This window comes from Lolium rigidum, chromosome 3, assembly GCF_022539505.1.
Source record: "Lolium rigidum isolate FL_2022 chromosome 3, APGP_CSIRO_Lrig_0.1, whole genome shotgun sequence".
Lineage (NCBI taxonomy): Eukaryota > Viridiplantae > Streptophyta > Magnoliopsida > Poales > Poaceae > Lolium > Lolium rigidum.
This window is the reverse complement of record NC_061510.1, coordinates 355,628,815-355,700,718: the sequence shown is the minus strand read 5'-3', so window position 1 is coordinate 355,700,718 and position 71,904 is coordinate 355,628,815. Positions and strand designations below refer to the sequence as shown.

The 71,904-nt window shown below is 46.5% G+C and overlaps 3 protein-coding genes and 1 pseudogene across 3 annotated transcripts; 2 read left to right on the top strand and 2 right to left on the bottom strand.

Moving 5' to 3' along the window:
* Nucleotides 1–14,671: 14,671 nt before the first annotated feature.
* Nucleotides 14,672–15,288, bottom strand: LOC124700349 (cortical cell-delineating protein-like). The gene has a single exon (XM_047232493.1). The coding sequence runs from the start codon at nt 15,286–15,288 to the stop codon at nt 14,926–14,928; it is 363 nt and encodes a 120-aa protein (XP_047088449.1). The 3' UTR covers nt 14,672–14,925.
* Nucleotides 15,289–24,469: 9,181 nt separating this feature from the next.
* On the top strand, nt 24,470–29,519 carry LOC124700348 (cytochrome c oxidase assembly protein COX11, mitochondrial-like). The gene is made up of 6 exons (XM_047232491.1): nt 24,470–24,805; nt 25,312–25,364; nt 26,267–26,339; nt 26,415–26,519; nt 28,679–28,759; nt 29,213–29,519. Exons 1-6 carry the CDS (start codon nt 24,506–24,508, stop codon nt 29,309–29,311), a joined length of 711 nt encoding a protein of 236 aa, XP_047088447.1. The 5' UTR covers nt 24,470–24,505; the 3' UTR covers nt 29,312–29,519.
* A 3,094-nt stretch (nt 29,520–32,613) lies between these two features.
* On the bottom strand, nt 32,614–35,367 carry LOC124700347 (cysteine-rich receptor-like protein kinase 10). Its single transcript, XM_047232490.1, has 7 exons — nt 34,595–35,367; nt 34,406–34,506; nt 34,113–34,294; nt 33,686–33,896; nt 33,269–33,509; nt 33,026–33,176; nt 32,614–32,916 (listed from the first exon to the last, which is right to left on the bottom strand). The coding sequence occupies exons 1-7, from the start codon at nt 35,365–35,367 to the stop codon at nt 32,614–32,616; spliced, it is 1,962 nt and encodes a 653-aa protein (XP_047088446.1).
* A 497-nt stretch (nt 35,368–35,864) lies between these two features.
* On the top strand, nt 35,865–40,618 carry LOC124697256 (annotated as a pseudogene).
* The last annotated feature ends 31,286 nt before the right edge of the window (nt 40,619–71,904 follow it).

Genomic DNA, 71,904 nt, shown 5'->3' with positions numbered 1-71,904 from the left:
TACAAAATTTGTACCATTGGAAATTTATTTTAAATATGAATCCAACGGTATAATTTTTGTGGCATATATATCATATCTTGTTGACAAAATTAATCATCAATTTTTTTCTTGAAGCGTGTAATGCCCTAATAAACTGGATGGAGGGATTATCAGCTTAAGGCTGGCCATAGTGCAAAGTATCATATAGTGGTATCATTCATATGATACAAGTCTATGATACTACCCCTATAGTGGTTAGTATCATCTAGTAGTATCATAATCTCATGATATTTAATTATTTGTAGAATCTCAATGCAGTTGTGTGTATAGGATGCATTTGACATTAAATTTTCTAGTTTTACGTGCTATGATACAGTATCATATTATGATATCACTAGCATACATCTCCTCATTAATTATAGCGCCACATCAGATTTTTGTCAAAGTGGCATGCATGATATTTCTTATGATACTAGCACTATGACTAGCCTAAGATACTTCTATGGTTATTGACTCGATGACTCTAGATGATGCGAGGACCAAGGAGTCTCTACATTAAATTAGTGTTATGTTCTTATGATCACGAGTAATAAATAAGTAAGGAAACTTCCCCTTTTGATTATTTTCGTCGGTAATTAGGTCGTTTAACCACGATTGCTTAAAGCATCCCACAGATATTTTCGATAAACAATATAAAAGGAGGAATCCTCTTGTCATGGCATGAACAGAAAGTGAACTAACAACCGTGAGAGACCAATAAAAAATAGATATTCCTATTTGGAAAATAATCCATTTATGAGTAGATCATGACATTTGGTACGGTTTATGTTTGTATGATGTTATGCAATAGTGAAGAGGTAACTATAACACAAGAACAAGTTATAATGACCTTTGCACCACTCACTATATCAAACATAGTCCCAACCTATTCCTGCTTTCCCACCTATTTTTACGAAGACCCTATGGCAATGGGAATCATTCAACTTACTTTTGAACAATAATTTAGTATGGTGGATACCAAGAATTAGTATACATATAATAAAATGTTGTATGAAATTTATCTCTCTATCTTTACAGAATTACCCTCTAAATCAAGTTTCATGATTTATGTATTATTATTCAGATCATACTCTAGTAAAAAGGTCCAAATAAAATTTAAATCAAGCCACACTTATGTTTATGATGTTTACTAGGAAGACTAGAATGAAATAAAACATTACCTAGGATCCATAATTTTGAGATAGTATTTAGACTGATCAATGTGAGACCCAAGATCAGCTTCTGTAGGAATAGGCTCGCGGACGACTTACAATGGAGCTAGTTAGCCGCCATCTATTCTAAAAGGCTGATAAGACATATAGTTTGTGTTATTTTGAGATTAGCTGGATTTCGCTAATGTTTTTTCTGTTTCGAACAACTACTTTTACCCACTTTAGTATTCACATGTTCTCTAATTAAAATATAGTATTCGTGTTTCTAGTGCTTGTGAATTTTCCTAAGAAAACCTCTCCTAGTTATTTACTATATGCAGGTTTTCATATGATATATGTTTTCCGGTAATGTGGTGATAAAATGAACTTTTGGAAAGTTAATAGATGGCCTTATAGTTAGTGTGTACGTATGATTATGTAAATTGTCTAGGTGAGCAACATGGATGTGGCCATCCGGATTAGATGCCTTCAAATGACAGGATTTTTTTAGGTGAGCTATATTCACACAATTTCTTGATTAGCGAGATCCCAAAAACTGAGGAATAGAGGAAACATAGGAATTGTATGTCATCGCATGTTTAATCCTACAAGATATTTACAAGAAATGCTGCCAAATGCAAAGATAGGGCACCAAAACTCCAAGAAAAGCAAAACCATGTACTAGTATAAAATAGGCTTTCACGCAATTTCTTGATTAGTGAGATCCCAAAAACTGAGGAACAGAAGAAACATAGCAATTGTATGTCATCCCATGTTTAATCCTACAAGATATTTACAAGAAATGCTGCCAAATGCAAAACTAAGGCACCAAAACTCCAAGAAAAGCAAAACCCTGTACTAGTACAAAATAGACTTTCACACATGGTTGAAATGGCCGTAGCACATGGTAACTCTTACCGTCACTATGCAAGGATGGGGGATGGGACTTTACAGTAGACACACGGTTAAATAAACCGTTTGCGGAGGGGCCTCCTTTTGCACACGATCATATTTCCATAATCGTCTAAGATACGAAGCGCGGTCCCAAACGACTTTTGTACATCGAACGTTTGCATTATTAAAAATGGCAATCAACTTTTTTTATATCGATCGTATATGGTTTTTAATAATCGCAAATGACTATTATTGTTTTGTCATATGTGTTCAGGCCTTTTCGCAGAATACCTTTGTTGTTCCCCCGTATGTTGATTGCTAACAATGGAAAGAATCTAAACCTCCTCGTGCCTACATCAAGACTACTAGGAAGCCGTGGCGCGGCGACACGCCTCGCCTGTAGGAATATATCATCAATTACATAAAATGGATGATTATAAGATTAGGATTGTTCTCTCCAGTTATCATTGTTGACGCATTTTGATGTATTTTAATTTTTTCAGGATTATAAGGTTATTTTGATCTCATATTTTAAATTAGAAGACTCATGCATAAACAGTATCAACATATTTCCAAATTTGTGTGGAATTATTTATTTAAGGTAAAATATATTAATCATGGTGGAAATAAACAACATAACTATCTACATAGTTATGACGATAAATATCATGTTTTTGAGTTACATTTTGCTACGGTGAAAGCATGGCCATTCATTTCTTTCTTTCTGTGAGGAGAAGTACGTCCATTTGTAATGGTTAATATTCATATGTTTCTGAGATGATTTTTTTTTGGTAATACATGGATAAAAAATGATTTCATGTCAGACATAAAATATATTCGGTTATATTTAGCGTAAGTAAAAAAAAGTTCCCATGTTTTTTAAAGGCGAAATAAGTTCCCATCTGTTAGAAACTCCTTGATATCTATTATAGAAAGTTTGGTTGCCACTTATAAAATAACCTTCTATTTGTTAAGAATAATTCAACAGTTAATGAAAAGAATATATTACTCCTTCGGTTCATATTAATTGACTCTAATATGGATGTATCTAGACACATTTTAGTTCTAGATACATCCATATTGAAGTCAATTAATATGAATCGGAGGGAGTAGTAAAGTTTTATTTTCTGTTAAAGTCGGCTGTTTGACTAATAATTTCGATTTATGTATTGGTTCACTAATAAACAGGAAGCACATACAGTGTCACATGCTACACGCACGTATACAATCCTAATCTGTCTAACAAAACAGAACCATCTCGTTCTCGTCCTTTTCTCACACACTATGCAGGGCAAGAGTGACACGAATCACGCATGCATAGCAAGTGATGAGTAGATGTCCTAAAAAAATCACGCATGCATCTCAGCGTTTTTTGCACGGATCATCCGATCCCCTTTTGCTATCTCTCCTTGTGACGCTACTGCCACCACCTCTGCTCCCCAATTCCGCCTGCCGAAGCCATCAATCGACACATGCTAGCATCCTACCATGGCCCCATGGCCTGCATCGCCAATTTGTCACCTGCGCCATGTCCTTCTTCCCTTGCTCGTCGTACATGCACAGCCTAGCGCGTGCCTCCCTGCAGCTTTTGCTCGGGCGAAAGCAGTCACGCATCAGCGAGCTGTGAAGCATCAGAAGCTAGGGTTAAAGACTGAAAGAGAAGGAATAAAAAATAAGCAAGTGAGTAATCTGGGTGAGGAAGATGCTGAGTAATCTAGGTAAGGAAGATGGTGAGAATACCATGTACGGGAGACAGAGATGGTGGACGGAGGGACCGTCGTGACAGCGGACAGGCGTGAGGTTCCTGGGAAGTATGCCATGTTCTCATTTCTTCCTCGGCGCCCGGAGCAGTCGTGGGCAGAACACCGGATCCGGACACTCCGTGTTCGGTCAGCGCTCCATTTTGCGGGTGCTGGCGCCAACCTTTGTCAGCGAGGCTCCTTGCCAGCCAGGAGGCAAGGTTCGGGTCAGAGCAGTTGGGTCAGAGCAGGCTAGGAGGCGCTCTGTCGGCGAAGAAGAAGCGTGGATCTGCAACTGCCGGAGGATGAGGAAGAGCGAGCATGGATTGAACCATCAGCGATTGGTATGTCATTTTTTTTCCTGTACTGCCCAAAGAATTCTTTTTATGTTTGCTATACTTACTGGGTAGATTCGTATCAAAGTTGGCAGATGGCGGCGGTGTGTTGCGGCACCAGTAGAAGTATGCATCAGGGAAAGAGAAGCGGGGGACTGCAGTGGCTCGAAGTTGAGCAAGAATAAATATTGATCCAGCCGTCAATCACCAGTATGCCCCCTTTCTCTGTAGCATCCCAAGAGCTTTGCTTATGTGTGTTGCAGCGGTTGCCTAAGTTTGAATGAAAGCTATCGTGCTGAACAGATTGAAATAGGAATTCTAGAGGGAAACCCATAATACCTCCACACATGCCGGCAGTTTGCTCATTCTGACAAAAATACTCACGAGTATCGTAATTAGTAATTGAAACCAAAATAGATTGAAGGAGGAAAAATAATATAGACCCAAGAGATTTAGATCTGCCAATAGATTACTTTTTAAAACCTGGGTATCTTGCTCTCAGTGTATTTAGAGTACTGCAGCCTGCAGTTTTGTAGCTCACAATCTGTAAGCTTATATATGGCTAGGCAACTGTACGCGCTCCAGGTAATGTAGAGTTTATGATAGTGAAAAGCAATTTTATTTAGTTGAGCCCTATCATGAGTGTGGTGCCATACATACTCTTGCTAACAATGGAAAGTAGCGTAAAAATAGGAAATAGAAAAGCTAACTTATTACACATTGGTTCACTGCAGATGCATATGACAGTACACTGCAGTGAGTAGACGTACATAGAAGGTAGTTTTCAGGTCGGTGCCTAGAGTACAGAACAATGAACACTGACAAAGTGCCCCCTACATGTGAACTAAATACATTAAGCGGCTTCAGTTTTGAAGCTGCCGTGTTTAGCTTTTCAACGTAGAAACTATCCCCATGAGTTGTTGATTATTTAAACCAAAAACCTGAACATGATGCTGCTCCTGCAATTAGGACGATATGGTCCAACTTCAGCATGTACATTCTTCCAAAAAAAACAGTTAAACAAAATGGAATATGAGAACTGACCATATCAATATTTAAACTATAGAGGTCATTAAAATTGATGTGTATTGCCTACAACATGTCTGCCAAACCATCCAGTGCATCAACAATTTGAAGATTATGTGACATATATTTCAGAAAAAGTCTGATGTGTATAGCTTTATCACAATGTGTGAATGAGAAAAATATCTTAAAAGCCATGAGATGGTATAGAGCAATAACACTGGAAAATAGGTTGGAAGAGAGCTATGGAAAGCCATAAGACAGATAGAAAATTAATTAAAAGGAGTTGTGGGTTCGATCCCCTTAAATCTTTGTTTTTCAAGAAGTTCTTCTTTAACTTCGAGTTTCTAATCATCCATGTTAACAAAGCGATCATGCATCCAAGATTTTACCTCACTCTCTGGAGCCTTGCTGTCATGGCTAATTATTTTGCAAATGGAAAAGCACATACCATGGCGTTTCCAAAATAGTTTCATGGGGTATCTATAAAATTCTAACTCGAAACTTTTGAAGAAAATAAAATTTTAAAAGGGTTTAACCATCACATACCTCAATATCTGATAACTATTTAGGAAAGTAGTAATTTAAAAGCGGGTAATCAGTATGTACCGACCTATTGACAGTGTTTAGAATTCTTCAACAGCATCTAGGTGATTAGAGCATATCACTGTTTTATGCGTTTAGAATTCTTCAAATGCAGCTGACTGATGAGACCAAATCGTCCCTTGCCTATTGTGTGAAAAAAACTCAATCAGGAAGCACTTAATAAACAGAGAGAAACATTGTGGAGTCACCGAAGATCCAAACTCCACAGTTCCCAATAACTCAATGGTCTCTAAGAACTGCCCAACAAACTCCATTATCTCCAAAACTATTCAACCATGCTATCATGGCAGTGTGAGAAACATCTATTAAGAATTTGATATTGCAAATCATGACAATTTGTAATGACGGATAAACAATGATATTGGGTTGAAAGATGAGCCAAGAAGTCAAGTTAACAAATTTCCATGCAAGTGCAGTCATGTATAATTATTTTGCCTACGGAAAAGCACATACCATGGTGTTTTAAAAACAGTTTCATGGGGCATCTATAAAGTCTAACTCGAAACTGTTGAAGACAATAACAATTTAAAAGGGTTTAACCATAACACACCGACCTACCCAAAGTGTTCAGAATTCTCCGATAGCATATCTAGGTGATTAAAGCTTATCATTGGCTTGCACACTGGTTGTGGCAGAGCTAAAAATTTAGAATTTGTGAATTGCAGCTTAGAGCGATAAGAACATATGTTGGCTTGCATACTGCATGTAACATAACATATATCGTCAGTAGAATTCTGCAATAGCATCTCTGGGTGATTAGAGCATATTATTGTCTTGCACAAAGCTTGCAGTAGAATTGAGCATTTACAATTTTTCAATTGCAACTTAGATTGATAAGAACATATGTTTACTCATGCAACATAACATATATTCACAGTCACGAAGCACTGAAAAAACAGAGAGAAACATGAAGCTTGCAATAATCTACACACCTAGGGCAGATGCCACCAAATATCATGATGATGAACTTATCTGGTTATTTGCATTAATCGATACAGCATGTTTGCTCATCAGCTTGCCTGTACAGCCCTATAGTTCCTAATGTCCCATCCTGATCTACGTCTACAGTTCTCTGTCACAAAAAAATGAAAATATATAAGTTTTAGACATGAAGTCATACTAAGTATATTCAAAATCTAGTGAAACTCCCCAACTGGTAATGATGGTTGGATGCATACACAAGATATCAACCAGCGCGTAGAAATTCACAAATCAAGAAGTATGTACAAAATACGATGGCCCGCATATAAAGAAATCAGCATGATGCCTTGTAAAAAATAAGCTGCTTTTGGGCATCAACAGAGCTATAAAATGCATGTGCTTGCTTTCCCATGACATAGGAGCATCTATTTATAAACTTTATCTCCATATGGCTTTATCTGGACAGTCTGATTTCACTAATTTCCCCATTACCAATCATGGTCAGACATAAAGGTACATAGCAAGTTCTGTTTAGTTGAAGAGTATTTATGTACCATTTACATGGAGGTGTGATACCAAGCATAAACCCAGATTTGAAAGTCTCTAACTCAGTTGCATATATGTATAACAAAAAGATCAAGGAAGTAATCAACCATATGAAAAAACAAAAAGAGACCAAGGAGATCAGTGTCGACATCCTCTTTCCTTGTTGGTTCAGAAGAAGATAGAAGGAATTGAAGTATCTGTTTTGTTCATATATGGTAATAACAAAAACCCAAAAAACTTACCAAAAGAAACATGATATGCTGCTCTTCCAGAAGCAGCAAACAGCAGACATAATTCAGTAGGCCGCGCTCATCCCCTTTCATGAGAAAATTTATATTTCCTTGTATAAAACAGAAGGTGTTAGGCAACTAAAAGAACAGTGAACCAATGAGAGTCTATTAGTTACGGTAAGAAACTAAGTAAGAGAAGAAGAATACCTCTATGTTTTTTTCTCTTCTGGTTCTTCCTGTGGCTAGATCAGTTCAGAGAAGAAGTATACCTCGATATTTCTTTTTCTCTTATTGTTCTTCCTGAATTTCTGTGGCTAGATCAGGCAAGATGAAACTAAAAGAAAATCTCCAAATGAGAACTCCCCTGCAACCATGGCCCCTCCCCTGTGTTGTTCACCATGGGACGACGATGCATCATGGAGGACTGCACCCGGAAGAGAGCAACAGCCAGGGTCAGCTACTCCCATGTTCTGCTTCCTCAGGATGGAGAAGATGGCACCGAGGTCCTCCCCTGTGCTGCCAGAGACAGGGCATGGAAGGAGAGATGAGTGCTGCCGCACCCATGACGTCATGGAGGCCGACCGCGAGGAAGGTCTCGCGTCCCAGGACGCCGCGGTGGTGGATGATGGCCGAGATCGACGGCCTGCACCCCCACCGTGATGGAGTCCGCGTCCTTCGATTTGTTTTTCTTCCATGGGGGCGTGAACCCAGCTAGGGCACAAGCCGGATGGCGAGACCGTGCGCCGGCTGCTGAGCAATCCGAGCCAGCCATCATCGCAGCCATGGTGGTGGGTACCGTCCCCTCCATCGCCACCACCATCCACGGGGCGCTTCGGATCCTCGCACAGTTCTTGGCGCCTGATTCCTCCTCCTCGGCCTTCTTTGATGGCGGCGAGGATTCTTCCGCCAACCAACGCCGCAAGATGCAGCCCAGCCTCGCCGGCTCCATGGCCCCTCTCAGCACCACCGTGACGCAGCAATAATTTTGTGAGGAGAAGGATGGGAGCAGATCAATGGAGAGGAGGAGAGGAAAAAGAGGTGGGGGTCAGGCCTTCGTAAATCCAAGCGGTGGAGGTGGGGCCAGGACCACCGCTTTGACCAAGACGTTCTAACCGGGAAGCTACCATGGAAATAGGCAAGGAAGAAGACTTGGAACCGGTACCCGGTTGCCCACAAAGCCAAAATAAAAGGCAAGATACATCGTTTATTACATATCCCTGTGCTAGAAGAGATGGGAGAATAATTTGCAGAGGACATGGGATTTCCCTATGAGAAGAATTTAAACAAGTGAAGATAGGCGTAGACATAGATTGTCTTAACGCCTGTTGAGCGCATTTGTGAGCTTCACTGTTCAGGTTCCTTCTGATGTGATAAACCTGGAATAAAGACTGGGAAACAGCTTTGTACTTAGCTATTTGTTGCCTGATTTCCCAAGGAACCTGTGGGTGTGCCAACAAAGATGTTGTTGCTGCTCTTGCCACAGTGATGTTATCTGTTAAAATAGAAACATGATTGAGGTGCAGTAACTTTGCCACTTTTGCCGCAAGAACGAGAGCTTCAGCTTCTGCCTGAATAACAGACAGTGTCGCCGGGATTAAGGATTGGATGGAAAGTGATGCCTTGCAATTTGGTTCCTGCAATCGACAATAGATTCCCAGTCCAGTCATCATCTTCACCTCCACGCTTGTATCTGCATTGACCTTCCAGGCAGCATCTGAGTAGATCCTGGAGCATTTAATTTGAAGATCTGAATTGATACTTTCTCCTTGCTTCAGCACCTCTTCCTGATTTTGTACCTGCAAGATATTAACCGTATTGTGGTGTGTCTGTTTGTTAGGTTTCTGGGTCATGTCCACCATCTCAAGATTTTTTGAAATTGCTTGCGCCACTTGATTGATCTGCAAAGGGTTCCCTGGTTTCCTGCCAAAGAGGCAATCGTTTCGAGATTTCCACATACACCACATAAATGTTAATACATTTTGCAGTGAGGCATGAGGATGATTCATATTCAAGATGTTCAAGATAATCTGAGTTATGGAATTGCAATTGGCCACTATATAATCTATACGTATAAACCATGGTGTAGTGAACCAAGCAGCTTTAGAGAAAGGGCATGTAAAGAACAAATGAATATCGTCCTCTTCTAAGCCACACCGGCAACAAAGCTTGCTTATGTGTTTAGAGAACTTACCTGCACGTGCTCCAGTTGGCATTGCCTTCCTGAGAAATCTCCAACCAAAAGTCTGCACTCTTGGAGTGATCTGCTTGTTCTTCCAAATCTGATTTAGAAGATGAATAGTATCTTGTTGTACTTGTCTTGGTGCTGGTTCACCAAGTTCCTGCAAATTCTTAAGGCAAGCACGATATGCAGATTTTGTTGTACATTTACCTGTTGGAGTTAGCTTCCAGCACAGTATATCTTCATCTTGCGATTGAATTATTGGTGTTTGCTTGATAAAACTCGCTGTCGGCTGCTGAAAGAGCATGTCTATAAGCTGACAGTTCCATTCTTGTTTATTGGCCAGCCACAGGTCTTTTACATGGGCTGGATAGACAAAACCTGTGGGCTGAGAAATTAAAGCTTCGTAGATATTAGCCCAACCCTTGCACCAAGGAGTGCTCCAAATGGATATATTGCCTTGGGTTATTTGGTAGAAAGAGTGATTTTTTAGAATTGGAAGGATTTTTATTATGGAGGACCAAAAGGCATATTTTGGGACATTCGGGTTTGGGCGCCAGATAGAAGAATCTGGAAAATATTTGGATTTGAGAACTGCATGGAGAAAGTTGTCTGGTTTCTCCGCAATTCTCCATGCCGCCGTAAGAATAAGGGCTTGATTCATGGCTTGAAGATTTCTAATTCCCAAACCTCCTTCATTTTTGGGGGTACAAATATCTTTCCAAGCTCTCAAACAAAGACTTCTCGCATTAGTTTCCTCCCTAACTCCCGTCCACCAAAAGTTTCGTATAATGGCTGTCAGCTTTGAAATAATTTTTTTGGTGAACAAAATATTTGACATGTAATAGACAGGAATGGAAGCAAACACTGATTTAATTAGTTCCAATCTTGCAGCATGGTTGAGTTTATCAGCTTTGTAAGTGCTAAGTTTAGATCGGAATTTATCAAAAACAAAGTTGTAGGCAGCCGCTCTATCTTTTCCAGGTAGGATGAGGGGGTGCCCAAGATGGATGAAATTATTGTCTATGATCGGCACAGGAAAGATTTGTCTGATCAAATGAGCGGTAGAAGATGGTACCTTTTTGCTGAAGATAATTCCCGATTTACTCCAATTCGGTGTTTGACCTGAGTGAGTACAAAAAAATTGCAATATATCCTTCATCGTCGTTGCTTCCTGAAGAGTAGCTTGTCCGCAAACAAGGAGATCATCTGCAAATAAGAGTGAGTGTATGGACGGGCAGTTTGGCCCAAGCTTTATACCTGCAAGAGAGTTAGCTGACATAGCTTCTTGTAGAGCAATGGAGAGTTCATTTATTGCGAGAACAAACAAATAAGGGGATAACGGACATCCTTGTCTAATTCCCCTGCCACCTCGGAATCTCGCAAAAGGCTGGCCATTAATGATTACGGAAAAAGTCGGCGAGGAAACACAAGCATGGATTAAATTAATGAAATGCTCATGAAGCCCTTTACGTGAAAGGGCTGAGATAATGAAGTTCCATTCTACCCTGTCAAAAGCTTTTGCAAGGTCTATTTTAAGCATAAAAGCACTATCATTCCAAGAGGTAAGAGCAAAGGAGTGTGTTATTTCTTGGGCAATGATTATGTTGTTACTAATACGTCTACCCTCAATAAAAGCTTGTTGTGAAGGGTGCACATAGTCCGGCAGGTGAGGTTTTAATCTATTTGCAAGATATTTGGCAATGATCTTATAAATAACGTTACAAAGGCTAATAGGTCTATAATCTGCTGGAACTTGAGGAACAAGCTTCTTAGGAATTAGCGCAATATGAGTATCATTAATATGAGTTGGCATAATACCTGTTTGGAAGAAATTCCTTACCAGCTGCACTACATCTTGCCCAATCCAATCCCATGTTGCTATGTAGAATTCAACGTTGAAACCATCTGGCCCGGGAGATGCATTTCTTTTAATTTCTTTTAGAGTGTCCAAGATCTCTTTATCATCTGGTAAGGAATAAGTGTAGTCCTGAGAATCTTGTGGAAGTTGTGATCCGATAAAGGGCCTGCCATTGTTAGTATTTGTAGAAGTAAAAATGGATCTAAAATAGTTGACAAACGTTTTGCTGATTTTGTCTGGGTTGAATTGAACAATATCATTTTCATCCTTTACTGAGACAATGGTATTCCTTCTTCTTCTTTTGACAACAGCATGGTGAAAAAAAGAAGTGTTTCTATCTCCATCTTTGATCCATTGCTTCTTTGCTCTCTGCATGTAAGATTCAGTAAGTTTGGTCATAGTTTGCTCATACCTTGCAGTGAGGGCAGCCTCCAAGTTGTGATCCTGCTCTGCTATAGGCTGCATTTGTATTTGATTGATTTGTTCCTCAATGTTGTTTAGCTCTTGATTCAGCGGCTTTTTCTTTTTACACCAGATCTTTAGGGTACCTGCAAGATGGTTAGTCCTAGTAGAAAAGGATTTATTTATAGTTGAACTCCAATCTGCTTTCGCACAGTTCTGAAAATCTTGCTCCTTTAGCCACCAGTTTTCAAATTTAAAGGAACGTTTGACTATACGAACTGGTCCTTCAGTAGAAAGAAGAATGGCAGCATGATCACTTAGATTATGGATAATGGGCATGTTGTAAACATTTGAAATAGGAAAAGAAGCACACCATTCAACATTTACTAAACATCTATCCAATCTTTCAAAGGTAGGTTTAGAAGAAAATCTTTTGTTTGTCCAAGTATAAGCTGGACCACTGAAACCCAAGTCAAAGAGACCACATTGCTTAACAAAGGCGCGAAAAGCATACATACGGGTACGATTAATATTAGCAGAGTTCTTTTCCATATCTTACAAAAGCTCATTCATATCACCCATACAAAGCATAGGAAGGCTGGGATTATCATACACAAAAGCAGCCACCTGGTTAACCCAAGGACGTTAAATCATTCAACTTTTATATAGTGTATAATACGCATGAGTTATCAGCCATGCACTAGAGGGCAAGATGAGAAGTAGAAAAAAAACTACATGACAAGCATTGATGCATCTGCCGCGCACGACTATCCTACCCGAACAACTACGTCAAGCTGTACAACTACGCAAGATTTACGTCGAGTTCTACATCGCCAAGGTCTACATCAACATGGTCTCCTTCGACATCCTCGTCAACACTGTCGTCGCCGCCTACGACACAAAAACCCCGCCGCCGCCGCGCTACGACAAAGACCCGCCGCCGCCGCAGACCCGCTGCCGCCGCCGCGCTACGACAAAAACTCGCCGCCGCCGTAGACCTGCTGCCGCCGCCGCGCTACGACAAAAACCCGCCGCCGCCGCAGACCCGCTGCTGCCGCCGCACAATGACACAAAACCCCGCCGCCGCGCAAAACCTAAAACCCCAAGACCAAAAACGCGCATTTTTTTGCTCCTTCGGCTAATACGGCTACACCACATATGACGACTACGACATCGACCATACCTCGACCACGGCTACATCATGCTCGACTACCTTGACATCGACATCAATAAAACGTCTACGGCAACTCAAGCACTCCAGTCAACAGCGTCCGCGTCGTCACTTGCGTCCACGATACTCCCGCTGTGACTGCGGGAGGGAAGAGGAGGTACCAGAAGGGGACGCCGGTGATGAGAAGGAGGAGGAGAGGATGGAAGCGCGAGACTTCAAATCCAGTCGCAAGCGTCCGCTTCACTCCCGCTACGACTGAGGGGGGATGTTAGATGTATAATATGTAGGGGTGTATACGTAAAACTAGGATTGATCATCTTGTACTACAACTCTACCCCTTCCCTTGTACCTCTATATATACCCAAAAGGTCATGGCAATGTTCTACAATTTCTACATTGCACTCTGAAAATAAGGGCCCATCTCATTACTAAGTTTAACACTAACAGTCCCCTCAAACAAGCTTTGTTTAACCCAGGAACACCATAGCTCGTTGAACCCTCTAATTCTATGACATTCCAACAGGAAATTCCAATTAACCTTGTCATAGGCCTTTTCAAAGTCTAACTTTAAAACAATCCCACATTGCTTCTTAATGTGTGCATAGTTAAGAAACTCATGCAAGGAAAGAACCCCATCCATAATATTCCTCCCTTTAATGAAAGCATTTTGCTGAATACTGAAGAGCATGTGAGAATAGGGTTCTAGGGTTCTAGCCGCAGGGTAAGAGTTTTGGTGATCAACTTGTATATGCATCTAAGGAGGCAAATAGGCTGGTACTGTGTAATCCTATCAGCCCCCGCCACCTTCGGAAGTAAAGTAATTACCCCGTAATTAAGACGTTTAACATCAAGGGTGCGACTATAGAAACAATCAAATATGTAGATAATCTCTGGTTTCACCAACTTCCAGCAATTCTGAAAGAACTCTATAGGAATACTATCCGGACCAGGGGCTTTGTTAGAATCCATGGAAAAAAGGGCAAGCTCAATTTCCTCTAGGGTAAAGGGTCAAGTTAAGTCAAGATTATCATTATCTTTAAGAGTTTTCTCACTCGACCACAGGGATCCATCAAGATGTAACAAGTTACCAGGGGCGGACCAAAGAGGTTTTTGTAAAAGTTAGTGGCATGGTCTAAAAGATTCTTAGTCCCTTCAATATTAATATCTCCATCTTTTAACATATGTATCGTGTTTTTTCCTTTTCGGACCATTTGCTACTCAATGAAAATATGCGGTATTTTGATCACCTTCAAGCAACCATCTCTCATTGGATCTCTGCAATCAATATAGTTCCTCATCCGCATAGATTTTTTTAAGTTCAACAAGGGTCTCCGTTTTCCTTACAAAATCCTCTCGGGACAACACATAAGATTCTTACTTAGTTTCCAGAAGAGATAGCTCCTCTTTGAGCTCTTTTTTCCTTTTTTATATGGCCAAAGAGGTTCGACCCCCATCCATCATTTGAAATGTTCTTTAAAACGTTTCAACTTAACGTTTCACAATATCTATAGGATCCATGCTGTGAACCGGTTTCTTCCAAACTTGCTCAACTTGAGGAAGGAAATCTTTATTTTTTGGAGCGACATTCAAGTAAGTGACAAACTGAAGAAACATTTATTATTGCCACTAAAACACAGCACTTACAATTAACAACTCTATAGTTTTCCCTTTTGAGATGATCATGGACACCAGCCTACTAGCATAACCTGAAGCCATGAAGCATCCACAGATACAAACACATTATTCATGCAACGAGTGAAGCAATTAGAAAGTATATATCCGCGCGCGTGCGTACGCATGCACGTTACGTTTGCCGCCGCGCGCGTTTAAGATACTGCTAGGACATGGATCACGAGCAGTTGGCCCCGGCGGCGGAGGCGTTCCGGCCGCAGTAGTTGAGGACGAGGGGCACGTCGAGCGGCAGGTTAATGGGGATGCCGAGGACGCTGAGCTTGATGGCTGCGCAGAGGCAGGCGGCGACGTCGAGCTTGACGAGCTGCCCGATCATCGGGCAGCACTGCTGGTTCGCCGGCACGTTGATCTTGAGCTTGAGAAGTACCAGCACGTCGGCGCACACCTTGAGGTCCGCCAGCGCGTTCGTCGGGCACGGGTTGCCGCCGGTCGACGGGCTCTGGCCGCGGACGCCGGCGACCAGGAGGAGGTTCAGCGCCAGGAAGAGCGCCGGGAAACAAGCTGGGCATTTGGATGCCATTTCTTCGTCGCAAATCGGTGTCTCGAAGTAAGTGTTCGTACCTTGCTCTCTTGTCTTCTGAGTGGTGCTCTTGCAGTTTAACTTTGTAGGGTGGGATGGCTCTTCTAGTGTGGTTCGAGTGGAGCATTTGTAGGAAAATCTGCCTGCGTGAATGGATTCGATGGCCGGTGGTGCGATGCAAGGTGCCCCACGGAGATATTTTGCTAGCAGCCGGTAGTGCCATATGTGTGAACATGAAACGATTAGCGACGGCACGTTTTGGAAAAAGAATGATATCCACTCAACACATCAGTACCTCCACACATATGTAGCAGTGATCTTAAGTTTCTGCAGATTGAGTGTACCTCATTGGGAAACTTTACAACTCAAAGAGCACTACGTACGTGCCAAAACAGGCAGGCCAGACCGTGTCCACACTATTGACAACTTTCGGTTGTATAGGTAGAAACATACGCGTTGCCACAAAATGGCACATAACACGATCGTTCGTTCCCAAGCAACTGAGCCGACATCAGCGCGCGCACAACGCAGCCGCGTCGTCGCCATTAGCTCAGGAGAGTCAAAACATGAACTGATTACTCGCCACTCGCGCTCAGTGTGGAGTACGTTATCAACCAAGACGAGATGCCGCCGCTCCAGCCAGTGGATCACAGGGTTTACGATGTGAACATACTGCTAGACGATATGATGTTGCGAAAATATAGATTGTATATTGACTGATGATGATTACATTTTGAGGCTCTGGCGCTGTTTATAGAAGTATAGACTTGAAGGGAAAAAGACTAGTAGAGATTTTTTTCGATAAAGACTAGTAGAGATAGATGCAGATTATTACAATCCTAAATTACCAAATATAGGCAGAGAATAAAAATGACTCTTTGTAAAAGACTAGCTATTATTCTGCATATGTATCAATACTCTTTGTCATTTAATCAAAACTCTTCGCATAGCATCAACTTAAGACCCTTTTTCGATAAAAGCCGCTTTATTACTTAAAAGGTTTAAGCATTACGCTCGGCATCTGTCTAATTGGGATGCACAAAACTGTTTTAATCTAAGAGTTACATAGAAAACAAATATTGAGGCTCTCCACTGGTAATCATGAAAGAAACTGTAAGGCCATGCACTATGTCTGTTCGGTTCAAAGGAAAAACTATCAGAAATTTGAGTCGGGCTGAATCATCTGCTATGTGTTGAACCGCTTGTGACAGTTGATGTAGGGTCCATTTTATGCAGACCGTACACCTTTCTCTTGTTTGTTTCTTCTAGAGTATGCATGTTATTGGCAGTTTCTTTCCCTGTGTCAGGTATCCAAGGCTCTGAACCGAACCAATGTTTTGATTCGCTTCTTTTTTCTGACACCAAGCATCGATGCTCCACTATGCGTAGAACCGGCTCAAAAGCCAAAATGAATCGCTTTTTACACACATAGTGCATGGTCTAAGAGCGCCTAAGGTGATGGTGGACCAACCCGTAGATTACGTTGCTATCCAATGTGAAATAAAAATATCCTTCGTAGCATCCTTTAACCGTGTAGACAACTGTATAAACAAATCGCGATGCTCCACATGTTGTAGAGACGACCATGAACGGAACATAATTGTGCACTGGTAGATAACATGCATAAGAGAATATTTTTATTATTAAAATCATGTCATTTGTACAAAGGCATAACAACCAAATAACCACAATCTCTTCTACCCTAATAAGTAGCTTAAATCTAGGATCCACACCACTGACCCAATTGCCAAAAATATTTGTAACATTACGTGGTGGATATAATGTAGAATCTATCTGAATGGTTGCCATATAGATCTAGAATTGTTACACCGGAAGAATAAGTGTTTTATAGCCCCATCAAGGTGACAGAAGATACAAGTTTTACTTCCACGCTAGTTGTGTTTTACAAGGTTATCTTTGGTAAGATTACACATCGACGAAGCTACCACATGAAAACCGTACTTAGTTTTTAGTGGATCTTCATCTTTCAATTTTCTTATTGTTATCAATTGACACCTCTAGAAAAATTAGATCTTTGTACATAGAATCCACCAAGATTTACCACTCTCATAAATTTTCCATAGAAATTCATTGGTCACATGCGTCAGATGGACCAAAGCCAGATGATGTAGCAAATCATTCTAAGATGCTAGTCTAGGACCAACAAGATCTCTTTGAAAGATATATTTAGTGGTGAATTTTTCAACAGCTTAGCAAGCGTATCACTTTTGCGACATACAATGTTTGTACAAGGATGGATATTATTCTCGGAGTGTGGCGTTACCTATCCATTTATCCTCCTAGAACCTAATTTTTAATCCATCCCTAATGGAGAAAGAACCATAAGGGAAGAAGAATTCCTTCATCGCCATTAGGCCTGCCTAGATGTGCGAGTCTCCTGGTTTCCAATAAACCTTAGACGGTTCATTTGAGCAAACATATTTTCTCCTAAGGAGGGTTTGCCACATCTCATCTTTAAAAAGAAGCTTGACAAATCATTTACCAAGCAGGGTCCTGTTCTTGACCTCAAGGTCATGAATCCCAAGTGCTCCTTGGTCTTTAGGGTGGCAAACCACATTTCACTTAGCAAATCGATATTCTTTCTCTTGATATAACCATTACCATGTTACTTAGTACTGAGTTCATAAGAATCAACCTTTCTCCCAAGTAAAATAGCTTTCCTTTCCAGCTGGTTAATCTAATTTGTAATTATTCCTTTACCAATTTCCGTTCAGCTTTTGTAAGTCTTTGATAATGAATCGTAGTACCCAAATATCTGATATGAAACTAGACTTGTCTGCAACCAAACAATTCAGAATACAGATTGGCGTCGTCTTGGGCCTCACCAAAACAAAACAATTCACTTTTATGAAAGTTTATCTTTAAACCTGATAGTTGCTCGAACTCTAAGAGAATTAGCTTGAAGTTCTTTGCCTTTTCAATTTCATGTTACATAAAGAGTATTGTATCGTCGGATATTGAAGAATGGATAACTCTCCATCAAAAAGATGAGGAACCACACCTAAAATTTGGCCATCAAACTTTGCATGTTCAATCATGACGGTGAGCATATCATGCACTTAAATAGCATTGGTGATAATGGGTTACCTTTATGTAGCCCCTTCTTTGTCTCGGAGTATTTTCCAATGTCATCATTAAATTTAATGGTTACAATACCTCCCTACATGAAGCTATGGATTAAAACACAACACTCTTCAGAAAAACCTTCCATTCTAAGAGTCTGCTAGAGGAAAGATGCCACCTGGATTTGTCATAGGTTTTTTCAAAATAAAATTTTGAAATCACACCATTCGACTTTTTTCTATTTAGTTTGTGAAATGTTTCATTAAGGATAACGACCCCATCCAGGATGTTACGGCCTTGCATAAAAGCAGTTTGAGACACTATGTTCAGCCTTATTATGACAACTTTAGTGAAAATTTTAAAACTAACATTAATAAACATAGTGGCCTATATTGTTGGATCCTTTGTGCCCTATTAACTTTAGTAATAAAATTATTTCACCAAAATTTGATATGGTTTTTAGGCGTAGAACAATTGTTTATTTAGGCGTAGATCATGACATTTGATATGGTTTTTTGTTTATATGATGTTACATCAGCAGTGATAAGAATAAATCATAACTAACCAACTAACTAAAATGATCTTTTACCCCACTAGCTATGTAGAACATAGCACATGGGTCCGATTAATTCATGTTTTCCTACGTATTTGACAGACTCTATGGATCCCATTAGTTTATTGCTTCTACAGACTTTGCTCTCTATACTTACTGCCTGAAAAATAATCGCAAAGAGAATCCTGAAGAGGGACACTACATGAGAAAAATTCAATCGGTAAGCAATTAATAATTTGATAAGAGCTTAATATGATTATGATCTCAGAGTAAATACCGGGTGTACAGCAGCAAAAATTCATCCAGAGTTCCAGTCCGATGGAAGACATATACTGAGTCCAGCGAAACCTGATCCTGTTTGTGGAGAAATAAGTAAACACCGAGCATCAGCCCCAGTACGTATTTCAAAGCTAGGAACAATTCGGAAATAAAAGTTAAGATCCGCTAGTCGATGCAATTGGCGCCCTCCATTGTGAATACGGAATACCACATCCATAGGTTGTCTCGTTTATTTTTCTTCTGTGCAAGAGTTACAACGATAGTTTCCAATGATCAGCAGTCAAATACAAGGTTGAGCACAAATCTACACCATGCAAAAAAATGTTTTTAAACATAAGGCTCGAGAGCCCAGCTTTAAATTAATAAAGCCATCAACCGGCTAGGACACAAAGGTGCTGATTACACAAACTTGAACAAGGTAAAAGAAAGAGGCAAAGCCCTAGAGGAACTACAGAGAATTCCACTCGGCACCGCCACCAAAGAGCCCACAAGTACAAGCTACGGAGAACTGCCGCGGACGGAAAGAGACGTGCCAAGCGAAGAGGAGAAGCACCAGCGTCAAAGAGATGAAGATCCGGCTCCGAGACCGCCTCACCTTGCTGCCGCCGAAGGAGGGACCCTTCCCATCTCATCGGCCAACACAGAACATAGAGGTGGTTGAGCGCCCAAAAAAGCCTTGAACTTGCTGACTGCCGCCACAGGCCTCACCAAAGACACACCCAAACCGCACCACCGTCATTGTCACCACACCGATAGCCCTCTGTCCCCTCAACCCAAAGCGGCGCCTCCAAGGAGGAGAACGACGCAATGCGCCATCGTCGCCCGGCCGTAGCCTGAGTTTTCACCCGGGAAGAAGAGGAAAAGGTTACCTCACCAGCCCTTCAAGAAGGAGAACGGCGATAGTTTCGTCGTTGCCGATGTGGCTGGCACCAAGCCAGCCAAGAGTTTCCCCCGGCAACTCCCCACCAAACTCGCACGGACGCGAACGGGCAGTCCGAGGACCAACCATGCCGTATCCGGCGCGGAGAGATCGGAAAGTGGAGACGCCAACGAACGAGACGAAGAACGCGCCGGAGCACGACCACGCCGCACCCAGCCACCCACCGACTCCTCACCGTCCACACGGCCAAGGAGATCGGCCAGCACCCGCGAACGCCACCCGCCTTCCGGTCGACGTCGCCACCCACCGTCCGGGGCCGCCGCCCGGCGTCCAAACTCCGCCCGCCGCAGATCCGAGGGAGCCCGGGGGACCACATAGCAAGGGATCCGCCTCCATGAGCGCTCGTCGGCCAGCCAGCACCACCACGGACTCGGAAGTGGCCGGAGCAGCACACCGCAGCCCCATGGCTGCACTGTGGCACTAGATCCGGGGATTTGGTGGGCTCGGCCGGGCCCGGGGCCCCTGCCCCGGCCCGCGCGCGAGGCGGCCGCCCTGGCCGCGCTGCCCGTCCGGCTCCACTCACAGGTCGTAGCGCCGCCGCCCGACCGCCAGGCGTCGTGGACGCCCACCCTCGCGCCGCGCCGCCCGCCTCCATCGGGACCGCATCGGGCCGAGCTCGCGCCGCCCGCCGTGGCGAAGCTTCCGCGGAAGCCGCCGCCGCCCCGAGCACGCACATCCTGCAGAGCCGCTGCGCCGCCGTCGAACAGCCGCGCCGCCACGCCCCCTGCCCAGCGCCGCGCCTCCCCTCACCGATGCCGCCCGCGCCGCCATCACCGCGAGGAGGAGAGAAGGCGCCCGCCGCCGCCGACGCCGGCCGAGCTTCGCCCGGTGGCGCCTCCTGGCGGCGGCGAGGCGGGGGAGAGGAGGACGGGGCTGGCGGCGGCGGCGGACTAGGGTTTCGCCCTGGGACTCGCGGGAGCCCAGGACGAAACGGCTTTTTCCCTTTCCAATCGTACCCCTACCTCTGTTTTTCTACCCTCCCATGCAAAAAAATGTTCCGGGGATCTGGACGGTGAGAAGCGGAAGAAGGACCTACTCTAGAGGAACCAGGAGGCAAGGGGCAAGGAGCGATTGAGCCCAGCGGTAATGAACTTACCAGATTCAACATTGATCTGCGTGCAGACTGCAGCGGCCAATGGATGCTTAGACTACCCACAATGAGGGTATCATAGGTAGTATCATGCATCATGCATGCAAAAAAGCTAATGTGGCCGTGCAATTAAAGATGAGAGAGGAGATTGTAGTATCATAGGTAGATATCGTATCATAGCACGTAATACTAAAAAATTTAATGTCAAATATATCTTGTACATAGATCTGCATTGAGATTCTACAAATCAATTTATATAAAAAGATTATAATACTAATACATGATACCATGCATTATGGACATAGTAACATGTAGTAGTATCATACACATGATACTTTTATATGATATTATGCACTGTGACTAGTCTTAAAATTCTATGTTGTCACATAGATCTCGGCAGACAAAGGATTGGCCCCTCCTTTGAGGCAGCCCGAGGAGAGAGTTCTCTGGGGCATCTAGATAGGATCCCACGGCGCCGTGGCGGCGGCCTAGGTTTTTACATGGGGCGGCGGCCTAGGTTTTTACATGGGAAGGGGAATATTAGAGAGGGAAACCTGGGTAAGTAGAGACTATTATTATCATTATTGTTTTGAGAAATGGTGAAATCCCAAAGTTTAGGACGATTAGTGCCACGTCTCAAGAAACGTCCCAAAACACATCCCTAATGCGCATGCCGCGATGAAAATAAAAGTGTCCCATGGCTAGCGTCTTTACATGATTCTTTTCTTTTCGTGATCATGTCTAGTTTCGTTATTTATGTGTTAGAATATTATGGTTCAACCCAAATTCCCGCGAGAAGGTCCAAATCAAATTTGAATATAACTGAAACTATGTTTCTTATGTTTAATGCTAGTGATGTGCAAGAATCACGATTGTACAACTATGCCTCAGAGATGAGGTGCAACGAGAGACTTTTGTTGGTTACCATTTTTATTTTTGTCGAGAAAATCAAGAACATCAAATTGGTACACGAATCTCGTAGATGTACAACCTTGAGACACCCTCTTGACATTGTTATTTGACACTTGTTGGATTTTACTTTAATGTTCTTTATCTTTGGAATTGTGATTATTACTCACTTTGTTATTAGTATTTTCTTTTGCTAAAATGGTGTACTTATATTTCTAGGGTTTGTGAAGTTTTCTAAGAAGATATGTACTAGTTATTTCCTATATACGCACACTTTCAAATGATATGAATTGCGGAAATTGATTAGTTAGTCTTATACTCATTATGTTTGAGGGATTTTGTAATTTGGCTAGGTGAGGTACATGTATGTATGTGGATACCATGCCTTCATATATTGTAGTCTTATGCACTTTCCCTTTTCATCTATAATGTTTTGATTTTTAACACCCTGGCGATGGCCTTCTGGTACAAACCATCTTTAATCCGTTTTTCCTATATTTCAAAAATAGAGGAATTGGGGAAACACATGAATTGTTTGGCATCCCATGTCTAATCCTACAAGAATGAAAACACACCTCAATGTGTAATATTTGTTATTTGGCCGTACATTCGCAAACATACTATTTTCCTAATGGATGATGTGTTTATCATGTTAATTACAAAATAAAAAAATAAGGTGTATGTCTTAGTTATCACTGAGCAAAAAACAAATCATGTGGTGAATTCAACAAAAAAACATTCAAATTTACATACATGTAAAGTCGATCATAGAGTACTTATATGCTTTTTATTCTACAAATACAAAAGCCAAAATTTCTTATGAAGAATTATTCAAAATTTCTTTTTAACTAAAGAGGCCTCAACCTTTATCTTTATAAAAGTGGCAAAAAATGATACCATGCAATGAAGTGAATGAGATGATTTAAGGAAATTAGCCTACCTCACTTGACTGATGATCCAGGTTTAATCTCCATGCGGAATTTTCATATAGTTTTTTCGTGAGATAAACTGATGATCCAGGCAGAAATCACCAATGGACCTTAAGTTATACGGAACCTGGTTTTGAAAAAATCGATAATATGTATTATTTGTGAATTCCTTTAGAAGTGTATATGCATGTGCACTATGCTCCTGTAAGACAAATGTATGAATCTATAATGAATATACTATTTGTTACTACCTCCATTCCATTCCGATTTCCGAAGTATAAGCCTTTTTAGAAGTATTATTGATACAAACTCCTTTGTATCTCACATATAGTATTATTTATTAAAAAACACCTATATGCAAAGCACATCTACATGTATATATGCCTTGGAATGTTTTCATAATCCACCTACAAATACGATATATTTTTAATATTCCGGACTCTTTGCTAGAATTTAGTCTAGGGCTGATATTGCACTTACTGTTATGGGATGCGCTGTTATCGATCGTTGATATTATAGCCGATCTATAGTATTGAATGCAAACTAAGGAAGTCACCTAACTAGCCAAAAATCCATTAAAAACTAGTTCTTTTTACAATCAATGCCATATATATATTTTAAGTAGAAAATAGTACATGGTAGAAATAATGAGATGAATTCAACGATTACAAAATAAAGCATAAAAGAAAGGAGCAATTTTTCGAGGTCTTTAAACTCCTTTTCTTCTTTGAAGACACAATCTTATTTTTCTGAAAGCAACCATAGAAAAATGACATAGACAACAAACCAAAGACTTTAAATATTGATGAGGGTTCTTTCATCAAAAGCCAAAAACCAGGTTAATTTACCTAAGTATGAGAAAAAAAAAACCCGAAGATCGCATCCAAAACCCTAGCTGAATAAACCAAGGACCGAAACTGATTTCACTTCAGCGGGTTCGGTCATTGGGCCTCTGTGGACCGGTTAACCGAAATGCGAAATACTGTATTAAGGCCCAGCACAACGAAGCCCAATAGGCCAATAGCCCATCCACCATTTCAACCCAAACGCACGTAGCGCAGCGCCGCCGCTTTCATTTGCCCAGCTCGCAGTCCCTGCCGTGCCGTCGCCCGGCGGCCGGCGACGTCCATGCGCACACACCGCGCCGGCTACGGATCCCTCATGGCCGCGGCGATGCCCGTCGCTCAAGCATAGCGGAGCGCCAGCCTGCGTGCAGCCATTTCTCAGAGAACCGTTCAGGTCAGAAATATATAAAAAACCGATCAAATAAACCGGCACAGATCGGTTCGGTCCGACCGAACTCCCAGGACCGCCACAGTCGAACACATCACAGCGCATCGCGGCGGCGGCGTCGCCTCTCGCTGGTCTCCGGAAAAGAAGAAGAAGACGCCACCCCTGACCGACCTCTCGCCGCCTCCGGCGTCGCCGACGCGATGCCTCCGCTCCCCAGGCTCCTCCACCGCCACCTCGCCCTCCCGCTGGCCCGCCGCCACTCCCCTCTCCACCCGTGGCCGCCCGCGGCCGACGCCTTCCTCTCTCGCGGGCTCGCCTCCTCCTCCTCCTCCGCCGCCGCCGCAGCTGCCGCGGCGGGCCGGGAGAAGAGCTCTAGGAGGACCCTGGGGTATCTTCTCGGCGTGGCGGCCGCTATGGTCGGCGCCTCCTACGCCGCCGTCCCGCTCTACCGCCGGTTCTGCCAGGCGACGGGATACGGCGGCACCGTTCAGCGCCGCGAGGTCTGTCCCCTCCCCTTTCACTACTGCCCCTCATTCGATTTACTTATGCAAGTGGGTTTTTTGGCGGTGTCCTGGAACTGCGCATTTGCGGGGATCACTGTTAGGTCGTGCTTGATTTGGTCGATACTGGCAGCACATCTCCCATCATTGGGTAGGGTTTAGATTGGAATACTCTTGTTCAAGGTGTCATCAAAGTATAGCTAGAGTCGGGAGAGTGTTCCCTGAATCCTGTCCAAGATGTCATGAAACTATCTGGTTCATTTCCAGACAAAGACTTACATGGAGAATGGCGATCTAAATACTAAAAAAGTTTGCAGCATGGTGAATGAGAGCATTCATGAAAAATGTTCCGAATCAAAATTTTGGTATGGAGAGAGTTCGTATTGGCTGTAGTGGGCAATAGATAGGTAGTCAAAAAGGGGTGCTAAGTTTTATCCAGTGTGCTTCCACTTGTAGTACTGTGTATTGGTGTATAATAACAAATTAAAATGACTTATTCTCTGCAGAGTGTAGAGGAGAAGATCTCCCGGCATACTCGAGAAGGAACCACACCACAAAGGTGACCCTTCCTAAACATGGGATACCATGTTTCTGGGCACTTCCATTTTGTTTAGATTCTTTTGCTCCCACACCAAAATACTGTGACTACCATTCAATTAACTGTTTCCTCTAGATAGTTCTTTTTTGCCTGATTAATTTTATAGTACCTTGGATGTTAGTGTTCTAGAGAGACAGAGCGAAAATGTTTATCTGAAGTTTCCATTAAGGGACTGAAGCGCAGATCTGCTGTGAAAAGGAGTAAAGTTCCAGTCTGGTCCAACGTGCACACTAACTTCTTTGGAATATGCTTGCTTCCTATTCTCAGGTCTCAGCTGGTCATATTTTGTGAAGATCCTCTTCTAATGGGACTTGAAACATGGCCAGTCAATTCGGGAACCATATAGAGTCCATGTGTTATTGGCTAGCTGGTGGTTGCGTAAATTAGGCTCTTTTTAACTTGTCTGTGATACGTCCTTCTGAGTATCTTTCCTCACCAATACTAAGCTGGCATGACACTTTGATCTGGTGCTAGATATGACGAAAGCTATCTGGAATACACTTATTAGAGGTTTACTTGGTACAGTGTTGACCAGCATTGCATGTCTGCTGTAGTGTTGTGGTATGAGTGACCATAATCTAATTGTTGTAGAACTTGCGAAAAGAGTTAAGGTATGTTAAGGTATTGACATAGGTCCTGCCATCATGTTTAGACATGATTTCAGCTAATTGCGCATCATTCAAAATAACAAAAACCAACTGCTCGTAGTTTCCTGGTATTCTCATAAATGGCATAACAAATATGTCTCCTATTACATTTCACCCTCAGTAATGTTGTGCATGAAGTTAGTTATTAGCTCAATTTTTACGCTTGAACTTTATTTCCTTTATTTCTTAGTTTAAGGCTGTCCATTTTGCTTTCAGGGAGATAATTATCCAATTTAATGCTGATGTTGCTGATGGAATGCCTTGGAAGTTCATTCCTACACAGAGAGAGGTATACATCAGAACTTAATTGCTGATAACTTGCATTCTTTCTTGTGTATTTATTCTTGATATATCCTAATTGTAGGTGAAGGTTAAACCTGGTGAAAGTGCTCTTGCATTTTATACTGCTGAGAACCGCAGTTCAGCTCCAATTACTGGTGTGTCCACGTATAATGTTGCTCCAATGAAGGTATAGAAGTGTAATATTGCATGTTTCATTTATTTCTACAACACAATTTTCATATCGCTGCTGTTTCTTCTTAGAAGCTAATTGCAGTAACTTGTACCAGTGATCATGTTCTATTATTTCTTCGGGCATTTCATGACGTATTTTTGTAATATGTTGTTCCCATTGCTGCGTAAATTTTCCTTGTATACTACAAGTTGTTTAACCAACATCGCCAACAAATGCTAGGTGTAACGTTATGTTTCATCAAAAGTACCTTAGAACATTGGAATAAATCTCTGATAATTTTGATTGTTTGGAGTAATGAAGGATGTTCGAATCAGCCTGATTGCATAATAAAAAGCAAGGGAAAGGCTGCCTAGAAATACCCAATGTGTGGGAGCTTTTAGCACTGGCTACGCCCTTTTTATTAGAGTGATAAAGGATGTTCAAGGTACAATATGAGAGTAGGAAACATTGTATTTAAGCCTTGAAAATGCATGTAACATACTTTTGGTAGAGAGGATATCTAGTGCTCCTCAGCATATATCTGCTACCTGGTACCCAGCCAACATGGGCCGTGAGATTTCAATGAATGGACAGGATAGCATATATGGTCACTCCACCCCCGCCCAGTAGAAACATTTGTACATTAACCCATGAAAAACTAGATTTTCTCAACATCAACATGAGCCTCTTGTAGCCTTACTCCAGATTATAGCTGGCTAGATACTTTGTGATTTTCAGTTACATGAACTTAGTTGTTTTTTTAGCTTTGGACAGCTGCTAGTTGGCAGAATCACGATTCACAAGTTATAAGCATTCTCACTAGATTAGGAAATTGCAATAACAAACGGAAAGATTAAAAATGGGCAGATTCGTGTTGTGCAGCCACTATAGCGTGAGAAGGTCAGCTCATGGTTACCCAGTGCGGAGAACTTGTCCGACAGCCGCACTCTCTTGTTCCGTGCCAACTGCAACCTGGGTGTGCCACACGGATGCTCACTTGCCCACGAGGTGTGAAAGCAGTTGCATCTAGCAGAACTTGGCAGGTTGCAGCAGTTCGATGGTAAGGCAAAAGACAGGAGGGTTAGTTCAGCTCTATGCTTGGCGGGGGTGTGGTGAGCTCCTCCAACCCAGCTTCGATTTGAGCCTGAATTGATCTCGTGGGGATGTGTTGAGCCGCTTATTCAACCTAGATTCAATTTGGGGGCGGAATCTCGTGCCGAGTAGAGAAATATGTTAAGGATGAACTGTCTGTCACAATTCAAAGAAATTGAGTGATTGCTTTTGCGTATATGCCATGGTGGGTGGCAATGGGTTGTTGGTTTGATCCTGTTCATTTGGCTCGGATTGGATGGCCCAGATTGTTGTGGAATAAAGTAGCACTCATAGGCCTGGCAGCACTAGATATGATCTCACTTTTGGTACCCTCCGTCCATAAATAGATGTCTTATATTTGTTTAAATTTGGATGTATCTATACACTAAATAGTGTCTATGTACATCCAAAATTTGATAAATCTAAGACATCTATTTATGGACAGAGGTAGTACTCTTTATAGATGTAAGTGTAGGTATATAGGTATATATCCTTCTTTCTTTCAAGATTATATACACAACCTATTGTTAGAAAAGCGCTCTGCCCCCAACTGCTTGAAAAGGGAAAAAGAAAAACATAGATTTAGTTGTGTTGTTATGGTGCCAATTAAACTGCAATCATTATGAATCAGAATTTTTTTATCTGTGATGGGATAAAACTTGTCAACCTTATCTTGTTGGCATGGGCTGGAAAGCAATATCTGTTTAAGCTAATGAAAATTTGAGAAGGTTTTTGTGTATGTTTCATCATGTTCTCTTTTTATTGGCCTGTAATTGTAGTGCCTTCGTGGAAACATATTGGGAGTAAAATAGGTGTCAACCGGATTTCTACCAAAGGAAACTTGAAACCATAGTTAACTTTTGCAATGTTGGCGAAAAATGAAATAGTGAACAGAAAATTGTGAATATATAACCATTCTTGCTGTAACTCTAATCGTCCTGTCAAGGACTAACATGACTTTACATTTTCAGCCTAGTTATGTTTCTAAACTAAAGCTAAATTGCAAGATGTAACTATAGCATTCTAGCTAAGCCACCCGACTCCTGATGTTTCTAGTTCACAAGTCCTTTTCTACCCTGCAGGCCGCGATCTACTTCAATAAAATACAATGTTTCTGCTTTGAGGAGCAAACACTTCTTCCAGGGGAGCAGATTGACATGCCGGTGAGTTCAGTTTACACTCGGTGAAACAGTGATGGCATTTATAGTCGAAATTATAATTCTGCACAAAAAAAACATGGCACCTCGGCTCCCTTGCTTTTAGGATAATTTTTTTGTGGAAGTTCTGCCTTAAAGCAAGGCAAAAAGAGAAATGTCTACACTGCTTATTTTGGTGGGGACTTGTTATAATAGTCCAGATTATAATTATAAAAGGTTAATAGAGATACACAATAAATACTACTCCCTCCGTCCGGAAATAACTGACTTGGATTTTTCTAGATTCGCATGTATCTAGGCTCGTTTTAGTGTGTAGATACATGTGAATCTAGACAAATCCAAGTCACTTATTTCCGGATGGAGGACTGGAACTGAGTTTGAAGTTGTGGTAACGGGAGTATTGTATCTACCCGTGGTAATTTCTGCTAGTTTTTCTAACATGCACCTGAAAATTTTCAGGTATTCTTCTACATTGATCCTGAGTTTGAGACAGACCCCAAAATGGACGGGGTAAACAACATAGTTCTTTCCTATACATTCTTCAAGGTGAAAGAGTAGAAATAACTTTTAAGTGATCTGTAACATTAATTCTATTAAAACCCTCACGCAATTCATGCGCTTCAAAATTCTTTCATGTAACACCAAGAGTAAAAGGTTAGGTTCTCTATGTAGCTAGATCACATGGTTTGTGAAAGTCTTTTTTTGCAAATAATAAGAGTTGTTCCGATGCAATCAAAGTGGAAATACATATTTGGTTTGATCTTAAGAATGGATTGTAGGAATGTACTGATATGATCTGTCAAGGACCAGGGAACTTCATCATGTTTGTGAATTGTGATGTGCATTTTTTTGGACAAGAAAGTGTATTGTTTTCTTCCTTTTGAAATCAGTAAAATGAAGTGGTTTGCCTAACAAAGCAGGTCTGTTAGACAACTGCAAAAAGGAATCAGGCATTATTGGTATATTTCTCCTACACCTTTGGCATTTCATCGCATCTCCTCTATACGAGCTATTCATACTATTTCACGATTAGCGCCAGAACGTGTGGGCTCTGCAGACGCTGAACTGGCTCTGTAGCACTTTTTTTTTTCACTGCAGCACATCGGAGTCGTCTAATGAACTGAAGAGTATTCCGGAAAAGTAAGCATCCAGTCCGTCTGAGGACGTTCTGTTCTTCGGTTCGTAGGACCGTACGTTTGCACAGGGTTGATGTTCCAAATCGAAGTTAGGATGGGATGGATGTTCTATGGATTAGTACACCGTGCATGCTAAAAGCGTGGTGGGAATAATTTGGTGTAATGTCGCATCGGTCTGGGGAAGGGACTCTGATTTTTAAGTGTGTTGTCTCGTCGGTCTAAGAGAAAGCAGTAACAGGCAATTCAGAAGGTACACCAATGTCCCAGTTAAGGGTGTCATGCGGCGCGGGATGCGGACAAAACTTTGAGCTAATCATGCACTAATTTTGATTTGATTCCATGAATTGTTTTGCCGTGATTCTATTTTTGCGGAATGGATGTGGGACGCCGCTTGACACCTTAGTCCCAGTGAAAAGCGTACATCAATAGTTTATGCTTCTACATTCACTTAAGCTGTGGTGATCGGTAGTATAAAGAAGAGTTACATGTCGACGATGCCAAATGATGTGAAGTAGAACTGTGTTTGCCTAACCAAGTAAACCAAGCCGATGCACCGAGAAGCACTGTGTACATCGGAGAGAGGATTTGTGGCAGCCCGAGCTCACACGAGGTCGGCTTTTGAAATTTTAAAAAATGATGGTTTGGTATTTTTCTTAAAATCTGAATAATATTCTGTGAATACACAAACATGCTACGTTTACTTGTGCAAAGTTACCCTAAAAAAGGCTTCGTACTTTGGGCTGCAAAATAAATAAGTTTGTGGATGTACTTTTTACATGTGGGCTGCAGGAAATCAACAAATTTGGGCTGCAGAATAGGAATTCGACTAATTTTGTTGTTGTTGCATTTCAACGCGTAAAGAGCCGCCTTGAACTTGTATGGCAAGACTAGCCAGCCGGTTGCAATTAAGCATACAATAGACAATCTATTAACAAAATCTACTTTTTACTTCCCCAAACCGTTTCTTCGATGACTCCGCACTAATTTTGTTTGCTGAATCGACAACTAAGCTAGGAGCGAGGGAATTGACCTAGTTCAACCCATAGTTACCGCACGCCCTGGCGGGCCCATCCTAGGCAAGTGATACGTCCGGTCTCAAAAGAGTCGGTTGTTGTCTTGTGCCACACTTTCATACGGTCTACCTCGGTGTGCGTTTTGTTGTATCACCCTTATTGGTGAGGGCAGAAGAGGATGTTTTAGTGGTTGGAACATAATCGGATTGGGTCTAAATTGATACATAGAGTCCAGTTGGAAAACAAGCATCGAGTCCCATATGAGGAAGGCCATATAAGTTGTTTGTGTTGATGAAACAAGGGCTGATCCAGTTGAACAATTTAATGGTTTTGGAAACCGTAACAAATGGTGTGATAACTTCGGGGCCACATGAGCCAGAAGAAAGCCTAGCCAGATTACCAAATGGGCCCAAGCCTGCTGGACAGAAGACAGAAGTCCATGTTGGATAACTGGATGGCCCAAGTCGGCCCTAGCAGGAGTCCACCAGTTGCACACGGAGACTTGGAGTAAAAGACATGAAATCTTTTGAGTCCTTCTAGAACTCTTGTGTTGAATCGACTCGGACTGATACTTTGTAAACCCTGGCTTGGATGTACTATATAGAGCCAGTAGGGGCACCCCTCGAGGGGTACATACGAAATCTAGTAATGTCCCGAGAGATCCAATAACCGAGATAAGTAGGTGTAGTGATTTACTTCCACCGACGATGACCTAGTAGGTAAACTATGGGCAATCTCGATCCTGGAACTCAATCTTCTATCGTACCTCACACCTCTCCATAAGCCACCCCCTATGGCTCCTGCCACAACTTTCCCACAATACTAAAAAGCGCTACCACCATGACTAAATTGATCAATCGGATATTGCAATTTTCTACACGAAGTTCCTCCATCCATGCCTGGATACCATAAAGGCATTGCACCTACAAATTTAAGATGAACTGTTCGAGTATCATTATCAGGGTTTGCATTGTAATTTTAATTTTAATCTGTTCTAGCATAGCTGAGGCGTACCCCAACACATTCTAGGCTTCTAGCTATGACATGGAGCCTGAGGGATTTCTTCCTTGTAGGGATCATCAAAGATTTAATTTCATATTAATTTCCGATTGGATCATGTTCAATTAGAATTGAGAGAACGTGTGGTTGTTGATGACATGAACGGACCATTTCCTTCGGGCTTAATGAGGTGGTGTTGTGCGGTGCTTGGGAAAAAAAATCTTGAACCGATGCTAGTGACAACGATGTCTGCGGCTGTCATTTCCCTCGTTAGATGGCATTGCCAAAGATCCTGTTTCACACCCTCTCCATCGTTGGTGGATATGATGGTGGCGCAGGCTGGCTTGATAGATTGGTAGTTGCGACTTCGATATGGTTGCTTCGCTCAGTTGTGCCCTAGGCATAGTCTGCTAGGTGGTTTAGTTTTGGATGGTTCCTATGATAAAAATTCATCGCCCACCATGCAAAATGTGAACCAATATATTATATAGATATTAATGTGATAATCTTACTATAGACACATAACTAGCACACGATTCAAGGTAGATAAAGATATAGAAAAAACAAAACAAAACATGAGAGGTAAGCTAAATACAACAAATAATGTACTCCAAATAGGAACGACACGACCAATTAAACTTTCACATTAAAATTATTATGATATAATTAATATACCTTCGGAAATTAGAAACCAAATAATACGAGTAAAACGCTATCTACCAATTATGACAGATATGGTTATATCATTAATGCTACAAGGCTCAGTAGCGGTGGCTAACTCTCCATTTCCCGCCCTAAGATTGAAATAAGCCGGTTGCATAGGCTCAGCAATGCTCATAGTGTCACTTCTGAACATTGCTACAACAACTTCCATGGTTGGTCGATCTGCTGCACTCGCTTGTACACATAACAATGCTATGTTAATGTACCTCATCATCTTTGCCAAGTGAATGTTAGGAACCAATGTGGCATCAACAAGATCAATCCACCTTCCCTCTTTCCATAATTGCCATGCCTGTTTGTATATTAAGGTTTTATTATATCTTTCATTTTATGAAAAAAATGTAGGCTGTATAGGAAATTAAAACATGTTCAAATTATTATGTTTGTGTGCAGAATCTCACATATCCAAGCATATTGATGAAATCTCCACATTGTGTGTTTCCAGAATTCCGTATTCCGCTAAGGATCTCAAAGATAATAACACCAAAGCTGAAGACGTCGGATTTAATAGAGAAGATGCCCTCCGAAGCATACTCAGGGGCCATGTATCCACTAAAATTGTATATGATATAAAAGTTATTGAATATGGTCAAATTGTAATATAAATAAATAATCATGAGTGGAATTATTTATATGAAACTTACTATGTACCAACCACTCTTCTTGTAGTGTTTCCTTCGTTGTTATTTGAGGTCGATATTTTTGCTAGACCAAAATCTGAAATCTTAGGATTCATTTCATTGTCTAGTAGAATATTGCCTGGTTTAAGATCTCGATGTATGACACGCAGCCGGGAGTGCTTATGTAGGTAAAGAAGTCCATGAGCTATTCCTTCAATTATTGCTACAAGTTTGGACGAATCCAGTAAAGCTCTTCTTTTCGCATCTGCACATCCGTTAGATAATAATATAACAAAGAGAAAGCAAGGAAATACGACAAAGGTTATGTAGGGAATAAAACTACACTAAGGGCTAACAGAAAAAAAATGTCAAGTATCCTTTAGCAATTCTTCTGCGTCGGCAAACAGTATGTAAACTAAGTTAGGAAATGCAAGTGCATACCAAAGATGAAGAAATCCAAGCTTTTGTTTGGCAAGTATTCGTACACCAATATTTTCTCCTCTTCCTGAGAGCAACACCCCAGGAGCCTAACCAAATTGCTATGCTGGAGTTTGGCTATGAGTTGGACTTCATTTTTGAACTCTGTGAAACCTTGTCCTGAATGTGAAGCAAGTCTCTTAACTGCTATATCCAATCCATCAGGAAACTTGCCCTGGACAAAACATGTGTTCAAAATTTAGGATTTTCCAGTTTGCACTCAAGTCATCCTCTCCCTGTTATAATGTATCAGCTAGTTTGGTCAGAAGAACCTGCTCTTGTTAATTAGTTCGCTTGATAACAACTCTAATCTATTCAATCATGTTAGCAGCCTAGCTAAATTAGTTCCTAATCAAATACGGAGAAAACAGACACACACACAGGAACTTACCTTGTAGACAGCGCCAAAGCCACCTTGCCCCAGTTTGTTTTCTTCTGAGAAATTATTTGTAGCCTCTAGTAGCTGTTCAAAGTCAAACATTGAGAAATCTGAATTCTTCGTTCGCCAAACTAGTTGTTCTACTCCTTCCGAACCCTGAAAGCGCCCGAATCCTTGTAATCGCAACACTTTACCTGAATAAATGATTGAGGACGTGTGTAATCTCCCTTGAATGATGCTTAAAATATCTTATTAATTAGAACTACAATTTATGGGGCTTCATTTTCAGAAACTAAGTAGCACACCTTTTCGTTGCTTTGTGAGCCGACGGGAGTATAAGAAGACGCAGAGAAATAATGCTGCTGCCGCTAGAGGAACTAGAACTATGGGAATTGCCCACAGCTTGCTGATACTCCCTGATATATATGAACATGATAACATACCAAGTAAGCGTGTAAATAAATAATGTCTGTTACTATTTGTTCGTGCTGGACTTACTCTTGTGTTCATTAGGAGTTGGAGCTGGCGATGGCGGCCCAAGAGCTAGCATGGGTTCGCCCTCGTAGAACTTAGACGCCTCGAACCTGAAATAACACCGAACGACACCCATCTGTCCTCCCATGCGCAGGGCCATGGTGGAGTTGATCGTGCCGAGGAGACGACGCAGGCACGCCAGACAGTCCCCGGCGGAGAGGTCCGGCGTGCACTGCGACAAGGAGTAGACCTTCGGGAAGCTAGTGCCGCTGTCCATAACGCCCGTGGCAAACCGTTTGGGCGTCGCGTTGGCCGCCTTCTCCACTGTTTCGACCCGCAGGTCGTGGATGAGGCCGGTGATGAGGGGCACGTCGCCGGTGACGTTCTTGACGTTCCACCTCTCGAAGGGCAGCCCCCCGTCGCCCAATGCTCCCACGGTAGTTGGGGAGGCCGCGAGCATGTTATCGGAGCTGTAGAGCAAGATGCAGTCGGAGTAGAAGTAGAAGCCCCTGAAGCACTCCACTCCAGATGGCATAAGGCTCTGCACTTTGCGGAACGTGTTGGTCACGGAGTCGGCGCAGGTGGAGTCATCCACGATATCGCCGCGGCAGAAGGCTAGCGCATAGACGACATCGGGGGCATGGCCGAAGGTGGTGATGGCGAAGTGCGTCGGGGAAGAGGAGGTTTTGTTAACGAGCGTGGCCGCGGCGACCTTTACGTTGTCGCAGAATACATCGGCGGCCACCTGGAACGGCGTGATGCTGCTGAGTAGGAGAAGCAGGATGATCCCCATATGGCTAGAAGTGCTTCTTCTTGTTCTTCTTGCACTCGCACTCGCACTGCCTTTATCTATCACTAGATTAGGTACCATTCCTCGCTGGTTAAACTTTTGTTTTCACGATGGTTTCTCCCCGGGTCAACACCGTAGTTTGAAACCAGGGAAAAGTCCAGAGCAGGTGCACCGGTATTGGTTATGTTAGGAGGGGGCCCAACCATGGGCCCAACTAGGGGCTTAGCCCATGATCAGTTTAGGGTTTAGCTCTTTATATACCAGATGTAACGATGCAAACAATCAAGCAATAATCAGATTCATTATTGCCGACTCCCTTAGGAGTCGGTCTCCCAAACCTAGCCGCCGCCTTCCTCTTCTCCGCACGCACGACGGCGCCCAGCCGCCGGCGTCCGCCGCCTCGTCCGCACACCTCTCCCTCCTTCCCCTACAAACTACGCCCTAGGCCCGATAGAGCTGTTGGTTCTACCAATTTGGTATCAGCTAGCTCGGCTGCGATCATGTCGTCTCCGCCGCCCACCACCACGTCATCCGCGCCTCCGCCCGTTCCTTCGGCCGCCGCCACCACGGCGGGTTCTCCAGCGGCCGCCACGACGGCGGGCTCCGCCGCGCCGGCGCCCGTCCTCTACACGCCCGAGCAGATGAGCGGGGTCGTCAACGACCTCGTCACCGTGGTTCAAGGCATCCGCCTCTTCTTGATCGGTTCCCAGGGGCCCCCGACGCCGCAGCAGCCGGCCATCTTCTCCGTGCCGGCGCCCGCACCATGGGTTCCGCCCTTCACAGGCGTTCCGCTGCAGCCTCCGCCGGCGCCGGTCCAGCCCTGGCCGCAGTGGCCACCGTCCGCCCCCGCCAGCCCAAGTGCCGCAGCAACGGGAGGCGTCCCCATCCACCAGATCCGATTCCCCCCGTCGCCGTCCCCGCTGCCGGCGTGGCTCGCCGCGTCGTCGACTCAGCCGGTCTACACCACCGCTGCCGAGCAGCCGATGCCCTCCCTCCCGGGCACCGCCCCCGGGGGGTCTGCACGCCCCCATGAGGCGCGCCCCGACGCGCACGGCCCCGGCGGGGTGACCCAGCCACCGCCCCGCTACACCAAGGTCGACTTCGCCACCTACGATGGGTCGGAGGACCCCCCGAACCGGCTTAGCCGGTGCGAGCAGATTCTTCCGCGGGCAGCGCACCCGGCATCGGATCGCACTGGCTTGCCTCCTATCACCTCCGGGCGCCGCCCGAACGTGGTACTACTCCCTCGAGCAAGACGAGGGCGGCATGCCTCCCTGGGACCGTTTTCGGGAGCTATGCCTCCTTCGCTTCGGGCCGCCGATCCGTGGGAGCCGCCTCGCGGAGCTGGGGCGCCTCCCCTTCACGTCCACGGTGCAGGACTTCGCCGATCGCTTTCGAGGCACTCGCCTGCCACGCTCCGGGTGTCACGGGGCAACAGCGCGCGGAGCTCTTCGTCGGCGGACTCCCGGATCACATACGGGTGGACGTGGAACTCCGGGCCCCCACGACCTGCAGACGGCGATGCACTACGCTCGGGCGTACGAGCGCCGAGCCCAGGCGCTGCAGCCGCCTCCCCCGAGTCACGGGGCCCGGCCACCCGCCCGCCCCCCGCCGGCCGCAGCGCCGGCCACGCGGCCAGCACCGGCCGCTCCCGCAGCGACGCAGCGTACCTTTCGGCGCCTCACCCCGGCGGAGCAGTTGGAGCGCCGTCGCCTCGGCCTGTGCTTTAACTGCGACGAGCCCTACGCGTCGGGTCACGTCTGCCCGCGCCTCTTCTACTTGGAAACGGTAGACGACGGCGACGCGGACACAGGCGTCGACACAGCGACGGACACCGCCCTCGACGCTGCACCGGCCACGGCGTGCGTGGTCTCGCTCCACGCGTTGGCAGGCATCCGCAACGAGCAGACGATGCTCCTGCCAGTGACGATACACGGCGAGCAACTGGTGGCCCTCCTCGACACCGGCTCCACACATAACTTCCTGCCGGAGGCCACCATGCGTCGTTTGGGCCTCCAGCCGACGGGCGGCGATCACCTCCGCGTCACCGTGGCCAACGGCGACCGCCTTCGCTGCCATGGCGTGGCGCAGCAGGTGCCGCTCTCCATCGGCGACGAGCACTTCACCATCGCGTGCGCCGGCATCGACTTGGGCTGTTTCGACTTCATCCTCGGCGTGGACTTCTTGCGGCCCCTCGGTCCCATGCCGTGGGACTTCGCCGCCTTGACGATGACTTTCCGGCGCCAGGGCCGCCGCGTCTGTTGGACGGGCATTGGGGGCGCCGCCCCGGCCCCGCAGCTCCAGCTCACCACGGCCGACATCGACTCCGAGCACCCTCTGTTGGCCCACCTCCTGCAGCAGCACGGCGACCTTTTCGACGAGCCGCCTACCCGGGTGTAAGACCACCGTATCCACCTCGCCCCGGACACGGCGCCGGTGGCCGTGCGGCCTTACCGCTACCCCCAGCTGCAGAAGGACGAGCTCGAGCGACAGTGCGCCCTCATGCTTGCCGCGGGCGTCATCCGGATCTCTACGTCGCCTTTCTCGGCGCTGGTGCTTCTCGTCCGCAAAACGGATGGTACATGGCGCTTCTCCATCGACTACCGCACCCTCAACGCGCTCACGCTGAAGGACAAGTTCCCCATCCCGGTGGTCGACGAGCTCTTCGATGAGCTCCATGGGGCTCGCTTCTTCACCGAGCTCGACTTACGGTCGGGATACCACCAGGTGCGCATGCACCCGGACGACATCGCCAAGACGGCGTTCCGGACCCATCATGGCCACTTCGAGTTCGTGGTGATGCCCTTCGGCCTCACCAACGCGCCAGCCACATTCCGAGGCCACGATGAACGATGTACTCCGCCCCTATTTACGTCGGTTTGTGCTCGTTTTCTTTGACGATATTTTGATCTACAGCGCCTCGTGGGCGGAGCACCTACAACACGTCGCCATCGTCTTCAACGAGCTTCGAGCGCATCATCTTCACCTCAAGCGCTCGAAGTGCTCGTTCGGGACGACATCGGTCGCCTATCTCGGCCACGTAATCTCCGCCGAGGGGGTAGCCATGGACGCCGACAAGGTGGCGGCCGTCGCTGCGTGGCCGCCTCCTCGCTCGCCGCGCGCTCTCCGCGGCTTCCTGGGTCTCGCCGGATATTACCGGAAATTCATCCGGGACTTCGGCATCATCGCGACACCTCTCACGCGGCCACGCGCCGCGACGCCTTCGCTCGGGATGACGAGGCCACCGCCGCGTTCGAGGCCCTGAAGGGGGCCCTCACGACGGGCCCCGTTCTCCAGATGCCGGACTTCGCGCGCCTGTTCATCGTCGACTGCGACGCCTCCGGCGTGGGGTTCGGTGCCGTGCTTCACCAGGGCGATGGGCCGCTTGCCTATTTCAGCAGGCCCTTCGCCGCGCGCCATCTCAAGCTTGCGGCGTACGAGCAGGAGCTCATTAGCTTGGTGCAGGCGGTGCGCCATTGGCGTCCCTACCTTTGGGGGCGCTCGTTCCAGATTCGCACGGACCATTACAGCCTCAAGTACTTGTTGGATGAGAGGCTCTCGACCGTTCCGCAGCATCAGTGGATCAGTAAGCTGTTCGGCTTTGATTTCACCGTCGAGTACCGGCCGGGGCGCCTCAACACCGTCGCCGACGCTCTCTCTTGCCGCGACGCTGTCGACGAGGACGGCGCACCTGAGGGGATGGCATTGTGCATCCGTTCGGGCCCCTCCTTCGCCCTCTTCGACACCATCCGCCAGGCTACTGCGGCGGCTCCTGACGCCCAGCTTCTGCGGCAGCAGCTGGAGGCGGGCGAGTTGGAGACACCATGGCGTTTGGCGGAAGGCCTACTCTTGCACGAGCGCCGGATCTTTGTGCCCGACCACGACGATCTTCGACACCAGGTGCTCCTGCTGGCCCACTCGTCTGGCCATGAGGGTGTCCAGAAGACCATTCACCGTCTCCGCGCCGACTTCTACATCCCTGGGGATAGGGCCCTTGTCCAGGATTGGGTGCGCTCTTGCGAGATATGCCAGCGCAACAAGACGGAGACGCTGCGACCGGCCGGGATGCTGCAGCCGTTGGAGGTGCCCTCCCAGGTCTGGGCCGACATCTCCATGGACTTCATTGAGGGCCTTCCCAAGGTGGGCGGCAAGTCCGTCATCCTCACGGTGGTCGACCGCTTCTCCAAGTATGCACACTTCATCGCGCTTGGACACCCATACACCGCCGCGTCCGTTGCTCGTGCCTTCTTCGACGGCATCGTCCGCCTCCACGGTTTTCCCGTGTTGATCGTCAGTGATCGGGATCCGGTGTTCACGGGGCACGTCTGGCGTGACCTTTTCCGGATGGCGGGTGTGAAGCTCCGTTTCAGCACGGCATTCCATCCTCAGACGGACGGCCAGTCCGAGGTGGTTAACAAAGTGATCGCCATGTACTTACGCTGTGTTACAGGTGATCGTCCTCGCGCATGGGTGGATTGGCACGCTTGGGCGGAATATTGCTACAACACCTCCTACCATTCCGCCCTGCGTGCCACGCCATTTGAGGTGGTCTACGGTCGGCCTCCACCGCCTATCTTGCCGGTCGATCCTGCGACCGCTCGGACGGAGGCTGCGGGGGAGCTTCTCCGCAACCGCGACGAGATGCTTGCTGAGGTGCGGCAACGTCTCGTTCGAGCTCGGCAGCTCGCCAAGCACTACTATGACGGTCATCATCGCGAGGTGGCCTATGCGGTGGGCGACTGGGTGTGGCTGCGCCTTCTTCATCGATCCACCCAGTCCCTCGACCCGCGTGCGAGGCGCAAGCTTGGACCTCGCTACGCTGGTCCTTTCGTCATCTTGGAGCGCGTGGGCACACTTGCATATCGCCTTCAGCTGCCCGAGGGTTCCCGCATCCATGATGTCTTTCATGTGGGTCTGCTGAAGCCTTACCGTGGGGAGCCGTCGGCAGCGCCACCAGCGTTACCGCCGATCGCCGATGGTCGTCTTCTTCCGAGTCCGGCGAAGGTGCTACGGGCTCAGCTCCGTCGCGGCATTTGGTACTTGCTGGTGCAGTGGGAAGGCCTTCCGGAGGAGGAGGCTACTTGGGAGAAGCGCGAGGAGTTCAGCCAGCACTACCCCGACTACCAGCTCGAGGACGAGCTGTTTGCACAGGCGGGGAGAGATGTTATGACCGGTATTGGTTATGTTAGGAGGGGGCCCAACCATGGGCCCAACTAGGGGCTTAGCCCATTATCAGTTTAGGGTTTAGCTCTTTATATACCAGATGTAACGATGCAAACAATCAAGCAATAATCAGATTCATTATTGCCGACCCCTGAGGAGTCGGTCTCCCAAACCTAGCCGCCGCCTTCCTCTTCTCCGCACGCACGACGGCGCCCAGCCGCCGGCGTCCGCCGCCTCGTCCGCACACCTCTCCCTCCTTCCCCTACAAACTACGCCCTAGGCCCGGTAGAGCTGTTGGTTCTACCAACCGACCTACCGGAGGCCTGGACTCGTGATCTGGCCGGAGTGTTGAGTTTCGGAAGGCTCCGCCGGCGAATGTAACAGTGTTTGTGCCTGGAGTTTGCTGGATCGGAGGTATTCGGTCGTGCGCACCCATGTTTTTATTCCGACCGATTGGTTCTGGAGGGAGCGGCGCGAAGCTCTTTTTTCTGTGTTGACATCAAGTGACTATGGATCCATGATGAAAGTCGGAAGAAGAGAATTTCATGAAGGCCGGAGGGGAGGACTAGCTAAGGTAGGTTCAAATCTTTGCGCTGTTGAGGGACTTGCTTGGTGTTCCAGGCTTCACAACAGCGGTATGAAAGTGGGGGCGACAACATAGGTGAAGTGCAGAGTCCTACCTTTCAGGCTGAAAACCCAAGGTCTGGCCTTAATTGGTTGTGCCTGGCAATGACCTTGGTGAAGACATTGTTTTGAGAGCGGGGACTATCTTCAGGGTGAAAACCTAAGGTCTTTGATCGGGCGACGACGGTGTTTGAGCACTGTTTCCTTCTTGGATGCGTCGTTTTTGGAGAGTCTGTAATTCAGGTGTTGTCTTGGCGGTGGATGTATTGCTGTTGTTAGGCCCGAGATACTGTAGCGGGACTTTTGTTTGTTAGTTTTCTTTTCTTGTTTTTTGGTTGTGTGCATCCGTAGTGCCATTAGGGTGGTGCGTTGTTGCAGAGGCTGAGTGTAATTGGTATCTTCTTGATATTAATATATTTCCTTTATCGAAAAAGTCTATGCTACTGTAGCATATGAGTTGACCTCCCTCTTTTTTTTGTCTTGTACCTAGCATGTTTGCACAGTGCATCCACGGCTAACACACTCAAACTCCATCTTCCTTGCATGTTAGCTAATCCTGCTCGCTGATGATCCTATTTTTGAGGTATGTTCAGTCTCTTAAAGTTCACTCTCTCTCCTACACTCTGCCAACATTTGCTTACCTTTTGGTTTGACTTTGGTTATCAAGTGGCATGCATCTGCATCTCTTTTCTCTCTCACGTGGGTGAACTCTCTCGCCACAGAAAAGTACGATTGTAAGGAGACAAACTATGGTGGAACCCACTTAATTTAGAATACCAGTTCACCTGCGCCAAAAATCCACTCTCAACTAGCAACTTGAAACCATCAAGGCAAAACAATCACTCTTAGAGCATCTCCAGCGGGGCGACGTATTTCGGACGTCCAAACGGCGTCGGTTCAAATGGTCGAAATTGACCGTGCGTTCGTTTGCATCGGTGGTGACTTCAGCGGCACGATGCATACTTTTTTCATTTATAAAAGTCATATTTTACATTAATAAAAAACATAAAAATACTTTTAAAAGGCCATAAAGGCGTGCTAAAACCTAGCTAATGGCTACTGCTCGTCGTCGGTGACTAGGTCGATGGAACTCCGGCGTCGGCCACGGAAGCTGGTATGCCGACGGTGGAAGAGGAAGGGCAGGCTGCAGCAACTGCAGCCAGGCCGTCGCCTGCGCAGGAGGCTGTGGTGAAGGTGGCCTCGGATCCCATGCTGGAGCAGCAGCCGGCGCGTCGTCGTTGGAACGCGTCGGCGTGGCTGGAGGAGTCGCTGGCCTCCCCTGCGCGAGCGCCGACTCGCGGAGCTGGATTGTGAGCCCGTCCCACATAGCGAGCTCGTTGAGCTCGTCGAGCTCGCTATTGGCCAGTGCCATGGCAATGACGTCGTCCTCGGTAATCTCCCATGGCTTCTTGCCGGACCACGAGCCGCTAGCCGCGTAGTCGTTCTTGATCTTGCGGAACGGCCAGCATTTCTTCGCCATGGCATCGGTCAGGTGGATAGGGTGTGCTCTGCCAATGGTGTGGTCGGGGAAATGGGCGCCGACACCGTTCCTTTAAGAGGCTCAGACGTCATCTCACATTCCATGTCCTGCCACTTCGACGCCGCCCAGCAGCGCACGCTCGCGGAAGCCGAGACGCGCCATTAACGCGGCCCTGAAAAGCTGCAGCGCGCCGCCCGTAAGTTATGCCACAGAAGACGAAGCATCTGTGCCCATGCCAAGCGGGCCCATGCGAAGACCGTGCGGACGACCGCTGCGTTCGCGTACCGTCCGCAGAGACGTAAACCTCACGCATTTTTACGTCGCTGCGGACGGCCCGATCACTACCAGACGCATTTTCGACACGCGCGGACGCAAATTGTCGCTCATCGTCCGTTTGGGTTATCCCATTGGAGATGACCTTAATTTATTGAATCGCGTTCAATATCAACTGGTCTTCGGCAGGTCATTCATGCCATCTAGCTAGTGAGAACAGAAGAAGAAGCCAGTGGACATTTCTTGGGGTTTTTTTTTTACTAATTTAGACAAACCTGACCCACTTCATTTTTTATTTTTGTCCAAAAGGGGAAATCACACAACTTATATTAATGATACTGCAAAATACAGCTGAACAAGTCTGACCCGTAGAAGAAAATCAAGACCGTATACCTCACGATAGTAACTTTGCCAGTCAAATACGACTCCTATTTTAAAAGACAAACAAAATGTATGCAGCTCGTATGGCTCTCTCTTCAAAAAGAAAACACCGTGCCCTGATGTCATAGGTCCATCTTGGACTTTTCATCCCCAAAGTCAAGACTTGATTCCACCTCCAGCAAAAACGTGATGACCCGTGTTGACATAGCCAGATCAGAGATCCAGCAACACTAGGGATGACTTGTCGCCTCCAGCAAAAACGTGATGACCCGTGTTGACATAGCACCTGCTTACGATGTGAGATAACTATGCTATACATACACCGTTTTTTGCGAGATTTTCATACGACGTGCGCTCACTCATGCATCAAGGTGTTATGATGTCTTTTCCTTGTTGAATTAAGGAATCAGATTTAGCCACGTCTAACACTTACATCAACCTGATAAAAAAAGGTCGTATGCTCAGCACTTATGTTCGCAATTTCAGTTTGCATAAATTTGCGAGATCCAACATGCTGGTTGATAGAAGCACGGTTCACTAGTGGAAAATGGGGCATCCATCTAAGCCATTGGTACCGGTTCCCTTACGAACCGGTGCCAATGGGGCAATCTGCACCGGTTCGCGGGCTCAGGCGTGCGAGGAGCATTGGCACCGGTTCTTTAGGGGCTTTCGTACCGGTTCGTGTTAGGAACCGGTACGAAATGTCTTCGGCCATCTGTCAGACGCTTGGTGGGGCCCGGGCAGGACCTTTGGTACCGGTTTGTAACACGAACCGGTACCAAAGGGTTCCCCCTATATCATCATCGATCGAGCCCGTCCCTGGTCGTCCCCTGGCCGGCTCCTTTCCTGTTCTTCCTCTCACACACAAAATTTTTGCACCTCTCACACTCCAATAAATCACTAATTTTTCTCCACCATTTTAACAAGAATAAGGGCATTCATCTATCCAACGGTTAGCACTATCATCCTTTCTTCCGGCGTTCCTAATTTTGCACATCTCTTTGGTAGTTTTAACTCGTACTATTTTTCTAGTGCTAGCAAGGTGTTTGATGAAATTCCTAAGTTAGGGATTTTACTTTTTATAATCAATTTGACCTGATATTATGGTATATTTTGTAGGTTTTAATTAGTATCATCCCCGTCTTACCGTCGTCGATCGCGGCGTCGTCCCCTAGCCGACACCGTACAACCTCGGTGAGCCTCTTCTTTTTTATAAAAAAACTTAGTTTTATGTGATGAACTTGAATATTAATTAAGTTGGTCACTCATATATCCATGATGTTGTGTACTTAATGATTTTTGATATACATATAAAATGCGAGATGAGTCGACAATGGATGTACGGTGACCGGTCCATCCCGAGTTCATTATCGGCATGCATTATTTTCTCAACGTGGCTGAGGCAAACAGGCGATCGAATGGTTTCATGTATTGTCCATGTAGTTCCCGTAAGAATATGAAGGATTACTCTACCTCGAAGACCCTTCACGTCCATCTCGCTGGAGAATGGTTTCATGCCCAGCTATAATTGTTGGACCAAGCACGGAGAAAGAGGGGTTATATTGGAAGACAACGAAGAAGAAGAGGATAGTGACAACTATCCCTTATTCACCGAAGACGGTGGTAGTAGAATGGGGGAAGACGAAGGCGAAGAAGAGCCCATTTTCGATGAGCCGATTTTTGATGACCCGGATGACGATTTGGGTCGGGCCATTCTTGATGCGAAGATGAACTGCGGAAATGAAAAGGAGAGGTTGAAGTTGGAGAAAATGTTAGAGGATCACAACAAACCTGTTGTACCCAAATTGCGAAAATGGTCGAGAAAAAGCCGGGTACCACGCTGGAATTGCTGCAGTGGAAGGCGAGAGAATGGTACTTCCGACAAGGGATTTGAAAAGTTGCTGAAAATAATAAAGAAGATGCTTCCAGGGGAGAACGTGTTGCCCTCTAGCACGTACGAAGCAAAGAAGGTTGTCCGCCCTCTAGGATTAGAGGTGCGGAAGATACATGCATGCATCAATGATCGCATCCTCTACCGCGGGGAGTACGAGAATTTGAATGCATGCCCGGTATGTAGTGCATTGAGGTATAAGATCGAGGCGAGATGACCACGGCGATGTTGAGGGTGAGTCCACCCCCGGGAAGAGGGTTCCTGCGAAGGTGATGTGGTATGCTCCTATAATACCACGGTTGAAACGTTTGTTCCAGAACAAAGAGCATGCCAAGTTGTTGCGATGGCACAAAGAGGACCGTAAGAAAGATGTGATGCTCGAGACACCCCGCGACGGGTCGCGAGTGGAGAAAAATCGACAGAGAGTTCAAGTCATTTTCAGATGACGCAAGGAACTTAAGATTTGGTCTAAGTACGAGATGGCTTTAATCCTTTCGGGGAGCAGAGCTCCGGTCATGCACTCCGGCCGGTGACTCTATGTATCTATAACCTTCCTCCTTGGTTGTGCATGAAGCGGAAGTTCATTATGATGCCGAGTGCTCATCCAGGGCCCGAAGCAACCCGGCAACGACATTGATGTGTACCCGAGGCCATTGGTTGAAGAACTTTTAGAGTTGTGGCGTGACGAAGGTGTACCTGTGTGGGATGAGCACGAACAAAAGGAATTTAACCTACGAGCGTTGTTATTTGTAACCATCAATGATTGGCCTCGCTCTTGGTAACATTTCGAGGCGAGTCAAACAAGGGATACAATGCATGCACACACTGTTTAGGTGAGACCGATAGTATTTATTTGGGAAACAAGAATGTGTACCTGGGGCATCGTCGATTTCTTCCAAAACAACATCACGTAAGAAAGAGAGGAAAGCATTTCGGAGGTGAGGCGGATAACCGAACCAAGCCTACCCGCCCTAATGGGGAAGTTATATATGATATGGTCAAGGATTTAGAAGTGATCTTTGGAAAGGGTCCGGCGGACAATCTGTTCCGCATGATGTTGACGGACACGTACCCATGTGGAAGAAGAAGTCGATATTTTGGGAGCTACCCTACCGGAAATTCTTAGAGGTTCACTCGCAATCGACGTGATGCACGTGACGAAAAATCTTTGCGTGAACCTGCTAAACTTCTTGGGCGTGTATGGGAAGACAAAAGATACACCGGATGCACGGCAGGACCAGACAAAGTATCCACGAAGGAAACAACCCGAATCCGGAGAAGTATCAAGGTCCCGCCGACTATGCTCTTACCAAAGAGGAGAAGGAGATCTTTTTTGAAGTCCCGAGTAGCATCAAGGTCCCGTCCGGCTTCTCGTCGAATATAAAGGGAATAATAAACATGTCGGAGAAAAAGTTTCAAAACCTAAAGTCTCATGACTCGCCACGTGATTATGACACAATTACTTCCGGTTGCATTGAGGGGGCTTCTGCCGGAAAATGTTCGAGTACCCATTGTGAAGCTATGTGCGTTCCTCAATGCAATTTCTCAGAAGGTGATCAATCCACTTACTCTACAAAATTTACCGAAGGATGTGGTCCAATGTCTAGTCAGCTTCGAGTTGGTGTTCCCACCATCCTTCTTCAATATTATGACACATCTCCTAGTTCACCTGGTCGAAGAGATTGGCGTTCTCGGTCCTGTATTTCTACACAACATGTTCCCCTTTGAGAGATTCATGGGAGTCTTAAAGAAGTACGTTCATAACCGTGCTAGGCCGTGAAGGAAGCATCTCCAAGGGCTATGGAACGAGAGGAGGTCATTGAGTTTTGTGTTGACTTTATTCCCGACCTTAAGCCGATCGGTGTTCCCGAATCGCGCTATGAGGGGAGACTGCGTGGAAAAGGCACGCTAGGAAAGAAATCAGCAACGTGTATGGACGGACATTCTTTCACTCAAGCACACTACACAGCTTCTACTTAATTCCATCTTGGTGGCTCCGTACAAAGAGGAACACAAGGAGATCTTACGCTCTAAATACCCGGAGCAACGTGAAGATTGGATTGATGGAGAACACATGAAGACTTTCGGCGGTTGGTTGCAAACACGTCTCATGAATGTCACCGATGACGAGCAGCTGTACTTGTTGGCCAAGCAACCATCTTCTACTATATCGACTTTTCAAGGGTACGAGATTAATGGGAACACATTTTACACTTTGGCCCAAGACAAAAAGAGCACCAACCAAAACAAGTGGTGTCCGCTTTGATGCGGAAGATGGCAATGGGAACAAGGTCACATATTATGGGTACATAGAGGAGATATGGGAACTTGACTATGGACCTAATTTCAAGGTCCCTTTGTTCCGGTGTAAATGGTTCAACCCGAAAGACGGGGTACAGTGTAGACCCGCAGTACGGAATGACTACGAGTGGATTTCAAGAATCTTGGGTACGACACCGAACCATTCGTCCTAGCCGGTGAAGTGGCTCGGGTTTTTTATGTGAAGGATATGTCTAGCAAACCGAAAAAAAGAAAAGAAAGGCAAGAGGACACATCATACGATGAGCCAAAGCGGCACATAGTTCTTTCAGGAAAAAGAAACATCGTGGGAGTAGAGGACAAGACAGACATGTCGAAGATTATAATAAGTTTGACGATATTCCACCCTTCAAGGTAAAAATTGACCCAAGCATCATCTTAAACAATGAAGATTGTCCATGGTTGCGTCGCAGAGAAGAAGAAAGGGAAACGAGCGAAGAAAACTCGGAAGACTAGCTAGCTACATATAGGGATCATAACTTGTGTATCTCAATATGGAAATCACTTTTGTGTAATGATGTTACCGTATGTAAGATATTAACAATGGAGATGGTTGGCTTGTTTTACTAGTTAAGTCACGGGCTTGTATGTAAGATATTAATATAGGGCATGTGCACCAAGGGCATATTCGAGAAGTTCCGCCACGGGAGATTTCCCACCGACGTGGCGTCGTGCGCTACATACTTTATCTCATCGAGCGGAGCGTTCTTATCCTCGCCGACAGCTTTACTACCGGTTGCACCCACCAACCGGTACTAAAGGTTACCCACGCGTCCTTATCCCACCGACGAGGCGTCGTGCGCTACATACTTTATCTCATCGAGCAGGCGTCCTTATCTCGCCGACAGCTTTAGTACCGGTTGCACCCACCAACCGGTACTAAAGGTTTGCCTCGATCCGTCTTCCCGCCTATTTTCTTCCCGCGCTTTCCACCGGTTCCCGCCTCTGTCTTCCCGCCATTTTTTCACTATATATATGTAGGCTTGGCCTCCATTTACATATCACATCTAGACTCATATCTGCAAACCTCATCATTCTCTCCCATGGCTTCCATCGCATCTCTAACCCCCCGGGAGGCGGAGGCGCTTTGCGCCTCGAACTACCCCCGCCCGCCGGGCTACCGCGTCCCGACCGGCCGGTTGCTAAGCGTCGGAGGCGTACCGGTCCCTCCAGTCCCTCTAGGTGTGGCGCGCGAGATGGCCATCACGAACCACTACTACTTCGAGCTCACGCCGAGCCAGCGGAGGAATCCCCAGTGGCATCCCGACTACAGCCCGACTTGGGAAAGCTTCTTCATCAATCGGCGTGAGAGGGCGCTTGCCAGGCACGAGGAGGGCGGCCCACCTCCTTCGAACTTCAACGAGGCCGGCCGTCGGCCGTGGTGGCGCGGCCGGACTCTCCAGGGCGTCATGGCCTACCGTGGCCCTCGCCTGCCCTACCCTCAGTCCCAGCCCACGCGTGCTCTCCCGCCGAGGTTCGACTACCGCGACCCCGATGCCAGCGATGATGATGACGGCGACTACGACGACTACAGTGGCGAGTACTATAGGGCTAGACAAGAGTATGACTGAATGACTCCAACAATCAAATCCGGCCATGTATCTTAATTTTCGGCTGAGCTATGTACTTTTAATTAGAGTTCAATCGTAATAAAATTTTATTCCCGCCCTTTTTTTATCGCCTTTTTTCTCCCACGCGCGGCGTCGTGGCGGGAAAGTTTCCCGCGCGACGTCGGGGCGTTCCCGCGCGGACGGCGTCGTGGCGGGAGGAAAGAAAAGAAATAGAAAAGAAACATAAAAGCAAAGGAAAAGAAAAGAAAAATAAAAGCAATAGAAAATAATAAATAGAAAAGAAAAGAAAAAGAAAAGCAAAAGAAAATATAAATAGAAAAGTAAAGAAAAAGGAAAGCAATAGAAAATATAAATAGAAAAGAAAAGAAAAAGAAAAGCAATAGAAAATATAAATAGAAAAGAAAAAAAATAGACAAGCAATAGAAAATAATAAATAGAAAAGAAAAGAAAAAGAAAAGCAAAAGAAAATATAAATAGAAAAGTAAAGAAAAAGGAAAGCAATAGAAAATATAAATAGAAAAGAAAAGAAAAAGAAAAGCAATAGAAAATATAAATAGAAAAGAAAAAAAATAGACAAACAATAGAAAAAATAAATAGAAAATAAAAGAAAAAGAAAAGCAATAGAAAATAATAAATAGAAAAAAAAAAAAAGAAAAGCAATAGAAAATAATAAATAGAAAATAAAAGAAAAAGAAAAGCAATAAAAAATAATAAATAGAAAAGAAATAGAAAAGAAATAGAAAAGAAAATAAAAGAAACTGAAAAGAAAAAATATACAGAAAAGAAAAAGAAAAGAAAAAGAAACAGCAAAAGAAAAGAAAACAGAAAAAGAAAAAAGAAAAACAAAAAAACCTTTGGCACGGTTGGTGCCACCAACCGGTACGAAAGGTCTTTGGTACCGGTTGGTGGCACCAACCGGTACCAAAGGGGGTTCTCCTCCATTACACTTAGCCGCGCGGGGAAATTTCCCCCAAATCAACACATTCACACGCCTTCGCCGCATAGGAGACCGCGCGCGCCGTCCACGCCGCCGCGCACCACGCCTTCGCCGCCGTCGCGCACCACGCCTTCGCCGCCGTCTGTCGTCAGCGCCACACCGTCGCCGTCGTCCACGCCGTCGCGCACCACGCCGCTGCCGGGGTTCGCCTCGCAGTATGTACCGGGTCGCGCCCCCGTCGCCTTCCTCCCTTCTCCGGCGCCGTTGGCCGCCGCCGATACGCCGCCACCGCGCGAGACCGTGGCCGCCGCCGGCCGTGCGCCACGCGGCCGTGACCGACCGCACTGCCGGAGGCCGCCGCCGTCCGCGCCACGCCGCCGCACACACCACCGATCGACGCCGCACACAAGGTGCTCGACGGAATGGCCGAGCGTGCCGGGGCCGTGCGGCGGCGGCGTGGGCGTGGGCTCGGGCGCGGTGGTGGCTCGGGACCGCATGGCTTGGCCGCGGCGTGCGTGGGGCGGCTGCTGGTTTGGTCAAGGCGAGCAAGCGGCGGTGTGCAGCGTGGAGGCGGCCGGGTCGGGACGTGCCGCTCGGCGGAAGCGGCCCTGTGGCTCACGTGCGAGAGGCGAGGAGGGAGCAGGCGGATGCGGTGGTTGGCGCTGCGTGGAGGCGATTGGCGGCGGCTATGCGCAAACGGGCTGCAGGCAAGCGAGCAGGGGTGGGCTAGGGGCGGCGGCAGCGCAGGCTTGGTCGACACAGACGTGGCCACGCTGCAGATGCCCCCGCCGCAGACCGCCCGCCGCGCCGCAGAGACGCCCACGCCCCGCCGCAGACGCCCCGCCGCGCCGCAGACGCCCACGCCGGCATTGTCATGATTATTTTGTATCCGATAATTTGTTGCCACGCTGCAGCGGTTGGGTCAACAATTGTGCATAAAAAACTAGGTTTTCATAGTTTGGTAGAAATAGTCGGTTTCATTTATTTTTCATCTACTCTAACCCGTAAACTTCACCTACCTCGTAAAGGAGTCCTTTTTTACATCACATTCGTGGCCAAGAGAAGGGCGTCGCTGCCGCGGTGCCAACTGACACGTCCTTTAGGCCGTTCGAGGAGGATAGGTGGTAGGCCGTTAGGGTTATTGCTTTCTTCATTTCAATTGTTATCCATCTAGCAATCTGTTATATGATCATGACAAGATGAATGAAATATAATTGCTTTCTTAATTTTGTAGTGACATTGAGCTATGGCGGACGGCACCTTCGTCCGAGATGAGGAGGGGGAAGAAGCGGTGCAGAAATTGATATATGAGAGTGCCCGTGGGGCTGATGGAGATGAAACAGATTTTGCCGACTTTCCGAATGATTTCGGCGAGGGACTTGAGTCCGAACAAGTTAGAAGAGACAACGAAGTTTCCATAACAAACTCCGCCGAGGTGTATATTTATGTATCAAGTCTATGTTCATATCACTAGATGCATTCATTTATTTGTATTTCACTTATTAACGAATAATTTTTCTATTAGCCTTCTGGAACATCGAGCAAGTCCGTTAAAACAAAACGAGGCCCGACGCGAGTTCTAAAGGGCGAGGGTAGGTTAGCCCTCACGGCATTTAAGGATAATGGTGAACCGGTGCATCCCAAAGATCATCGCACCAAATTTACAAGTCAAGCTGGAGTTCTTGTTAGGGACCATGTACCGATCAGCATTCGAGAGTGGCATAAGCCGAAGAAAGCGGACAATGAAGCTAGTTATGTCAACGACGCGATGAAAAAGTTTCTTTGGGAAACTCTGTCGACACGCTTCAGCCTACCGGAAGACATGACGGAAGGCCAGAAGAATAAAGTCAAGGAATGGACTCTCAAGAAGATGGCCATACAATTCCAGACTTGGAAGAAAAATTTATGGGACAAATATAAGAATGAAGATCCAGTATTCGATGATAATCTAGTGAAGATAAAGGATCACCGGCAAGAATTTAAGAGGTATAAGCAATCGTCTACTTTTGTGTCTCGATCGGTCACAAATAAGAAAAATGCTGCAAAGAAGACAATTTGGCATCATATGGGGTCGGTGGCTACAAGACCGCCATTCCGAGGTGGATAGCGTATGAAAATGAACCGATGGCTGCAGGAATCACTCCACGGACATGGGACCGGCCCGAACGGTCCAAGTTCCGGTTGTTCGCGCATGGGGCAGGGGTTGGACCCAAAGACAGGGCTGATCGTTGCGAAGGGAAAATGGAAGGAAAAGATTGAGCAAATCGTACCGAAGCTTGTAGCTGCAATTGAACGAGGTTCGAAAGGGAGAGTACATTCCCGATAGAGAGAATGACGAGCCGACACTCGCTCCGGGGAATCCCGAACACGTTGGACGGGTACGAGCTCGCCCAGGTCTCACCATGAAGGAAGCGTTCCCGCAGTCCGCCGACACTTATAGAAGCCGTTCGCGGAAGAAGAAGAAGGACGCCGACATTGTAACGGAATTGTTAACTAGGGTGGAGGCGCTTGAGAAAAATCAGAGGCCACCGACCAGCCGATGTTCCTACAGGATCCTCAAGCCGATGCCGCCCCATCTCGGCGAAGAAGCAGTGTGGGTTCCACGCATCTTGACGGGTGTGGAGGAAGCTACCCCGTGGATTATGTCACGGAGAAGACAGATTGCGAGCTCTATATGTTATTCGGAACCGCGTCCGTTAAGGTGGCGGTCGGTTATGTTTACCCAAGTGAAGAAGGAGCAACGCACCACCATATGCCCATTCCACCTGGCCGTGTTCGTGTCGGGGTGGATGAAGTTGTTCCGGCTTTTGAATCGGTGGAGCTTGATATTCCTAGAGGTGACGATGAGAGGACACTTGCCGATGTCAAGCACGGTTTCGCCCTATGGCCGAAGAAGTACGTCGTCCTTCCGCAAAGGCCACCGACTCCTCATAGCAGTCCACATGAGCATCAAAGGCCTTCGACTCCTCCTCCTAGCAGTCCACATGAGCAGCAAAGTCCATACCTACCCGAGAGGGACCCCGACATGAGTCCACCACCTCGAGATCCTCCGCGTAAGACAGCGCACCGGTAAGCGGAATGGTACGCCGCCTAAGAAGAGATCTAGAAAGGAGAAACCACTGCCGCCTATTGAGAAGTTACCTTGGGAAAAAACTCCCGAGGAAAACCAGAAGCCGTTGAGTCCCGGCGGAGGGCCTTTTTTGCTAAGAAAGAGCCGGAGATACCTTTTGAGAAGACACTAGATCCGGTGAAGGTTTATCGTACGGTCGAGAATCTGTATAACCCTGAACCATCGCCGCCATCCGACTATAGGCGTTCTATTGAAAGGTCGTACGACCAAATGATGGAGGCGAAAAACCCCACTACCAGCTCGGGTATCGGGGAGATAAAAGGGATACACCAAGTCTACCAGCTCGGAGAACAACCCGTTAAATCGGTCCCCCCTCTAAAGGTGTTTGACGAGAAGGCCGTTCAAAGTTCTCGACAAATCTCAACCGATTACGCCATGGCTAAGGTAGTATATCAATATGTTCAAGGGAAAGATTTGGTCGAGAATCTCAGCAAGCTACCAACAAGTATGCGTAACTTGCATACGTGGTACGGTGTTGCCGCAAAGGGAGGGATGGAGACTATCATGGTGCGAGTTAAGGAAGAGCACTACTTCCAAGAATACTCGTGAGCGTTGACTTCTCCGAGCTTTTCCAGTTATACAATCTTCGGGCCCTCGACAAATCTATCGTCGATTGCTATTGTCTCGTAAGTGATTTATTTATATAATTTGAGAAGTCTTTAGCTCAGCTCCTTGATTATCCGCAAATTATAATCTTTTGTGCGCTATGTTATGCAGATTGAAGATGCTCGAATGCAAAAGGGATGAAATCAAGGACATTGGGTTCATTGACCCGGACACAATGCATGTCAAGACCATAGAAGAACCCCTCTATAACAGGGATACACCGGAGACTTTGCTAAGGTTTTTGAAGCGACAACGTGACAAAAAGACAATACTTTGGCCTTACAACTTCCAGTGAGTGTTACTCTCTTATAACACATTCTATTTTGCTCACTTATATATATGACACTACATATTTAAACGTGCGCAGGTTTCACTTTATTCTTATCGTCATTAAAATGTACGAAGGAGAAGTTGAAGTCTTTGACTCACTAACCAAAGAGCCTATACAATACAAGTCTTGTTTTCTTATGCTCAAAAGGTAATTCAAATTCTTATCGGTTTTTTTGTTAGTTTCCTGATATCAACTGATTGATAACTCTTTTGTGCATTTTCTTTTGTCGGGCAGCGTATGGGAAACTTTCATCAAGGAAGATCAGTCCCATGATTGGAAACCGAAGCTGATATGGCGTGCGAACAAAGTAAGTAGTACTACCTAGGTCCACACACCTTTATCATACTTCATTATTGTTTGACTGAATTATATTCTTGTACGAAATGCGCAAAACAACCACCGGGGACTAATCTATGTGGATACTACGTTTGCGAGTACATCCACAGAATTGTCAGCGAGAGAGCGAATAATGAAAGAAATAGAGAGGTACGAAAATAATATTCACAAATTTATTTTCTTACCATAAGTTGTGCTGAGTTTCAGTAATAATTGTTTGATTTGTGATTTGATATAACACACATAGCTCATGTATTCATCTTATTCTTTTACGAGTTGAGAAGAAAGCGGGAGAAGATCGGAATCGAGGAGCGCTTCAAAGCAATCGGCGATGAATTGGCGGGATTTTTCCTTCGGGAAGTCATACCACCATCCGGAGAGTACCACTATGCATAAAGATCTTCTCCAGCTCCTCGATTGCTTTGTGTGTATATATAGTTTGACTCGGAGTGTACCACTATGGTACATGTGTGTAATAGATCGATCGATCTTCATGCTTGTACTATGGTGCATCGACTTGATTTGCATCGGAGAGTACTACTTATGCAATTACATGTGTGTTATATTATATGCACCAACTTTATATGCATCACCTTGATCTTCATGTACTACGTAAACCCAAACGCATTTCCGGTGCATCGACGCGATATGAAACGCTCCGATACCCCTAAACCCCTACGAAAACCCTAAACCCTGAATTCTCTGCCGCGGCAGAGATTCTCGAATTTTTCCTGCCGAGGCAGCCTACCTTTGCCACCGGTTTGTAGTACAAACCGGTACGAAAGGTCCATCGACGTGCGCTCTCCTGGGCGCCCACGTGGAGGGGCCATCTATACCGGTTCGTAAGGAACCGGTAGGAAAGGGGGGGCCTTTTGCACCGGATATTTTATACCGGTTGCTAAACCGGTGCAAATGGCCCTCTGGAACCGGTATTGATCAGCGTTTTTCCACTAGTGGTTGGATTCTTATACTTTCATATTATCCCCATTAACCCTAAATCTATGTTCATAGTTCTCTTTAATTTTAATTATTAACAAATCTTATATTTGGGAATGGATATATATGTCCTCGTTATGTGTCCCTTTTAGTAAACAACACGGGTTTGTCTAAGGTTTAGGCGACTGAGAATTTGTAAAGTCTCAATAATCCGAGAAAAGTACAACCACAATTTAGAGAAAAGCGTTACTCACATCCATTTATGTCTAGACCCAAAGCTGGCTGGCCCCATATTTTTTTGAAAAAAGGCCGCTTAATTACTCAAAGTTTGACGTAATACATCCGGCCTCTGCATAGGTAGGACGCACACGGCCGTTCCAAGTTACAATCCAAGCACATAAAGTTTAACATCTAGTAGAGTTGTAAAGAAAGCAATATATCATGGTGTAGGAGCTGCTATCCTTAGATTATGCAGCCACCCATGTTGGATAATAAACTCCTTGGCTAATTCTACAATCGTGTAGACACCTCCGTCAAGAGGTCGTGGTCCTCCAAGCGCTGAAGCGGCGACCATAAACGAAACGTAGCCGTAGACCGGTAAATTACTTGCATAAGAGAAGAGTTTTTGTCATTAAAAACCTTGTCATTTCTACATAGCCACAACGATCATATGACGGCTAACGCTCCCACCCTGATAAGACTCCTAACCTAACCTCTACCCCATTTAGCCAATTGCCAAAAATGTTTGCGATGCTATGAGAAGGGTATAAGCTAGATCCTATCTGAATGATTGACCATATAGCTTTAGCAAACCGGCACTCGAAGAAAAGGTGTTTAATTGTCTCGTCTTCGTGACAGAAAACACATTTCTTACATCCATGTCAGTTTCTTTTCGCAAGATTATCTTTGGTGAGGATAACACCACGGTGTAGGTACCAAGCAAAGACCTTCGTCTTTAATGGTATCCTCAGCTTCCAAATCCTTTTATCATTATAAATTGGTTGAATAGGTTGAATTAACGCTTCATGCATGGATCTTACTGAGAATTTACCATTCTTGGTAAGCTCCCAGCGGAATATATCTTTCCCTTGTACCAGTAGGATTGAAGCTAATCTCTGTATCAATTCGTTCCAATTGGTTAAACGGGGACCGGCTACATTACACCTAAACGTCATAGATGGTGGAGAAGTTTTCATCACCCTCTGAAGGGTTACATTTTTATGGGGCGCGTTTGGTTGCCTGGGCCGAATTCCTGCATGGCTGCGCCAGCGAGATGGAAGGCATTGCGCGTCCAGAACAGGCCACGGGCCACTTTTGGCATGTCGTTTGGTAGCCTATGCGGCCTTTTGCGCGCCGGAGAAGGAACCCAGGCCCCATCGTTTGGTTGCCCCGTTTTCAGCCCATCTTGCACGCAGGAAAACAGGAATCAGCTGTTTTGTTGCTCAAATCACAGTTTCATATCCTTACCACAATTCAAATAGGGTGAGATTACCATGCCATGGCATATTACATACGATCATAGACCATTTAGAAGAACATGATCCTCACGATCACCACGATGAGGAAGGCGATGATGTAAACTTTGACCCGGCTGGGACGTACCTCCAGTGGTGCTCCTTGTAGAGCATGTACTTCCTCTGGCGGCGGCTCTGCTAATGGCACTGAATCATTGATTGCCTGATCTTCCAGGAGCTCCTCTTCCAGGAAGGTGAGGTACTCTTGCTGTGCCTCCTCCAATGTTGCATATCCTCGGTAGATGTTGTTGGAGTAGCCATTGACCTGATCTTGACAGACTCTCCATGAGCTGTAGATTCCTCGAACCCGCCCGCGAAACACCACATACCACTAGCATGACATAAGAAGAAGTTAGCAATCACAAGAATGATGCAATTCAGAAATGAGCAATAGAACAAGACAAGTGTTGACAGCAAATCTGAAACTAACAGGGGCATGCATATCATTCCAAAAGTCAATCGGAAGTTTATCCTACACTACAGTCGTGTCGTCCTACCACCACAACAAAAGTGGGTGTCTCATCCTAACACCGCAAAGTTCACCATGAACTGAGGGTTTAGTATATACCACCTCATCATACTTACAAAAAGGGTCCAAATGTTTTCATCCTAGCTACTGCCAGAATATACATCATCACATCATCATCATCATCACCACCATTTCCATGCATGCCTCCCTGAACCACCCCGTCAAGGGCACCACTACACCTTGTTGTGGTACTTGCCAAGGTAGTTCCTCGGCCAGAGGACGCGGTGTGGCTCGATCATGCCGACGAAGCTGGAACCCTGGGCCTTGTGGTCAACGAGGTGGCTGAGGGCGGCCATGAGATCATCCTCGGCGAAGCCAAGCATGTCCATGACCGCATTGTACAGGTCAGGGTGCATGTCCGTGGGCTTGTTGTCCCTGATGGCCTGTGCGACGTCCTTCACAGCAACAGTCATGTTGGTGATGGCCACCAGCTCATCGTCGGAGAAGGCACGTCTCTTCCTCTTGCCAGCGGTCGGCTTCTCAGGCGCGTCGTGCTTGTCAGCATCGAGGTTCACCGTGTCGGACTCCTGGGTATTAGCATCCTCAGGTGCAGGATTTGCTGCAGCAGAGCCCAGGGGCTCACTGGATCCCATGACGTACTTTCCGGTGGCGAGGCCGAAGGAAGATGGTGTGCATCTCGTCGTAGTTGGTGATGGCACATTGAGGAACTCCGCGTCCTTTGGGTGATCCTACGATACGAAGGGACAATGATGTTAGTTGTGCTCGTGGCTGATCACAAAAGTTAGTGATGAGGACTGAGTTATTGAGGTGCTCACCACGACGTGCCCACAGTAGTGCTCACCCTCAAGGATGATGCATTTGGTGTCCTCGCACCACGGAGCACCGCTTAGATTGCGGAGCCTGCTAATGGTGAGCCACCTCTGTCTCCACTTCCTCAGGTGGTTGTACACCTGAGTCGAGCAGACGGAGACACCACAGTGCTCAACTAGGCCCTTAGCCACGGAATTCAGATGGACTTCCTTGAAGCCTTTGTCAGTTCTCACCCCGCTCTGGATCAACATCTTCTCCAACACGAAGCTGGACATGAATGGAAGCCATTTCATGGTGGCATTCCTTTCCTTCCCAGTCTTCAGGGTCTTCTCCACTTCCATGCGGTTCTTGTTCTTCTTAGTGGTGGCCAACCTAGCAGCCACCTCTGCTGCTACCTGAGCCACCAGGTCAGACACGGGCAGAGGGGTGACCTTGGACTCGTACGTGGGCTGCAAATCGGGAACTTGGGAAGGGATTTGTGAATCCCCAACGCAGACAAGCGTCTGGCTAAAGTCATCGTAGAAGGAGTCCTACACACATCAGTGTACATCCTAAATCAGATAAGCAGTTCATGGCAACGGTAGCAACCGGACAAGTTCATCCTAAATCAGACAAGCAGGTCATGGCAACGGTAGCAACCGGACAAGTTCATCCTAAATCAGACAAACAGATCATGGCAACGGTAGCAACCGGACAAGTTCATCCTAAATCAGACAAGCAGATCATTCGACTAACCCCTGCTACAAGACCAAACCCTAGACAACATCATGGCAGTAGCAACCGGAACTGTCGAATCCTAGCAAGATCATGATAGCTCACCACAATCCAAACTAACCCCTACTAGACCAAGCCTTAGACAAGATCTGACTACTCCTAACCTAGACCTAAACATTGCCGCGGTACGGGGATAAAGGATGACTTACAGTCATGGCCGGAGGTGAAGATGCGCTGGACCAGGAGGTACCCAGATGTACTCGCCGCCGCCGCCTCCGCCGCAGCTGCAACCGTCGTCGACTGGAGATGCGTGCGCCTCTTACCTGCTTGCCGACGGGAGGAGGAGCTCGAAATTTGAGGTGGGGACAGTGGAAGAGGGGGTAGAAATAGGCAATGGGGCGCGGCGGGAGGTGACGGAATCCTTCCCGTCCCCCTTTTCGCTTTTCGCCGATGCGTGCCGCAGCGCCCGCCATCTCCATTCTCGTCTCCGCCCGTGCGCCGAAGATTCCCTTTTGCATTAGCGGGCGTGGAGATTTGCCTGCACCGCTGGAAACTGCCGAACCGGGCGTTCCTCCAGGGTCTGGCCCGACACTGCTTTGAGAACAGGTTCCTGCAGCAAGAACGTCGCTCGGTCCAGGCAACCAAACATGCCGAAAATTGCTGGCCCGATGCGAGCCAAGAGGATGCAGGCTACCAAACGCGCCCATGGCGTACGATCCTGTACAAAGCCAGATATCGTTCCCGGAGCGTGGTTGTCCCCAACCACTTATCCTCCCAGAATCAAATCTCCGACCCATCCCTACTGGAGAAAGACCCGTACAGGAAGAAGTGCTTCATAATAGCCATAATGCCAGCCCAAAAGTGTGAATCTCCGGGTTTCCAAAAACCTTAGAAAATGCATTGAGCCTACATACTAAACCTCATTTCAAAATAAAATGTATGAGATTTGTTTAGATATCTATGCGTGTACAATTTTCTCTTGGCTGAGGGCATAGCATTAACCAGTCACCGTCACCCGCGACGTAGAGACTTGACTATGATCGATACGCTAGATCTCGTTGTCCAAATGGCGCGCAACAATAGGGTTGTCGTCGCAGGTTATATTCCTGTGCCCGGCGATGCTATGGAGACTTTGATCATTTCTATGAACTCCATTGCCGGCCATGCTACGAAGATCATTGACCTATTTTAGATTTCTGTTAACAGGGATTTTTTTATATATAAAAGGGGATACACTCCAGCTTCATTAACGAAACATCAGGATTAATTTTGCGACGGGGTAATGAACTAACGTTTGGTGCTGTTATCAATGAAAATTGGCAATACATGACAAACATCAGAGTTATCTCTCGTGCTTCTTCTATCTCATCTGTTGAAACCTCTTCCTCCTTGAAATAGGCTTTCGTCCCCAATCGTAGTTAATGAGCAGAGAATTGTTGCTGATACGCCAGGAAGCAGATGCAATTGGGAGGCGGTGAAGTAGAACCCATCTAGGGTTTCCATCATCTAAGCGACTCGAAGAGTGCATGGTTGATAGCAACGAGCGACTAAGAGAGACATCATCCACTAGTAGAAAACCTCTCATCCATCTAAGCCATAAATACCGGTTCCCTTACGAACCGGTACTAAAGGGTGTATTAGTACCGGTTGCACTGCTCAGACCTTTAGTACCGGTTCGTAAGGACCTTTAATACCGGTTCGTGACACGAACCGGTACTAAAGGGTTTGCGTCGGTCGAAAAACCTTTAGTACCGGTTCGTGACACGAACCGGTACTAAAGAGTAGACCTTTAGTACCGGTTCGTGTCACGAACCGGTACTAAAGGTTTTTCTGCTCCCCACGCAGCTCCACCCCCACCCCCCGTGGATCGCCTTTTTGACACCGTAAAATAGAAAAGAAAATGATAGAAAATTCAAAAAATAAAATGTTTTCACATTCTTCTATGTTATGCAACCTACTATTAGGAAAAATTAAGAAATTCGAATTTTCACTTTTTTTGCAAAAAAGTTTTGAAAAATGGTAAAACCGCAATAACTTTTGCATACGACGTCGAAAAAATACGTATAATATATCAAAAAAATCCTGGGAAAAAGTTACATCCAAATTCACCAGGGTTTACCCGGTTAGCCAATTTTTAGATTCTCAAAATTCCAAATGAAAATATGAAAGCAGGAAGATTTTAGTTTTTTTCCAGAAATTTAAAATTTTATATTTTTTTATTTTTTTAAATTAAAATATTAATTGTAAGATTTTTTGAGTCCTAACATATTACTATTACTTTTATCAAATTATAAGATTTTCAATTTTTCAAGTTTTAGGTTTTGCAAAAAATATTAATTTTTTTAAAAATAATTAAAAATAATAAAAATTAAAAAAGTTAATTTTATTTATTTATTCAACATTATTATTACATCATTACTTTTATTTATTAAAACAATTATTTGGAATTCAAACGATAAAAAGTGTGACATCGACCAACATGTTAATAGGATTGATATGATACTATTATCACATACATGCGCGCAAGCACTTGGAAGTGGAACGGGATGGAACTTGGAAGTTAAGCGTGCTAGTGCGGGAGTAGTGTGAGGATGGGTGACCGACCGGGAAGTTTGACTACGGGTAAGTAATTTGACTAGAGATTAAGTGTAGTTAGAGACTAACGGAAATACTAGTAATTCTGAAAAAATAAAAAAAAGAGGCCGTGAAAAAAAGGGTGTGAAAAATAATTAGAAAAAATGGAAAAAAAAATTAAACGAAATAGGCTTTAATACCGGTTCGTGTTACGAACCATATCAAAGTCTTCAGTTCCCACGGGTTCCTCCGTGCCCACGTGGAGACACCTTTAAGTACGGTTCAGTAAGCAACCGAGTACGAAAGGAGGCGCTTTAGTGCCGGATAATTAGTACCGGTTGCTCAACCGGTACTAATGCCCCTATGGAACCGGTACAGATGAGCGTTTTTCTACTAGTGATCCCTCCAACATACCGTCATCCGAACTTTCCCTACCCATCTAGGTTCCCCCGAGGCGCTCGCGGGGAGCGTCGCAGTTTGCTCGGGGATGTTTCGACCTGACTAGTGACCCTTGTCGACCCTTTCAACATGCGAGCAGCAGATAGGTTGCGAAATGATGTGGCCATGGAAATTGTCTCTGAAGACTGAAGCACCCGACGTGCTTGATGTAGCAAATACGGTTAAGGGAGCAAGGGAATCGTATCTAGGACCGTCTGTCCATAGAGAAAAATGGCACTTCTTTAACCCCTCGATCTTGATATGAAGGTGTGTTAAGCGATAAAATCTAGCTTAGCTTAGGAAGGTGTGTTGCTAGACATGCTGACAGCGGCTATAGTATATAATACCCTGTCATCATCACATGAAAGATCGCTCGAATCTTATGCTGCTACAGCAGTCTTTTGGAAGGTAGCCATGAGCCATGCATGAAGCCCTTGCGTACCCCATTCGATTGGCCCCCGCGGCAAGGGAGAAGAGACGAGCGCCTGCGGATCTGCGCCCCCATTTCTTTCTGCTGTACCCGGCGCCCCATTTGCTCCCGCACCCGCGCGCGCACTGTTTGGCCGTGTGCGCACGTCGCGCCAGGGAGCGAATCCGCCGTGCCGATCGCGTTCCAGCACCCAGGCTGTGATGGGTTCCGAGGCCGTGCAGCTCTGCGTAGCCGCACCACGGCCACGGCCAACGGGCGTCGCTGACACCATCATACGGCTAGGGCATCCATGCCTTTACTGGCTTGTAGCGACGGAGCACGTAGCGCCGAGCCCCCTTCTCTTTTGCAGCCTTGCGGCGCGCCATTGTGCAATGCAGACATGCAGTCGCTAGGGAATGCCGCCGTACGATAGGTACCTCATGTCACCGCCCCAGCGGCGCAGTCATCTTTAGTGGGCCAAACGAGAGTCGATCATGTCCGTGTCAGTGCGTGTCCTCCGCTGTATAGTAAAACATTAGGGCATCTCTAGCCGTGCGGCGCATTTTAGCGTCCGCGGTGCGTCTGTTTGCGTCAGCCGAATGGTCGAAATCGACCGCGCGTCCGTTTGTGTCGGAGGTGGCTCCAGCGGCACGCCGTATTTTTTGGCCGAATCATTTTTTTAACATGAAACATAATTTATATAGTTAAAACATGAAAAAAAAACCCTAACGCCTACTGTTGCTCCTCGTCACTGTCGAGCACGATGAGCTCCGGTATCACCCACGGCCAGTAGCCAGCCGGGGGAGCGTACGCCGGGTGCGCCGCCGGTGCTGGAGGTGGAGGAGGCTGCGGCTGTGGCGGCGGTGGAGGCGCCCAGGGCTGCGGATGTGGCTGTGGTGGCGGTGGAGGAGGCGCCCAGGGCTGCGGCTGTGGAGGAGGAGCCCAGGGGATGTACGGCGGCGGTTGTGGCGCCTGTCGAAGGGCTTCATCCTTCGACCGGCCTGGCGGCATGACGCCGGTGGCGTAGCGGGGCAGCGGCGGCTGCACAGGCGCGTCGTTCTCGGAGACGAGGACGCCGAGCTTCTCCATCTTGTCGTCCGTCATGTTCTCCGGGAACTCGAAATTGCGGCCCTCCGCCATGGCCTGCTGCCATTCGTGGAAGACGGCCGCGACGTAGTTGTCGCTGTCGTCCTTCACCTTCTCGTTATGGTACGCGAGCGCCTCGATGTAGTCATCCTCGTCGTCGTAGGCATCGTAGGCGGTGTCGTCGTCGTCGCGGTCATCGTCGTCGTTGTACTGCGCCTGCTGACGACGCGTCGGCGCCTCCTGTCTTCGTGGACGAGTCGGCGGTGCAGCCGCGAAGGGAAAATCCCTGTCGCCCATGAAGCCCGCCCTTCTTCTCCTATCCGTCTCGGTCGATAGATATGTACGCCAACTTTGGGAGTCGATGGCGTACGCCGGATCGGCGCGGAGGTCCGGCGGCAGGTACCGCCTCCTTCGTCGGATCTCCGCGCTCCGATCAGGCTCACGCGCATGGACTGGAGGATTGGCACCCGGAGGCAGCTGAGCCGACAGCCACCAGGCAGTTGCACGCCGGACCAGGCCTCGTGGCAAGGCAACCATTGCCGTGCATGAGCCTCCCCACCGTGACGGGGAGCGGCACCCTCTTGCTGCCGCTGCTGGAGGCCTCGTAGTCGTTCTTCTTTCGCATGGCGCTGCGGCGGTGGTGTTGCGAGTGGAGGTGTGGGCGAAGGAGGAACACGGCCGGTGGACTTTTAAGGGCGGCCGCGCGCGGGATACGATACCATTGAAGGTGGCGTAGAAGCCCAGCCGCCGCCCGCCAGTGCGCGCGCAGAACAGGCAGCCGTGCCATTGATGACGAAGGCTGCGGCGCTGACCGCCGAAGCGGTGCCCTCGATGCAGACTCGCTGCCAGGCGGGCCCGGTGGAGACGCGAGCGGACACTTTGCGCGTCCGCAGAGACGCAAACCTGCCGAAAATATGCGGCAGGTTTGCGTCTCTGCGGACGGCCCGGTCACTTTGCGTCGCACCGCTTTAGAGGGTGCTAGACGCATTTTCGGTCAAAGCGGACACAAACGGTCACTCAGCGTCCGTGCCCTTAGGGCATCTCTAACGACTCGAGGCAAACGGACCAGATTTAATGGTTCTACCCATAGTGATTAGGCTGTCCGCGCAGATGTAAAAGCGGCTTAAATATACGTCTCGGATGCGTCTCGGTGGACGTTGCGCAGTCGCGCAGCCTGACCGCTCCCTTCTCATGGGCTGGCGGCAGCGACCTAGGTCGATGCGTCTTCTCAAGCGCGTGGCGACAAAGCATCACTTCACAAGTCTGTGTCACATTAATGGCGATGCCTCCTCTACCGAGCGATCGCCACCCACCTGTACCAATGAAATTAATGCCATCTTCCACGGAAACCCTAGCCGCCGCACAACCTCCACCGTAGCACCGCCCCCCACAAACCCGCGAGGGAATCCATGGCCAGTCCAGCTGGCCGGCGTGGAGGTCGAGGCTGCGGTCGCCGCGGCAGGGGCCGCCGTGCTGGAGAAGCATCACCCCATCGTCATCTTCGCAGGAGGCGAGCTCCTTCGAGTTCATCATCCGTATCGACGAGGACCCTCTTGCTATCAAGCGGCTGTTGGACAAGTTCGCTGAGTTCACCGACGACACCGAGCCGGCCGAGTTGCAGCTGCGAGGGACCAGATGCGGCTTTTACCAGTGGCCTATCGAGGTCTTGTTCGACAGACATGGCAAGATGTACCTGCACACCGTGTGGGACAAATTCACCCGCGCCTACAACCTTGAGGCCGGCTGCCTGCTCACCTTCGGCTCAGTTCTTTTGGTGGCTTCTCCGAGAAGCTGCCCTCCCCCCAGCTTCCTGGGGAAGCCGTCCCCAAAATTTAGGAAGGCTTTCGAAATGATCTAGCCTAGACTAGTCCGAAAGCCTCCCTAAATTTTGTGTGCGGCTTCTCCAAGAAGCTGGGAGAGGGCAGCTTCTCGGAGAAGCCGTCAAAAGAACTGAGCCGAACCTCTATGAAGACGATAACGAGATGATCGTCAAGGTGTTTCACAACACAACCTGCCGCAGGCGCTACAACATGGACGAGTCCGGCGAGGACAACAACATCTAGTGTTGTTCGAGTGTTTTTACTTTGCAGGGAAGATGGCCACCGATCAATTGAAGCCACTATTGTAGGTTTCTGTATGTTCTTTCTGCGCATCTAAGAACATAAGGCACACAGAACCCAGCTAGATTTTCTAGTTCGGGTGACTGGGTGTGTGAGAGTGTTCTTTTTTGGCAGCGAAAGAACGAAACTCGCGAGTCCAACACTAGTTAGGTTTCCTTATTTTGCAATTTTTGAACCATGTTTCAAACTATGTAGTAGTTTGTGTAATGTTTCTATCCATGGTTAAATGAAAAAATAAAAAATTAGGTAAAAATATTATGCGTCGGGCCGTCGGGGCACCCCAGACGTAACCGGACATGCGGTCAAAACCGACCATTTTTGTGTTCGCGGGCCGACGCAAACAGACGCGCACGATCACTTTTGGTGTCTTATTTGCGTCGCCTCATTGGATATGCCCTTAGGAATTATAAGAGCATCTATAGTGCCCGACGCAAAAGAACAAATTGTCCGCGACGACCCATTTTTAGCCAGGCTGGAGATGCGTCGGACACGGACATGCCGCGCCCCGTTCGTGTATCCTTCCTTCTAGGACCTGGGCCCACCTAGAAGCGATCGAACGGCCATTTGGCATTCCACACGCTAGTCCTTCTATGACGCCATCAAAGGTCTCGCTTCACTGCATGCGTGCCAAGACTAGCGGTCATCGCTGGTCTTCTACGTCGTCATCAATGACGCACACGCTTGGGGTAAGTGGCGGCGTCGAAGGAGGAGGAGTGCATATGAACTCCCCCTCTTCTCACTCACTTTGTGGAGCTGAAACATCAGCCCTTGTAAGCTACTCTAACTCTCTCCTAAGTAGCAATGTAGAACTAAACTTTGTCTCCAACAGCTCCCAACTTATGAAAAAAAGATGGGCCTCAAGGTTTTAGATATTGTATGCTATATGAGCTGGGTTACAGCCCATCCACATCCAAAAAGAGGCCCTCTGTTTATTCTATTTTGATTTTTTTTGTTTTTGGTGTAATGCTAATCAAGCATTCCGCTCGATGTTTATTCTATTTAGATGGTTGATTTTTTTAGCCACTTTTTGTGGAACAGAGATTTGGTACACATGGGCACCGGTGATCTCGTTTAAAAAAATTATATTTTTGAGTTTCAAAAAAAATTTTAAAAAATCGCACATAGTCAATGATGTATCCCACAAATGTGCAAAATATCAATATTAAATACTTTATATTTTGAGCTACCCAAAAATAACAAAAGTGTAGATCTAAGTAGTCTTTTTCAAATCTCCAAAACATATCAGATTTTGTCATTTTTGTCTAGCACAAAATAAAAAGAATTTTGGGCTGAGATTTTGCATCATTCTGAGATGGATCACTGATAATCTCCAGGATTACTTTCAGATATTTTGATAATTTGTAAAAATTATTTTAATTTAAAAAGTGGTGAGAGCACCGGAGTTCGAGAAAGCACTTTCCGATTTTTGTGATCCTTGAGATGTAATTGTTCATACTTATACTTGAAACCTGCAATAAAACGAAGGTTGTATGCAATAAAAGAGATGCTCCTATTTTTTATTTAAAAAGTGTTCATTGAAAAAATAATTCTTTAGGTTAAAATCATACAGAAAAACATAAAAATTATGTACAATCCAAATATGCCCAAATAGCTAGCTTACCTAGCGCAGGTACTACCCTTAGGGCATCTCCAGCGGCGCGACGCAAACGGACGCTGAGCGACTTTTTGCGTCCGCTTTGGTCGTAAATGCGTCTGGCACCCTCTCCAGCGACACGACGCAAAGTGACCGGATCGTCCGCGGAGACGCAAACCTGGCCCAAATATGTGTTGGAGATATGCCCAAGAGGCAATAATAAAGTGGTTATTATAATATCTTTGTGTTTATGATAAATGTTTATATACCATGCTATAATTGTATTAACCGAAACATTGATACATGTGTGTTATATAAACAACAAGGAGTGCCTAGTAAGCCTCTTGTATAACTAGATTGTTGATTAATAGATGATCATGGTTTCGTGATCATGAACATTGGATGTTATTAATAACAAGGTTATGTCATTAGTTGAATGATATAATGGACACACACCCAAATGAGCGTAGCATAAGATCAAGTCATTAAGTTCAATTTGCTATAATCTTTCGATACATAGTTGCCTTAGTCCTTCGACCATGAGATCATGTAAATCACTTACACCGAAAGGGTATTTTGATTACATCAAACGCCATTGCGTAAATGGGTGGCAATAAAGATGGGATTAAGTATTTGGAAAGTGTGAGTTGGGGCATATGGATCAATAGTGGGATTTGTCCATCCTGATGACGGATAGATATACTCTGGGCCCTCTCGGTGGAATGTCATCTGATTAGCTTGCAAGCATATGAATAGTTCATAAGAGATCACATACCACGGCACGAGTAAAGAGTACTTGTCGGTAACGAGGTTGAACAAGGTATGGAGATACCGATGATCAAACCTCGGACAAGTAAAATATCGCGAGACAAAGGGAATTGGCATCGTATGTAATTGGTTCAATCGATCACTAAGTCATCGTTGAATATGTGGGAGCCATTATGGATCTCCGGATCCCGCTATTGGTTATTGCTCGGAGAGGAGTCTCGACCATGTACGCATAGTTCGCGAACCGTAGGGTGACGCGCTTAAGGTTCGATGTCGCATAAGTAGATTTGAATATGGTATGGAGACAAAGTTTGTTCGGAGTCTCGGATGTGATACAGGATGTCACGAGGAGGTCCGGAGAATAAGATTCATATAAGGGAAGTTGATTTCTGGGTTTCGGAAATATTCGGGATTTTTCCGGTGGTTGACTGGAAGGTTCTAGAAGGCCGGAAGGGTCCACCATGGGGCCCACGACCTAGGAGGCCCACCGTGGGCCGAGGGGGTGATCCCTGGCCTAATGGGCCAGGGGCACATGGCCCCAAGGCCCAGGCCGGCCAACCCCCTAGGGTTTCCCTGGGGGGTGATCAACTTGGGGGAGGGGAAAGCCCTCTCCCCCTCCTTGGCCGCCGCCCCCCAACCCTAGATGGGAAGGGGGCCACCTTGGCCGGCTGGCTCCCTATATAAAGAGGGGAGGGGTGGCCGGCCACACCCCCCATCCATTGCCTCCTCCTCTGACCGCCTCTCCCTCCACCATACGCTGCTCCGGCTTAGGCGAAGCCCTGCAGTTTTCTTCCTCCTCCACCACCACCATGCCGTCGTGCTGCTGGAAGTTGGAGGAGATATACCACACCTCCGCTGCCCGCTGGAACGGGAGAGGAAGGAGCTTCATCGACACCGTACGCGCGACCGAGTACGGAAGTGCTTCCGGATTGCAGCACCGGGGACGATCGTCTACACCAACAACGAGATTAATCTCGTAGGCTTTGGAATCTTCGAGGGTTAGTCTCATCTCCATCTCGGTTCTTAGATCTAGTAGATTGGATCTTGGGTGTTCCATAGATTAGATATGTTGGTTTTATTCGTCTTGCGGTAGGAAATTTTTTGTTTTCTATGCTACGAACCCCATCAGTGGTATCAGAGCCACGTCTATGCATAGATCTGTTGCACGAGTAGAACACAATGGTTTTGTGGGCGGTGATGCTTTTGTTGCTTTAGTTTGTGTACTTTGCATCTTGCGGGATGGTGGGATGAAGCGGCCCGGGCTAACTTTACATGACCGCGTCTCATGAGACTTGCTCCACGCTTGACATGCAACTTGTATTGCATAAGTGGCTTTGCGGGTGTCTGTCTCTCCCACCATACTGAAGATTACAATTTATACTTTCTATTGTCAACACTAGTATCACCGTTGTGGTTCATGTTCGTAGGTAGATTGGATCTTACTCGAAAACCCTAAACCACGTAAAATATGCAAACCAAATTAGAGGCGTCTAACTTGTTTTTGCAGGGTTTGGTGATGTGATATGGCCATGATGTGATGACGATTATATTTGATGTATGAGATGTTTATTATTGTATTATGGCAACCGGCAGGAGCCTAATGGTTGTCTTTAATTTTTGTTAAAGACCTGCGTATCTATTCATCATGTAATAGCTTTATTTCAAGTAGTTGTTATAGTAGCTATAAGTGATGGACAACCATGAAGCGGCGCCACTGACCTTGACGGCATGCTGGTGATGATGAAGATCATGTCCGTGCTTTGGAGATGGAGATCAAAAGCACAAGAAGAAAGGCCATATCATATCACACATTATGAATTGCATGTGATGTTAATCCTATTATGCATCTTATTTTGCTTAGATCGCGACGGTAGCATTATAAGATGATCCCTCTCACTAAATATCAAGATAATAAAGTGTTCATCCTTAGTATGCACCGTTGCTAAGACTTGTCGTTTCGAAGCATCTCGTGATGATCGGGTGTGATAGACTCTACATGTGCATACAACGGGTGAGCCAGATTTGCACACGCGGATACTAAGGTTGCCTTGACGAGCCTAGCATGTACAGACATGGTCTCGGAACACGGGATACCGAAAGGTAGAGCATGAGTCATATGAATGATATGATGAACACTTTGAGTGTTCGCCTTTGAAGCTACATCTTTTCTCGTGAAGATCGGACTTGGTGTAGTGGATTTGGTTCGTGTAATCACTAAGACAATGCGAGGGATGTTGTTTTGAGTGGGAGTTCACCTAGTTAATTTAAGAATTAAAATTGAACTCAATTTATCATAAACTTAGTGTAAGGGTATATTGCCCCTATGTGTGGTTTTGGTAAATAATGACAACCCCTATGGACTAATGTTTTCATTGAGTTTATATGAAGGAATATTCCATAGGTACTACTTGTACTCCATGTGTTGGATTCAAGTATGGATGCCATGAAGATAAAGGTATACCTTGTGTATTGGCATCAAGATCATCGGTATGAAGATATATATGTGATATGATCAAGAAGAAGAAATGAAGATGGAGTTCTTATGTGGAACTCAACATTAGCCATGCTCTATCTTAAGTGAGTATGAAAAGATACAAGGTGGATTTTGGCAAGTTCAAGTTGAGCATCATGAGTGGATCACATGCTTGAAGCTTGCCGTCCATTTGGTGATAATGGACATGTGAAGATGTGCATCAATGGAGCTTTCCCATCATAGTGTATGGGGGAGCATTTGTGAGTCTTCACAAAGCAACATTGATCAAGTGAGGCATTCCGGCTTGTGTAGAGCTTGAAGAGTTATCATCAAGATCAAGCGGGATGCGCAAGGCAAAGGTATGACCTTGATAGGTTTTCCTTTTACCGGTCTCAAGGTGGTTGTTGGGAGACCGGATTATAGGATAGATAGCCGCACTATCAAGAGGGGCTTTCGGTTGGGTAACTTGATCGCATCGTCTTAGAGAGCTCAATACTTTGCATACTTTGCATATCCCTATTGCTTCTTGGTGTTTCTCTGTGTGAGGTTCTTGAGCTTGTTGCTAGCTTTACAACAAGCCCAAGTTCATCGAAAACGGAATCCGCATGCATCTTCTATTGCGTTTTCGAGTTTGGACGTCTTCACCGTTTCTTGACGGTGGGAGACTCCCTCTCTAAAAACATCTAAAAATATCCTGTGAGGAGTCTCCATATTTCGAGTTTTTGTTGGGGTTCTATTCGTCGTTATCTTTCCAACAAAATTGGTTTCATGTCATTCGGGGTTCGGGAGCAATAGTTATTAAAGAAAAAGAAAAGATGAGAAAAGAATAAAAAGGAAAAAGAGAAATAGGGGAGGGAGCCGGCCGGCCGACCGGCCCAGCCACCGGCCCACCCGATCCGCAACCGGGTCCGGCGCTGGTGCCATCCGGACCGGCTCTAGGGGCCTTTTGGCCCAAGACCGGCCGCAGGCCCGGTCCGTGACCGGCCTACCCGGTTGCTCCCCCGGCCCGACCGGGCTCAGCACCGGCTGGGCCTCACTGCCCCGCGCGGCCCACCCAGCGCAGCCCGCGTGCCTGCGCGCCCGCATGGCTATCCGCCGCCCGTGAGCGGCGCGCGCCCCGCCCGGCTGCAGGTCCGGCTGGGCCGAATCCCAGACCGGCATGTCCGGCCACAGATCCGGTCAGCCGGCTCCCAGGCCGGCTGGGCCGACTTTTCTGCCCGTTTTTCCTGTAGTCTTTTTGTCTTTTCCCCCCCAACGGTTTTATTTGCTCCTAGCTATAAATAGACCTTTCTTCCACCTTGAGCAACTCAGTTCTTCCCCTTTCTTCACCTCCATTGTTGCTCTTGGAAGAACTTTCTTCCCCTCTTGATTCCCCCCATGATTCTTGCCCATTCTTGAGGATTTGAGAGAGGAGATCTAGATCTACAATCCCCACCAATCAATTTCTCCTCTAAGTGAGGGGAACCCTTTGGATCTAGATCTTGGAGTCTTTTGTTGACTTTCCCCATTGTTCTTCCTCTCCAATCTCCTCTTAGCATTTGTTGCTTGAGTGGGATTTGAGAGTGAAGGATT

What these genes read in the sequence shown, in the direction of transcription:
- LOC124700349 (XM_047232493.1), bottom strand. Translation starts at nt 15,288, where the DNA reads ATGGCATCCAAATGCCCAGCTTGTTTCCCGGCGCTCTTCCTGGCGCTG.
- LOC124700348 (XM_047232491.1), top strand. Translation starts at nt 24,506, where the DNA reads ATGCCTCCGCTCCCCAGGCTCCTCCACCGCCACCTCGCCCTCCCGCTG. An exon ending in ATAATGTTGCTCCAATGAAG is followed by an intron (nt 26,520 to 28,678) that starts GTATAGAAGTGT and finishes TCTACCCTGCAG; the next exon opens with GCCGCGATCTACTTCAATAA. An exon ending in GGGAGCAGATTGACATGCCG is followed by an intron (nt 28,760 to 29,212) that starts GTGAGTTCAGTT and finishes GAAAATTTTCAG; the next exon opens with GTATTCTTCTACATTGATCC.
- LOC124700347 (XM_047232490.1), bottom strand. Translation starts at nt 35,367, where the DNA reads ATGGGGATCATCCTGCTTCTCCTACTCAGCAGCATCACGCCGTTCCAG. An exon ending in GCTCACAAAGCAACGAAAAG is followed by an intron (nt 34,295 to 34,405) that starts GTGTGCTACTTA and finishes TCATTTATTCAG; the next exon opens with GTAAAGTGTTGCGATTACAA. An exon ending in CTTGGATTTCTTCATCTTTG is followed by an intron (nt 33,510 to 33,685) that starts GTATGCACTTGC and finishes ACGGATGTGCAG; the next exon opens with ATGCGAAAAGAAGAGCTTTA.